The 71,171-nt window shown below is 45.7% G+C and overlaps 1 protein-coding gene and 1 long non-coding RNA gene across 5 annotated transcripts; one reads left to right on the top strand and one right to left on the bottom strand.

Moving 5' to 3' along the window:
* Window positions 1-211: 211 nt before the first annotated feature.
* On the bottom strand, window positions 212-19,261 carry LOC142839855 (uncharacterized). The gene is made up of 3 exons (XR_012908844.1): window positions 19,068-19,261; window positions 3,055-3,277; window positions 212-1,454 (listed from the first exon to the last, which is right to left on the bottom strand). It is a non-coding gene; the product is annotated as an uncharacterized LOC142839855 (long non-coding RNA).
* Window positions 19,262-40,295: 21,034 nt separating this feature from the next.
* LOC142839895 (SOSS complex subunit B2) lies at window positions 40,296-48,437 on the top strand. 4 transcript variants are annotated; one of them, XM_075956296.1, is made up of 7 exons: window positions 41,268-41,521; window positions 42,038-42,176; window positions 42,635-42,770; window positions 44,357-44,428; window positions 45,130-45,205; window positions 45,834-45,882; window positions 46,731-48,436. In XM_075956296.1, exons 4-7 carry the CDS (start codon window positions 44,367-44,369, stop codon window positions 46,898-46,900), a joined length of 357 nt encoding a protein of 118 aa, XP_075812411.1. In that variant the 5' UTR covers window positions 41,268-41,521; window positions 42,038-42,176; window positions 42,635-42,770; window positions 44,357-44,366; the 3' UTR covers window positions 46,901-48,436. The 4 variants fall into 4 exon arrangements, with proteins under 4 accessions (XP_075812410.1, XP_075812408.1, XP_075812411.1 ...); XM_075956295.1 differs by lacking the exons at window positions 41,268-41,521; window positions 42,635-42,770 and adding an exon at window positions 40,296-40,312 and having other exon boundaries at window positions 46,731-48,435; XM_075956293.1 differs by lacking the exon at window positions 42,635-42,770 and having other exon boundaries at window positions 41,261-41,800; window positions 46,731-48,437.
* The last annotated feature ends 22,734 nt before the right edge of the window (window positions 48,438-71,171 follow it).

The raw sequence follows: 71,171 nt of genomic DNA, 5'->3' as shown, positions 1-71,171 counted from the left end.
AGAAAAAAATAACAACATCTTGAATTTTGCAGGAAAATAGATGGAGCTAGAAAACATCATTTTGAGGGAGGTAACCAAGACACAGAAAGACAATTATCACATGTACTCACTCATAAAGTGGTTTTTAAACATAAAGCAAAGAAAACCAGCCTACAAATCACAATCACAGAGCACTTAGACAACAATGAGGACCCTAAGAGAGACTTACATAGATCTAATATACATGGGAAGTAGAAAAAGACTAGATCTCCTGAGTAAATTGGGAACATGGAGACCTTGGGGGAGGGTGGAAGGGGGAAGTGAAGAGACAGGGAAGGGAGCAGAGAAAAATGTAGAGCTCAATAAAAAACAATTAAAAACAATCTTGGCTTAAGTTTGAGGTCTGACCCTGCTAATCTCACCCCCAAATGGCTTCTGCAACAGATAACAAGCAAGCAATGGTATGTTGTCTGGGTTTCTGTGCGTGGTGAGTGTGTGTATCACAGAGGCTGTAGGTGAAATGGATCGCAAAGTTAAATCTTGAGCCCCAAGTTGGTTATTTTATTGTAGCACTTGTAGGTCCTTGAATCAGAAACAAAAAAATATTAGGAATCAAGACTGGACGTGAGTGGTCAACGCTGATGGAGGACACCCAGAACCCCCACCCTCCTGGACTGTTCAATAACACCCCCTTCCTGTGCTTAGCACAGGCAGGAGAGGGAAGGGTGTTGGCCCGAAGTACGCGCGTGCGTATGGTTCACTGGAGGGAAAGGGCATACCAGGGGCCAGGATTCCCGACCCACAAACAGCCAAGACGGAATCCCAAAGCCAATTATGGTCTGATTCATCTTTCTCAACCTGAAACAATGCAATAAAGAACTCGCAGGAGCCCTGTGAATGAGCCAACACTTCAGCATCACTGGCATGGTTATCTGGGCAAATTATAAAGCTCTCGGCCAGCTTTAATTAGAGCTCAGGGCAGGGGAGATATGTGGCTAAAGGCCTGGCTAGTCTGTTCACCGGCAGGGTAAAATCAGGTGAGATTAAGTGGTCAATTTATGGACACCTGGTCCTGCGCCACCGGGACTGCCTTTCCAGTCTGTCAGGTTTTCTGGAATTTGGTGAGCACCTTGGCCTGCCCAGCCTCCTCACAGGTTCTCGGATCTGGAGTTAGTGAGTCATGGCCCGAGGGCTTGACGGGGCTGTGTTTGGACTTGCTGGCCCATTTGGGATTCAGTCCACAAGGGATGTTTCTGGGCCCAGGGAGAAGGGTCCAGGAGCCAGGTGGGTCCTGTCTTAGCACACCTGCTGGGCATGGTGTTTTTCAAGCAGCAGACAATTCTGTTTGCAAAGGCCTCGGAGTGGGTCTAAGTGTTTTCTGTGTTAACACTGAGGAGCAGGTAAAGAAATGCTTTTACTATTGGTGTGTCTTTAGGAATTGCCAGCACTTCTGAGAAGGCAGGACAGACCTGGACCTAGGAAGGAAGTAAAGAACACAGTTTTTGTGAGGACATACAAAAACCTCAGAATTTCCCAGTCCTGCGTGTCTACTGCTCCACCCATATATCTGAAGTCTCCTGGCTTTGCATCTGTGAAGGAGTTCTATTCCAGGAGGGCTGGCCCCGGTGGGGAGGGACTCAGCTCTTTCTGGAATTAGCCCACGAATAGGAATTTCCTGCCAGCAACCATCTAACCAGCAATCTGCTGATACAATTGGGCTTCCTGTGTGTGTGTGTGTGTGTGTGTGTGTGTCTATCTGTCTGCATACAAGCATGCATAGATGTGTTAGCCTGATCAATATTTGGAAGGAAGGAGAATATGCTTCACTACAAAGATTCAGTGCGTTTTCTTTATCCTGAGTAAGGACTTCCTTAACATACCTTCTTCAGTACTTTAGTAACATATTCAGCTCAGAATCCCATGCACACACCTATCTACCGCTATCGTTTTCATCTGAAGGCACAGTAATGGCTTAAACTTTAAATGCTTTATAGTGACTTCTTTGTCTGTTGGTATAAAGGTCAGGAAACTACTTATGGGGGTTTGTTGTGTTGTGTCACCTGGCCAGCCCCTTACTTCACTTTTTTTTTTCTTTAACAGGATCTGTCTATTTAGTGCTGGCTGTCCAGGAACTTGCTGAGTGCTAAGCAGAGCAGGCTGCCCCCTAACTCATAGCCACTGGCCAGCTGAGGTTAGAGGTGTGCGCCACCATGGGTCTGCTGAGGTTAGAGGTGTGTGCCACCATGGGTCTGCTGAGGTTAGAGGTGTGTGCCACCATGCCTGGCTGCCTTACGATTTTAAGAAAATCATCATTTGAAAAACCATTAACAAGCCTAGTTTGTGTCTTTTCCTTTTCTCTCTCTCTTTCTTACTTTTTCCTTCCTTCATCCTTCTTTTCCTTTCTTTTTCTATACCTTCTTCTTCCTCCTTCCTCCACCTTCATCCCTCCTCCTCCTCTTTCTCCTCCTTCCTCCTAATGCTTCCTCTCTCCTCCTCTTCCTCACTCTTCCTCCTTCCTCCTCCTCTTTCTCCTTCTACCTAATGCTTCCTTCTCTTCCTCCTCTTCCTCACTCTTCCTTTCCCTCTTACTCCTCCTCCTCCTCCTCCTCCTCCATCTCTTCCTCCTCCTCCGTTTCTTCCTCCTCCTCCATCTCTTCCTCCTCCTCCTCCATCTCTTCCTCCTCTTCCTCCTCTTCCTTCTCTTCCTCCTGGTATCAACAGTTACCCCAAACACTTCAAAGTCCATTTTCTTTTGCACCACAATCAAGGACCTCTTCCTTTTCCTTCAGGGACTTGATATGCGGTGCCTGGAGACCTGTAATGTTAGCAATAATTCCCTTCAGGTGAAATAAAAACGTTAGCCTAAGAGGCAGCTCGGTGTGGGGAACCCATAGCATAGGACCGGCTGTCACATCTCTGTCAGGAGACAGTATCAAGACACTACTCTGTGAAGGAAGGCTGCCTGGATAGGGTTTTAGCCTGTCAGGGCCATAGAAGAAAATGATAGCGAGATATTTTCTCATGATTCTGGAGGCTGGAATCTCAAGATCAATGTGTCCCTTGGCTTGTACATACCTCTCTTCTTCCCATTTTCACGTGGTCTTCATTTTGTGCATGCCTGCATGTGCATCTCTGCTTATGACACTGGAGTCTACTCTTGTTTGCTTGGAGACCCGAATCCAAATACAGTTCTATCACGAGGGGAGGGAGAGACAAAATTCAGCTCCTGATGATGTTAGTACACCAGCTCCTCGTCGCTGTCAAATTTGAGCCACAGCAGACTGGATACCGCCAGAGCCTGAAATACAGATGTGGAGGTAGATTACAGAGCCTCTCCATGGCTGAGTGTTGCAACCCCCTCTCTTTGCAGGTTGTTCCTTACAACCCTTAAAACAAGCTGAGTGTGATGGGCAGACCATCCTGAACGGGTCTCATCTGGTCTAAACAATCTGCTGAGCCGATTACTGGGAGCTCCTACAGATCAGAAGAAAGCCACACTGCTGGGGACAAGGGACTTGAGCACCAGGGGCTGGTGGAAGGATCTTAAGAGCTCTGGACCATACTGCCCTGGGATGAGAGCACAGCACTCCTCAGTAGGTCTTTCTAGAAACCTGAGAGCAGAAGGCTATAGAGATTTTTGCCACTTAATACGTGGGTAAATTTGTCTTGGCATTTGAAGGAGAGACATCCTGAGTAATCTTTACCCAGCCAGAATTCCCCAGCTCTTCTGGATAAGCACTCACGGGTTCTCCCTGGAAATTAGGAGGACTTTCCTATGGTCCCGATCAGAGGGCTGGGGCTTTCCTGTCATGTTGCTTCTTGCATTGAGGTGTAGTTACCAGAGGAGGAACTACATCGAGCGCATAGACCCTGGAACTGTCTAGCCGTCCTCAGGTGTTCCTCAAGACATTTAATTTAAGTCATACCACCTGTCATAAGCGTGAGCTAATATTCCAGTTGCTTCTGTAATCTTTTATGGTAAGTGCAGTGGGGACCATTGTATGCTGTGTGCATATGGGCAAAAAGAGTGACAGAGTTAGCGGGAAGCTTTAAAACACACCACCATCTTCCTAACCCTGTTTGAGCGTTCCTTCCTGTTCAGGGATACTGAGAGCCTGAGACATGGTGTCAGCCTGGGTCTTTCCTGGCAGAGAGGCCTGGACCTGAGCAGACTGTGTGCGCAGTCCGCCTTCCTCTGAGCAGCCTCCTGGTTTGTGATTGGCCTCTGACCAACTCAGTCTCAAATTAATCGTCACGATTTGGGAAACTGTTTTATTTATCTTAAAGATTGTGAACGTAATTCCCCTTGGTTGCCTCCTCCCATAAATGTGAGCTGTGGTATCAAATCTGAGGGTACTCCATGACCATCATTTTCACAGAAAAGTCTAACTGTACCTGTACTTTTTTTTGACTTGTTAAACCATTTGAGGTTTTTTTTTAATGGTGTTTCTTTTATTCTTTTCCTTCCTTCCTTCCTTCCTTCCTTTCTTTTCCTTCCTTCCTTCCTCCCTCCCTCCCTTCCTTCCTTCCTTCCTTCCTTCCTTCCTTCCTTCCCTTCTTTTTGTTTGAGACAGGGTTTCTCTGTCTATATCAGGCTGCCCTCGAATTCACAGAGATCCTCCTGCCTCTGCCTCCCAAATGCTGGGATTAAAGGCGTGCGCCACCACCACCTGGCTTTTGTAGTGTTTCTTACAGCTGTCTTCCAAGGTAATTCTCAGAATATTCCAATGCTCAAAGAAAGAAAAAAAAAACAAGAATGCCTTGCTGCAGAACGTATGGCCCACGCTGGGCTGCGATGGTGCATGTTTCTGGGGCGCTGGTGAGAAGGACGGCCTGGTACCTCCTGTTTGCTGGTTATAGGCTACACGGACTTCCGAGATGGGCACTGATGACCATAGCTGCCTCCTGCTTCCTGAACACACTCAGAGGGCCCCTACACATCTCCAGTTCACTGCTCAGGGCCAGGGAGCATTCTGTGAGATAGGCGCATGACTTGGATGCTGTCTCCACCTGCTCAAGCCTATAGAATAGATCCACAAAAGCGTTCCTCTCTCCAGCTTGCCGCCTGCCGGCGCTTAACTGCATAAGATGTTGGCAGATCTGGAAATGACATCAAAGCCATGGGTAACGAGTCACAAAAGGATCTGTTTAGTTTCCTAAAGGGCCACAACGATGACAGCAGTTAGAAGTTTTGGCTGCCATAGAGGTCATAATTAGTAACCTCAATTTAATTTTTTCACGCATTTGCCAACTTCATTCACACACACACATACATACAAACAAACACAAACACACACGTCATTTGTGACTCAGTAATTTTCATCTATGAGGCAATAAAACCATTCCACCTCATTTTCCCCCCACCCCATTTCCCCCATCCAAAATTATATATTGAAGTCCTAACCCCAACACGCTCCTCCAAACACCGAAATGAACAGGTCTAACTGAGCATTTACATAAAGGCTGAGATTGTGTTTTATTCTCTCACGCAGTGTTTTTCATTGATAACAGAGAGTCAAAAACATTTGCCCTGCTAAATCTTGCTTCTGTAGCAGTGGAGAAATTCCCTTTTCCTCTACAGGTAGACATATTCACTGTTGCACAAGCAAGCCGAACTAATCCCCAGTTCAAATGAAGTAGACAGGAAGCAGTTTGCCTGCCATAGGGACAGGGATTGGATGATGGTGGCACCTGGCCTTGCTTTTCCTTGAGACAACAGCGAGCATCTTCTATACTACGACCATCTTCTTCCTGTGTCTCCTCCGAATGACGATGGCCTCCTAAGCCTTAACCAGTTACAAAGCAAATTGTGTGCATAGGAGCGTATGCTTATAGGAGTTGAAGCTTGGGGAAAACTTGAGTTTTGAAGCAAACGCCAAAGCTGGTGCTTTCCTAGAATCCCAGCATTCAGAAGCCAGAGGAAGGGGTCATGAGCTCCATCTCAGTCTAATATAAGTGGAAAATCCACCTCAAAACCAGCCAGTCAACCACTAACTAGCTAGCTACCTAATAACTGGCTTTTACTCACAATCCACCCCAAACCAAACCACTAAAAAGCCTATATTTAAAAAAAATATAGATGACAGCATTTGTTGGTGAAAAATGTAGAAACATCAGAAAATGCTGGTTAGGATGTAAAATGGTACATCTGTTTTGGAAACTACTTGGCAACTCCTTCAAGTTAAGCATAAATTTTACATATGACCTGGTGAATCTGCTCCTAGGTATCTACTCAAGTGTAATGATGACATATGTTACATAGGACCTGGTGAGTCTATTCCTAGATACCTACCCAAGTGTCATTATGTCATATGTTACATATGATCTAGTGCATCTACTCCTAGGTATCTACCCAAGTGTCATGACGACATAGGTTTCTAAAAACAAACATAAAGGCATAGCATAGAAGGTGCATTCATAATATCCCTTAAGGGTTAGTAATCCAATGTCAGTCAATCCGTGAATGAAAATAATGTGATTTAGTCCTACAACGAATACTCTACAGCATCCAAAAACAAAGAAGTACCACTGCATGTGACAATGTCAAAGAGCCTTGGTACCTTACGCTAACAAAAAAAAAAAGTAGACACCCGAGCTCTGCGCATTATATAACCCAATTTCTATGACATTTCCTGGAGAGACCAATCTAAACAAGACAGACAGCATAATAGTGACTGGGAGCTGGGGCAGGAATAGGGATTGAGTGTAAAAGGACCCAGGATTCTTTTGGGGGTGACAGAAGGCAAATTTTGGAGAACTATAAATCTCCCGGAAATCGCTAAACCAGATGTTTGAAATTGGCTATGCTAGTTACATCTTCACAAAGCCTTTTACAAAACAAAGTGAAAAACTGAACAGAGAAAGTTAGCTGCAGACCCTGGTTTACAAACCCCAAAGGGGCCACTTGTCCTGCGGTCACATCTTTCCCCCTAATTAGCCGACAAGGCAGTCGGCTAGCTATGCTGTTGGATGAGACAGTATTTAGGTTCAATAAATGCAAAGGCACACTGACAGGCCCCCTGAAGTTTTCTGGGAAAACCCTGGCGCATCCATTGAGCAGTGCCCTGTGGCCACCTTGTTCCCCTTGATGTAGCAACAGGGTCTTCAAGGGAATGGTGCATGCCTGGGAACTGTATTCCATTCAGATGGTCGGCCTATCTCAAGCTGAAGAGATGAAGACAATTGCTCCTTTATCATGGGGTGCATGCCTGGGAAGCCACCTCGCTTGAGTGGTACTTGCGTGTGCTAGACTGTAATCTCGACGGTGGCAATAAATGAGGATGCTGGCATAAGACCCATGGATTCTCTACCTCCTTCTCAGTGTGTTCCACATCATGATCCAGCAGTGACGGCTTGTAAGATTTCTGGTCTCCCTCCCCTGCAGCAGCATCCCAGTCACTCTCAAAGGGAGCAGGACTACGTTTTGGGGGAGCTGATTGAGGGCTGAGTCTCCATGCTGCAGGTAGAGGGGCAGGAGGGAGAGAGGCCTTCGCGTGGGCAGCAGCAGAGAATTGAGAACTGAGTGGAAGGAGAAATCTCGCATGTCTGCATCTTGAGGCAGAAGAAAGAAGATGAGCCGGGCGGTGGTGGCGTACGCCTTTAATCCCAGCACTCGGGAGGCAGAGACAGGTGGATTTCTGTGAGTTCGAGGCCAGCCTGGTGTACAAGAGCTAGTTCCAGGACAGGAACCAAAGCTACAGAGAAACCCTGTCTCGAAAAATCAAAAAATAAAAATAAGAAAGAGGATGAAGAGAGAGGGGTGGCCAAGCCAAGCCAGGGAACCCGTCCTCATCATGGCTTCGCTCCAACGTCTAGGTTTGTCACAGGAAAGGTGGATGTTTGTATGCTTATATCCCTTCCGTCTCTACTCTAGTAGAAGGGTTGGTTCTCTTTTAAAGTCTTCAGTGGAATGAGGTAGCTAAATGATTCAGGTGATGGATTTCTCATAGAAACCTCCTTCACACTAAAGAGGAAATAAAGACAGACAAGTGGGGTAAAAGACAGGAGGATACCGTGGGTCTCAAGTGGGAGTCGGACCCCTGAGGCTGCTCAGAGGCTCTTCAGAATAGAATTGAGCCGGGGAAAGGAGGACCAGGGGATCGTCTTTCTCCTTACAGGGAGCTCTGCTAAGTCTGTTTGAGTGACTTTTGGGTTCCTTCTTAGAGGGTTTACCTCTGTCCCTGAGTGCTTGAATCAGATAAAACTGAAGCTCCAGGCTGAGAGGCAGGGAGCTGTGGCCCCCTGGGGCGGAGTTTCTGCTCCCAGGGCGCCTCAGGCTGCTCTGGTTTCTTTAAACTTTCCCAAGCTTGAGTCCAGTTTTTTCAGCTTTGACTGACTGTGAACGGCTGGCCTATTGCTCCATCCTGTCCCTGTCATGAATATTTTTTTTCCAAAAAGCTTCCCTGACGTGGCAGATAAGTTAATATTTTCTACCTATTATTAGGCTTTTTATTTTAAAGAGAAAAATTGTCTAAAGCATATGCCTTATGTCTCAAATGGCTTAAGTGTGAAGGATTTCCTTTTCTTGGTTGTCCATCCAGGGCCCTGCATTCAGGATGCTTCTAAGGGACACTGTTTTGTTTGTAGCTAATAGCTTGTTGAGTCTGGCAAATGTTCCATCACCTTTACCCCAGTTTTGCTGACTGAGCCTCCGGGGTGCCCACGAATCAGCCGATGCTGTCCTGCTGACCTAAACCCGGGCTCTTGTTTCAACCTTTCATTTTGAGACAGAGTCTTACTAAGTTGAGCAGGCTGGTCTTGAATTTGCTCTTTAGTCTCGGCAGGCTTCTAAGCAGATATCCTCCTGCCTCAGCATTCCCCATTCCAGTGGTTAGAGGCCTGCATCAGCAAGTTCGACTGACACTCTGTCTGTCATGTTGAGAAAACATACAAAGAAGTTTCTCTGAGACTCAAGTTCAGGAAATCTTTTGCCTCTTCCTCTTAGTGAGTGCTTTCAGAATGCAAGCAGTGATGTTCTTGGAACAGTGTGTTTCTTCTTAACTTTGGGACAACCCAGTTGCCTTTAGACTCCTTGGGTATGGCTGCCATCTGAACTCTAGTTCTCATTTCTGCCCCGACTGCATCTCTCTTCAGGTGGTGGGGGAAGGAGGCAGGTGGGACAGTACTATGTATAGTAGTTTGACTCGTCCTAATTTGGGGAAAAGACTTCTTTCCAAACGAAATTTAAAAGAATATTTTAGGGTGTGTCTTGTGACTTTTTCCACTTTGAACTAACCTGAGACCCAAACCCAGATGTAACTGTAGAACAGAAACTGTTATTGAGCTCTACATTTTTCTCCGCTCCCCTCCCTGCCTCTCCCCTCCACTTAAACCCTCTCCCAAGGTCCCCATGCTCCCAATTTACTCAGGAGATCTTGTCCTTTTCTACTTCCCATGTATATTAGATCTATGTAAGTCTCTCTTAGGGTCCTCATTGTTGTCTAAGTTCTCTGCAATTGTGATTTGTAGGCTGGTTTTCTTTGCTGTATGTCTAAAAGCCACGTATGAGTGAGTACATGTGATAATTGTCTTTCTGGGTCTAGGTTACCTCCCTCAAAATGATGTTTTCTAGCTCCATTCATTTGCTTGCAAATTTCAAGCTGTCATTTTTTTCTGCTGTGTAGTACTCCATTGTGTTAATGTACCACATTTTCCTTATCCATTCTTCAGTCGAGGGGCATTTAGGTTGTTTCCAAGTTCTGGCTATGACAAACAATGCTGCTATGAACATAGTTGAACACATGTCCTTGTGGCATGACTGAGCCTCCTTTGTATATATACCCAAATGTGGTATTGCTGGGTCTTGAGGAAGGTTGTTTCCTAATTTTCTGAGAAATTGCCATACTGATTTCCAAAGGGGCTGTACCAGCTTGCGCTCCCACCAGCAATGCAGGAATATCCCCCTTTCCCCACATCCTCTCCAGCACAAGCTGTCTTCAGTTGAAACATCTTTTTAATGTGCTGTAAGAAGACTCCACCAGTGGAGGGGCCATTCACTTGACCCAATTGCCTGCAAGCGTTGGAAGGATTCCGGCTTAGCATAAAAATCCACAGCCATGATCACCACCGTATTTTGAAGATCTTCTAATGCTCTGTGCAGTTTGGTCTCTTGTCTAATTTGGATGCCACAAAAGTCACATAGGATCCACACCAAACTTTGTCCCCGGCTCCTTGTTCATGCCAACTAGAATGTCCTTGGTAGCCGATCGGTTTTGTCTCAAACAATCCTTGACATTTCTCTAAGGGATCTGCTCCAAATCTGAGCCGCTTGCAGAGACGGTTTCCAGCCCGGAACGCTATTTTTAGACGTCGATGGCAGAGCAGCCCATTCCCAGGAAGTGCTCTGGCTCACTTCGGTGCCTGTAGCGCCTCTTTTCCCAAGGGCGTTCCACTTCGGCCTGAGCTGGTCCCAGGAATTCTAGATCCTGAGCCAGAGGCCCCGGCAGCGAGTTTAAGAGAGGGCAACTGTGGTTCTTGAGGTGGGCAGCCAGCTGGGAAACAGTTGCTTTATCCCGAGAGAGGCACAGCAGTTGCTGCCATCCCTCCGTTGTTGGAAAGTCTGAGGTATCTTGGTGCGTCTCTGGCCACCAAGTCATATTGCCACCAGCTGGAGAATGAAGTCGACCATGGGGGAGAAATTAGAGCTGGGAGACAATAAATTCCTGTACTGAAGCTCTCATGAGTCGTCTGTAGCTAGCCGCACGCTGGCTAGTAGCAAGTCCGCCCTAAGTTTGTGATGTTCTCCTGTCAAGTGTTCCGCCAGTCACCAAGTTCTAGGAACAGGCGGGGCTAGCCCCCTCGTTCTAGGAAACACACTTAGGTGATTAGCAAATGAGACGGATTAGAAACCGCAAGTGAGGAGCAGAGAAAGGAACAGAAAGACAGAAAGCCAGAAACTGGAGCGCAAGGGGCAACGCTGGGGACAGCAGTCCTTCAGATCCGTAGCCCTTGTGGGTGGCAGCGCATAGTCCAAGGGCGCATGCGTGGTGAGAGCTGTCTGATTTAGAAGCGGGATGAGGTTGAATAACGTTTAATAGTATAGCTTCGTAAATAAGAAGGATGGACGATTAAGAGGATAGGCTTATCTGAAAAGACGCACAGAAAACAAACTTCCTTCCCAGAGACGTTGAGTGAACGCTGTGTATCTGTGCTGTATTAAAATGTAGCTTCACCCAGAGAAGAGAGACAGGTAACGGCTTGCTTGCTCCAGAAAGCAGCTCATTTCAGAGTCCCTATGATAAACCCCGACAAGAAGCAGATCTGGTAAATGAGGACATGGTTTCCTGTTTCTGCGGGGCCTCCTGCTTTGGTTCAGTGGCTTGGCGAGGCAAGGCACCCTAAGCTGCTTCCTCCAAAGCTGCCGGTAGGAAGAAAATAAGCCGGCTTGACGGAGTAGAAGGGAGTTGAGTGCTCCTAATTAAAATGTAAATACTTCCCAGAGCCAACAGCTTGTAGACAAAAAAAAAAAAAAAAAAAAAAAAAAGATTGGAAAGATGGCCCGCAGTAAAACCTCCACCAGGCAAAATAGATTCTAAGTCTGCATAAGACCTGAGCCAATCTGTTGATGTAATCAACTCCCTAGAAGTTACTCATACCAAGTCATCTGAAGCCACACACAGGAAAACAGGTGTTTGCTGTGGCTGCTGATTAACACGGAGAACTGTTTTTACCCCCAGATAAAGGGGGCCTAGGTGGCTCAAAATGCACGAAGGAGGTGTGTGGGGGGGACTTTCTGTAACGAGCTGGTCCCTCTGTGATCTCACGGGCCGCTCCCACCTACCAGGCTGGGCAGGCATCTCTGCTGGCTCTGCATTTCAGCTGCCTTGCCCAAGTCTTTTGGAGGTTCAAAGTCCTCTGTGCCCAACAGCGCGATAAAGTGCAACGAAAGATAAATGCTTAAGGTGACAACATTTCTCATTGCTAACCGTATGTGTTCGATCCACAGTAACATGGTATAATAACATGAGCACCGCAAGGGAAGCCCTTAGGCGGTGAAATCAGTTTTGCTAAGCCTGGAACTTTTAGATTAGCCATGTTCTGTGGCATTTTCTCCTTCATACTAGAGATTTGGTGTCTGCCCTGTGTCACTAGTAAAGACACTGCTGTCATCAGTTAGCATTTTGTTGGCGTTGTCCTACGCACTGTGATTTCGTTATTACACCGTGGATAAAATCATCATCATCATCGTCATCATCATCATCATCACTATTATTGCCTGGTTTGAGGGGTAGGATTTTGCTCTGTAGCCCTGGCTCTCAGTTTGTAGCTCAGATTGACCTGGATCAGATTGACCTTGAACTCGTGGCACCCTCTTGCCTCAGCTGGCCAAACTCTGAATTACAGGAGGCAGCCACTATCCCCAATGGTGAATACAGTTAGCAAGCCTGTTTTACAGACAGGGAACCTGAGGTTTCGAGGTAATATTTGCTTGGGGATGCAGCCTGAGGGAATCACATGGGTTACCAGTTCAACGCAGACTCATTCTCATTGATTTCCATGATGAAAGTGGTGATCGGTTCTGTGGTTTCTGACAACTGTCACCCTGAGGTCTTCTATGACTGTCCTCCTGTCCTTCAAGGGCCTTGAGACACAGCAGCATTCTGATATGTTGTTTTGAGGAAGAAGGTAAGGATCACTAAGAAAGATGGTGAGACGCTCATGATGGGTGTCAGTCTTGTCTGGATTAGAGGACAGACAGACACCCTGTAACAGAGGCTTGTTAGAGCACCCTTCTTCAGCCGTTAGTCCAGTGCCACGGTGCTTAGATACACAAGGTTCTACATCAACTTCCCTCGTTTCTTTGCTCATTCTCCTGATGCTTGGTTTATATTTTAGCTTGATAGAAACAACCAATCCAGACATTTTGGCAGCCTCCGGCCATTGACCACAGCTGTCCTGCTCAGTGACATTATGGCATCTGGATCAGATGACGTCTCCAGCCTGTTGTCCATGGTGGGGGTATCACCTCCTTGTTTTCATACGGACTTTCTGCATAAGCTCCAATTTCCCCGCTGGATTTCCCGGTTGGCTTCACAAGGCGTGGAATCTGCACTGCAGATGGTTTGACCTTCGTGACGTCCTAATGGGTCCTACCTGCATGACCTTCAGGAGGCCCAGGCGCCCACACTCACACTCAGGCTTCACGGATCTGTTTTCTACTATTGGAGACACCCCTGTGCAACATGTATGTTCATACACAATGCACATGTTATTATACGCAATTACATGCTTATGTTCTAGTAATCTATGATCGCTGTGGAAAATATCAAATAGCAAGAAATCTGTGAAAATTCACAGAAAAGTTTGACACCAGCTTAGTTTGACAGAAAAGTTTGACACCAGCTTAGTTTGTGTCTATCGTCAAGAACCTATCTGGCCAGGGCTGTGCTCTCAAAGAGTACTAATTCATTACAGACAGCTCCCAGTTTAGGTCACGTGTACACCATCTCCATCTGTGATGGTGGGAGAGCAGTATTCACTCAGCAGAAAGAAGGCTTTGAATTTTGATTATTTTCCTTCTTGAGACAAGGTCTCATGCACCCAAGATGGCCTCGAACTCACCTAGCCAATAGTGACCTTGAGCTTCTGAGCCTTCTGCCTCTGCCTCCTTAGTGCTGGGATTGCAGGCTTGTGCCACCAGCTTGATCTAAGTTGGGCTGGGTTTTGTATATGCTATGCCCGCCCTTTGACAATCAAGCGAAGCCCTCAGCTTTCAGATTTGAATTTTGAGCTCGGCGATCGGTTGGCCAATACTGTGTGTTGATGCTGAGCATGGGAGTTCCTGACTGACTGCTCACCGTCAGCCACGGAGCCGCAGAGGTTCGCAGTGGATTGGCTAAATTCGATGCCTTAATGTATTTGATTGACTTCTGTTTCAATTCACGACAAAATCACTGTGAGACAGCCCATCAGAAGTTGGGAAGCATCTGCTCTGTCTCGCATCTTTCAGCCACCCGCTGACTTCCCTTTTGAACCGACTGCATAGACATTATGGGTTGCGAGCATTTATTTTTATTTTGTGGTTTGTGGGTGGATTTTGTGCCCGGTTTGGTTCTGTGTGCCATTCATGGATTTCCCCTCGCCTGCTTTGGGTCTTCTGTTTCTATGAAAGAACTCAGAAAGATTCAAAAGCTATGTTTTAGCTACTTTATCTTCCCAGGCTTCTGATTTGAGCAACAAGTTAAAAGGTGATCCCAGAACAAGACAAACGTCATCTTTTAACTGGCCTGAGAAATACTATTGTCTTGAAGGCAATCACTGACAACCTTGGGTGTACCTTAGCCACACCCTGCTTCTGTAACCCAGCCTATTCCTGGGTCTCCATGGCCAAGAGCTTGTGAATTAATTGTCTTAGGCCTTGTGCTCCCGGGACGGTTGTAATGTGTAGTCAAGCTTGGTAATTGCTGACGTGAAGACGCAAACATTTGGTGAAGCCTTTCTACCGTCTGTCCGTTCTGCACACAGATATGGCCCCTCCCCCCATCGTTATTTTGCCGCGTAGCTCAGGTGAGACTGACTCACTCCTGGCAGCAGGGGTTGTCAAGGCATCGGAAACACAACAGATCAGGTGCTCCAGTTCTCCCTAAGGACAAAGACAGAGCCAGCTGAACCAGTGAAAAAAAGTCCCCATGAGATTTGGAAGAACTGTCATAAAAGAGACCGTTTTCCCCCACAACCTTCCAGAGCTTCATAAGTTTAGATCTCCCAGATGCGGTAAATCGATGTTAGAAAGAGATTTAGAGACGGGAACGTTGCTGAGAAATGGAAGTAGTAGAAGGTACCCTGCTGCCACTATTGCTGACTGGCTTTGTTAAAGCAGAGTTTTTCTGCCTAGCCCAGGCTGGCTTTGAACTCACGGCAGTTCCTTTGCTTCAGCTTCCCAAGGACTAGGCTTATAGGGAGGCATGAACCACCATAGCTAGCTTGGTGATGAACTTTTTTAGGAATTTAAAATCCAAAACTTCGTTTCATCTAACTACAGAGCAACTAAGAAGCTCACACTTTGGGGTTGCTTCTCAAAACAGGTCTCTACTTCTGGCTAGTGTATGCGGTTGACGGCCATCTCCTGGTACGGCTGGAATCTCTGAAGCGGGTGCTCAACAGCAGAGGACAAGGTAGGAGAGCCACCTGGAAGGTGGGCAGTGGGGACGCTGCCCTGGACAAGCTGAACGATGCCATATGCCAGTTACCTTCCCAGATGCCCTAGCGGAGTGGCTTCCTTCCAGCTGTGATTCATGGTTGGGTGAGCCGAGCTCTGAGCCCCCACTTACCCCGTCAGCAGCAGTAACAGCTACAGACCCGGGTTACGGCCCTTGTTCTGCAGGGAAAGGAATGGGACATGGACTCTGAGTGCTCTCTTCATGACCGTTCTCCACAGGAGAAGCCTGGACGTAACAGGCAATAATCGTTCTTCATCTGCCCTAGGACCAGAAGGGTTCCTAGAGTTCCCAGTGATGACCAAATACACTTTCTTTTTCTGTTATTGCTTATACTTTTGTTATTTATACCCTAAAATCTCGAGTAACACTTTTTTTTCTTGTGTTTAATCAAATTACTGTCAAGAAACATGTTGCTGAGTGAGTATTGGAAAGTACCTTTTATTTATTTTTTTTCCTGGCTGTTTAGATTTTGAGTGTGTATTAGATTTAGTATGCCGGATCCAGAGCTGACTGCTCTGGATCCGACTGCCTTCTGGGAGTCCTCCTACCATGGCCTTATCCACAGGGCTATTTCTGTCCCATCAGCCTTCCCTGTGATTCATTGACATTGATTCTCGTGTACACCGCCACTCCTTGGGGCTCCTCCACAGCCAACACCTTTGGCAAACAGCCCCTTGTTTGACCTTCCTTAGGCTGTCTTATTCTTAAACCTTGAATGCCACCTCCCTTCCCATTGTCCCAACTGGTCATTGTCCCAACTGGTAGCAGATTAATCATTGTTCCAGGGACATCTAGGGACATAGTAGATTCTTTTTTTATTATTTACTTTTTCCCTGCTCTTCTAAAGAACCTTTTTTTTTTTAAGATTTATTTATTTTGTATATAGTGTTCTGCATGCGTTTCTGCCTGCACAGCAGAAGAGGACACCAGATCTCATTATAGAAGGTTGTGAGCCGCCAGGTGGTTGCTGGGAATTGAACTCAGGACCCCTGGAAGAGCAGCCAGTGCTCTTAACCTCTGAGCCATCTCTCCAGCCCCAACCCTAATTTGTAGATTCTTACTGACAGTAAAATGTTCTCCGAAGGACCGAAATGCTCACTTTTAGTTATATCTACGGCAAGCAAGTCAAAACATTTCGACATACTGCTCGAGAGTTCCCACCCCTAAACGGGAGCAATATTTATCCACTGAAGAGAAATTAAATTCAAAACAAACATGAAGCTTCTTTCCCCTGATTCATTTGTCAAGTATAATAATAGAACGTGAACATCTAGAGGTGAAGAGATATTTGCTCACTGCAGAGTTCTTTAACCAGTGAGAAGATGTTAAAATTATCCCTTAGTCAATTTAAGCTACAGATAAGATTTCAAAGTAGCAAGAATGAAAAGTTTAAGAATAAAATTTGGGGACGGGTATAGCACGTGTTTTGGAAGTGTCTGACTTCTTTTCTATGCTTCATTCTCTGACAATGGTGAGAAATGCCAGCCTGTTTTTCCTCATTGTCAATCCCCTCATTCCAATCAGCAATAAAGCAGGGCAGGGTTACCTTGCTTCAAGCTGCTCTTTGTGGACCTGTTAATTGGTCCTGATGCAGTGGGTTTAGTTACACACTGTGAATGGGTTTATAGCTCTGGCTCCCTCCCCTAGGGACCACTGAGGAGCACCAAGGGAAAAAGATGCACCCATCGATGGTACCAAAGGGCATCAAATGTGTGTGGCTAACTTAAACTAAAAACGTGCTTGGCACAAAGGAGGAATTGTATAGCTAACTGAAAGCCTAGCGAAGATGAATGGATGTAATAAAGGCAGCAGGGCTGTATCCTTGAGGGAAGGCTCTTTGAGGCGCACCACCCTTGGCTGGGAGGCAGAGGCAGGGGGGAGCACAGTAGCCACCAGCGCATGGCTCTTGGCAGGACTCAGGGCTGGAAACTTACGAATTTCTCCGGGCTTTGGTTTCTGCGGCTATGAAACCGGGAGAGGGAAAACTCTACTCCAGAGGACTGTAGGGAGAGTTGAGGAAGTTACTGCAGGTGACATGTTTAGAAGGGTGTGGCCAATTTTAAGCCTTTGTTGTAGATTTTTTTCGTCATTTGCACTGTTTCTTATACAGGCCCCGTCATTATAATTGTGGGATCAGAGAGGATGGTGGCTTGCTTTGTGCCATGCTGTGCGTGACTCAATCCCTCCTAGGCTGATCTGTCTTTTGGTTCGTGTGTTTTGTCTATTCTGACTTGCAGAGGCATTCTGAGTTCATCTGAAGGAATAAATGGGAAAATTTTAAAAGGGGGACAGATAAAAGGGGAGATGGTCATACATGATTGTATAAACAACGCCAATGTTTCTGGGAACATGGAAGATAATTAGGGTGGTGGTGGTGTTCATTATTCTGATTGTGGGATTTATTGTGCTACTGGAATCCTAGTCAAAGTTATTAAAACTTTACCGTAAACCGGGCGGTGGTGGCGCACGCCTTTAATCCCAGCACTCGGGAGGCAGAGGCAGGAGGATCTTTGTGAGTTCGAGGCCAGCCTGGTCTACAAGAGCTAGTGCCAGGCACCAAAAATACTACAGAGAAACCCTGTCTCGAAAATCAAAAAAAAAAAAGAAAATTTACCTTAAAAAGGTGTAATTTATATGTAAAATTATACTACAATAAAACTTGAGGACAAAGGATAGCGGTAACTAAAAATGTAGATAACTAAGTAGGTATGTATATGAACAAAACAAAGAGCGTGTTTGCATTAGCAACAGTGGCAGCTGGGTAGCCATTTAACCTGGACCTCACAATTCCAGTCCTCAGCATACAGCCAGAAATGAGCATTTGTCCCTGGCAACAGCAGGTAAAGGGTATTCCTGTCTGCTTCGTTCATAATGACTTCAAATTACACAGAACCCCAGTTTCCGTTGACGATAGAATGGGTATACAAACCTTACAGTATTTAAACAATGAAAAAAAAACATACATGCGGAAGGCTGAGGCAGGAGCATTACTGTAAATTCTCAAAAAGGGAAAAGAAAAAAAGAGGAAGGAAGGGAGAGAAGGGAGGAAAGAAGGCAGAGGAAAAAAGTCCATGTAATGTAGAAGAGTGGAAATTTTTCCAGACATAATGCTTACTGAAGGACAGAGAACACAAAGGATACTTGTGCTTCTAAGGACCTAACAGGCTCAACTCGTCCACAGTGATGGAATCTTAGTTGCTAAGGAGTGGCTTCTGCTGACTGGGAGGAGCCATGGAGAGCCCTCAGGTGCTAGAAGTTTTTTAGATCTAGATCTGGGGGTTGATTGCATGGGTGTGTATATGTAGAATCTGTTGAGCTGTGTACTAAAAGTTGGCCTTTCCTGTACGTAGATTATACACTTAAAACAACAACAACAACAACAAACCCTAATCTGAATGAAAGATGAGGAAAGACGTGAGATCCCAAAAGAAGAATCGGCAGGCTTTACTTTCGTGAACACACAGACATTGAACAGACATTGAACAACCTCTGCAGCTGAGGGAGATGATATTTGCAGAAATGTGTCTAGATGAAGATTTGTGGCCAAATGATGCTCAGCTCAGTGATGTCCTTAAATCTAAAAGGATCCCGGGAGGGAATTGTGAAGGTGGTGAAGGAGAAGTCAAGGGCGCCTGTGTGGAAGCTTCCTTCTCCACTCAGTCCCAGCTCTGGACTGAGTTGTGTGCTGGTCCAGGACAGGGGTGCGGCGTGAGCTCCCCCACCCTCCTTAATCTCAACACCTGTGGCTCAGGGCTCTCCAGTGCCTGCAAGTGGCTCTCTTAACCAGAGGGCTGGCTGGTTAGATTGGCACTGATGTGCAAACACTGAGGGATAGGCACGTAGCAACAGGAAGCGGGGACCCAAGGAATCTAGTCAAAACCCTGGTAGTGTCTGGCAGGCTTGTTTGGCCAACCGGCATTCTTACGTTACCTTGAAAAGCCAGCACGGTCCCTTCTTGACTTGCGTATCTTCTTCTTCGTTGTATTTCGTCTTCACGACATCCTGTGGGACCGTAGGGTCAGCTATTCTCCAGCGAGGATACCCAAGCCAGAGAGTAGGCTCCCCTCTCACTCTGCAGATTTAGCAGCTTGCCCTGTTGTTGGCAGGAAGTTTTGTAAGCTGCTCTTCAGAATGCTTGCATGTGAGGACCAATCTGTGTTTTATAAAAAGCTCCAGCCTGTGTGGCCAGATTTAGAAACAGAGCGATTAAGTGACATTCCCAGGTCCAAGGGAAACATTTGTGGGCCATAGATGGACGTTTCCCTTCAACCATTTGGGAAGAGCTATAATAATTCCAATCTAACGTATTTCTTTCTATATACAGAAACACACTCACACACATGCGCACGCAGGTTTGCTCGGACAAACTTCCCGTTGCTGCCTCCTCCTAGGTGCTAGGATTACAGGTCTGTGTCATCAGGCTTAACCTGGATTCTTTTTGTTTTTAAACATACAATGCATTTTTTCAAAGTAGACAATGTATTTCAAGCAAGCTTCAAGAGAGCTATACAGAATAGAATTAGCCTTCCTAATCCTGTTCTTATGGCTCTTGCCTTCCTGATATGGAGTCACGGTTTGTTTTTTCATTTTTTTTTCTTTTCAAGCACCTTTTGTTTGTTTGGTTTTGGTTTTGTGAGGCAAGGCCTTACTCTGTAGCCCTGGCTGGCCCAGCGTTTGTTATGAGAAAACGGCTGGCTCAAATTTACCATGCTCCTTCTGTCTCAGACTGCTTTGGAGTTTATCAAATCCTCATGAAAATCACGCTAATTCCTGTCAACTCTTGCCTTGTGTTTTTCTCCTTACCATTATTTATAATTTTATGTATTTTGTGATGGTCACTAGCACTGTGGTTTGAATGTGTTACGAGGTCCATATGATAGGAATTTAGCCCTCAATATAACAGTAGAGGAGGCAGAGCCAAACAAGAAGTAAACAGGCCATGAAGGCTCAGCCCTTGGGGACATATTCTTGACATAATTGTTAGGCAAGTTTAACTTCAGCCATCTGTTCTGTGACTCTCTTTTCACCTTTGTACCCTGACACATAGTGAGAAAGCCTTCGTTAGATGCCAGCCCCCGAATTTTGGATTTGCTAAGGGAACCACGAACCAATCCACCTCGGCTCATTACAAATTACGCAGTCCGTTCTGTTACAGCAGCACAGAAGAACCACGGCATCAAGCTTTGGAGTTCCGCGTTTCCCTGAAGACGGCATAATGTCAACAAAGCGAGTAATTAAAGTGAGGAGGTGCTGACTGTGGGTGAAGGATATGCCAAGTTGTTCACACAGCAAGCCATTAAACAAAGTGACTCCCGAACTCAATAAAGCAAGATTCGCCCTGGTTAAGCAGCCCTGGGATAAGGCAGAGTTGATGACATCAATGCAAACTTTCAACCAGGGAAAAGCTTGGTGACAGAAGCTAGCTATAAACGACTTCTCAAACTTGGGGAGCTAGGCTTTACTTAACCGTGGGGCCAACTTTTGCTTTTAAAGATAACACACGGCTCTTTGGGGCTGGATACCCATCTGTCAGAGTAGCTTGTCTCAGTGCTGAACGATTTCAAAATTGTTCCTTGTGTTCAAATAAAAAGCCTCCCCAGTGTGAGGTCGCTTTCTCCAAAGAAAGGGATTGCTTGGTCCAGCGAGATGGTTCACAAGGTAGAGGCATTTACCAACAAGACCGATGGCTGCATTAGATGCTCAGATCCCACAGGTTAGGAGAAGAGAGCAGATTCTTGCAAGCCATCCCCTGACTTTCAAACACACACACACACACACACACACACACACACACACACACACACTTGACTTTTCTCATTGAAGTCAGATTTTTGGGTGTGACCCCCATGTCAACCATTGGCCACTTTCTTAGCCCTGCCTAGGTTTTGTCATTGCTAAACTGGAAACACCACCTATAGACCATCTTAGGACTGGGTACGAGGATGGCATGCACTAATGCATTTCAAGCCCTTGCTTATTGCCAGTGAGTGATAAATTCTCCATAATGATAACAACAACACCAAGGAAACATTGTCACAAAACACTGCCTGTGTTTGACATTGATCGTTAACCCAATCGCTTATAATATCTATGAAACATGGATAAAATTTAATTTGCCTTTTGAAAGCTTCAGACTGGTCTGATTCTCCACCACTCGATCAGCCTGCGATTGTTTACAACTGCGGTTGACAGCTGTCTACATTCAACACATCTAAGAAGTTAGCCGAGGTTTGCAGCACACAGCTGTAATTCCAGGGTGTGACTAAGGAAAGCAGACAGTAAGTTCTGGGTAAGCCTGGATGTACAGCAAGGTCCCGACTCAGCAAACAACTAAGCAACATGATCCTAAGAAATGTATTACAGCATTTAAAAAGTAACAAAGACCTCCATCCATTAAAAGATGTGGATAACACATGATGATGTCATGAATCTGAGGGATATTTTGGCTGAGATACTCTTTTTTGTTTCATTTTTGTTGGTTGATTTTGTTTTTGAGAACAGGTCTTAATGTGTGTCCCTGCCTGGCCTGGAACTCAACATATACACCAGTCTCACCTTACATTTTCAAAGATCTGCCTGTCGCTGACTCCCCCGTGCTGGGATCAAAGGTATGCATCACCATGCCTGGCACTATTGACTTACGGTTGGCTGGGGCAGACATATAATAATCAGATAGTCACTAAATTGGAGCTCATTAGTAAGCAAGAGAAATGCTTGTTCTTATACTAACAGATCCCTGACCTTGCTAGGATTCTCTGAGGAAATTATACTTGAGCCAAGACACAAGCCATAACCAAAACCAAGTGGAGGGCTCATCCGGACTGGGTGACGCAACTGTAGCCAGGGCACTTTCTGCCTTTGTGAGAACACCAGAAACCAAGGACAGAAAACAAGAGCTTGTGGGAGGGGAAGCAGCCTCCTAGGTGAGGCTGAGGAGGGGGTGGCCAATGCCTGCAGAGCCTTGCACAGACCCTTTCTCTTTTGATTGGGAAGCCCTGGAAAGATGGAAGCGGACGCATGAGTTCAGACGTGGCTGACGTTTTGCAAAGACGGTGGTTGCAGCAGTGTGTGTGGTGTGGACAGGTGAGAGGCTGAGAAAAAATGCAGCAGGGACAACAGCAGGTGACAACTGGGAAAGTATAGGGAGAGGTAGTGTGCACTGGGACTGGGACCTTCACAGAAGGCACGAAAGGAAGGACGGTCATGTCCTCAATGGTCATAGACAGGCATACTCAGGAGCGGGATTTGGTGAGATGAGGATGTGGGAGTAAAAGAGCTCCCCGGTTTCTGACATGAGTAACTGAGAATGTGAGGTGCCTTTATGAATACAGTGACCACTATCAAAAGGCATTGTAGCACTCAGAGTTTGGACTTGAGGTGACAGATATGCTGAATACACTTCACCTTATATAAAGGAACGGAAACACAAAAGGGACAAGAGGCCTGATGGGTATTTTGTCCAGAATATGGTCACGGCTGGTCCAGTTCTAGCTGTTGACTTTGGAGCTGGTTCCTCCATCTTCTTCGTTTACTTGACTCCCAGAGCATGGGTAGAGAGATAGGCAGGCTTTCATTTTCCCAGAAGAAACCTGGACTCATTCCCTGGGCAGTCTCCACTGGCCTATGAAGAAAGGCACCGACCTTGGTCCAGTATAGGGCTCTCTGCTACACCATCCTAAAGCAAACAAAAGAGAGCTTCTTTTTTGCACAGAGTACCAACTTTCAATTGCATTCTCAAAACAAAGCTAGGGACACACAAGGCCAGCGTGGGATGGCAAGAATCTGTAAAAAGCTTACTAATGAAAGATAGAGACTGAAACAAATAGAAGGCAGTAACCCAAAGGAAACAAATTCTGCCCACTGAAAACTTCAAACATAAACTCTCTTGTCTTTAGAGAGAAAGGGGAAGATAGGAAACAATAACGGGACTGTCTACAAAAGGAATATTTGGTGAACTCGGAAGAGGCTTGCCACTAATATATGACATTAGAAATGAGAAATTCAATATACAAGCTAAAAGATAAAGTTAGGAGAACCCCCCAAGGAAGTAAGCAAAAAGACTAATATCAGGATGATGTGGGGAAGAAGAGATATGAAAATCAGAGGACCTGTCGGGAGGCTCAACATCTAATAACAGGGTTATGAAGAGGAGAGAGAGTGCATGGGGGAAGAAGAAAACTAATGAAAGTGGGTTGTAGACTCTGTTTCCAGATGAACAGGCCCATCAGATGCTCCCAGAGCGTGAGTGATAGATGCCCTTGTAGGAATGTGATGATGAAACTTTTTTTTGACATTTTCCTAGGACCTTCAGCCATGGCTGACACATGGTAGATGGTCTATATTGTTTTCTTTATACTACTAGAGATTGAACCTAAGGCCTTATATAAGCTAGGCAAATACTAGACCATTGAATTACACCCCCGTCCCTGTATACTCTGTACACCTGTGTCAAAGAATAAACAAAGTTCTAAGTAATGGAAGTGCGAGATCCTAAGGGGGAAACCCTTCACATTTACCATCTGCAAAATCAAGCAACAGAAGGTCACATACCAAATGTGCAGCACAGAAACAATTGTAAAGTCCAACAGAGGGTGTTAAGGTTTAGATAAAAGGCTGTAGTTCCCCGAGGGACAGCAGTGGCCAATGAGGGGAAGCCAGGTCTCACTACCCAAGACCTCTGTGGGTCCCAGGTGGGTGGGAGGTGGCGGATGAGAGACCTCTGTGGGTAGGCTGGTTTCACAGAGTCTTAGCAGGTGAGAGACAGAGATGGATAGGCACAACATGCAGAGGAAGTGGGTATTTATTTAGTGGGTTATGGAGGGGAAAGGAAAAGGGGGGAAGAGCAGAGAGAAGCAGAAAGGGGGAGGGGGAGAGGAGAGGAGATAGAAAAGAAAGAGAGCACAGAGTAGAAGCAGAAGGAAGATCTGCTTGCCTCGGTGGAAGGGGGAGAGAGTGGGTGGGGCTTGTCTCTTAAAGGGACAGGACAGACCATTACAGAGGGGACTTCAAAATTCAAAGAAAAAAAACAGACTTAGAGTTTTCTACTGAAAAAGCACAACGTATAAATGAGCATGTTTTCAGATATATAAACTCTCTTGACATTTAGTTCCTCTCTACTATTTTGAAGGCAGTTCCTAAGTGGTGGGAAGTAAGGGAGAATGAAGGCTTGTGAACCAGAGAGAAGAAGACAGACGCCTTAGGACTTATTGTGTAGGAAGTTCTAAGTTTCCTATTAGGGTTAATGTTGACCAGCACTTCATCCAGATTCAGGTAAGCCAGGTTTTCACCAGAAGAGGAACTTACTAAGGTTCTCATTACAAGTCCATAAAATTAAAGGAGAGGATGAATAAGTATAAGAAAACCTAGGTAAACAACAATAACAACATCAAAACAAGAGACTAATTTGAAAAAAAATGAAGTACTGTGTAGGAAAAGAAACACAGTCCCTACGAGCTACGGAGACTAGCTGTGAGCAATATCTACCTCTTCCTTGTCATGCCTGTAGCAAAAATGTCCTCTCGATTTGGCCTGGCCAATCTTTGTCTTGAAGCCAAAGCAGCTGGGATCAGTCCCATGAGATCCTCACGAGCCTGGGCCTGGTACCATTCCCCCGTAGGAAGGATCAGCAGCCCCTCGTCTGAGATTCCAGACACTCCTGCTTGCCCCCTTATTGTGCACCATCCTGCCCTAGCTACATGCCATCCTGTGGGATGGTAGAGTGTACAGGTGGAAGATTTGAGTCAAGATAGGGAATCGAACCATGCAGCTGGTTTTTCGAGACAGGGTTTCTCTGTAGCTTTGGTGCCCGTCCCAGAACTAGCTCTTGTAGACCAGGCTGGCCTCGAACTCCCAGAGATCCGCCTGCCTCTGCCTCCTGAGTGCTGGGATTAAAGGCGTGTGCCACCACCGCCCGGCCATGCAGCTCTTGTCAGTCGTTCATTACCCAGGCTGGGGTGGGGCTTTTCAGTGAAGAAGAAGTCTGAGAGTCACCAGTGATCCTATATGTAAACCCGGTAAACTCACTGTTCACTAAGGTGGACTTGAATGGGATCATTTCTTTCACTTGGTGGGACTCTATTGGGTGAATAGACGTCTTCTCTGTCTGTCTACTCAAGAAGTCATATAACAAACTGGAGCAGAAACCTTCCAGAAGCAAAGATGAGTCTGGGTGGAGCGATCACATTGCCTTTACTGAATGAAAAGGGATGTACCGGGGCCAAGCCATTTATGAGGAGAATGTCTGTGGTGGCGGGCTGGGGGAATCCCCAAATAGCTGTTCCCGGCCATTTAGTAAGGGGTAATACGCCTTCTTGCTGTAGTGACAGTTGGGGGATCCCTGATTGAGAGAGTAAAACACACAGCTGAGGCTGAGCATCTGCGCGAAGAGGATGTGAGAGTGGGAGGTTTGGGGCAGGCTCCCAGTGGAGCCACCTCCCTCCCTGTGCTCTGGGGTAGCCTGCCTTCTTCTTGAATGGGGTCTGCTGCATGAATGCGGGCCACTCCCACATGGCTGCAAGACTGGAGCAGATGCTGTGCTCTCAGCAAACAGCAGACATGGAGCAGGATTACAAAGAAGCTGCAGCCGCGGTTGCATGAGCCCTGTCCAGGATAATGAGACGGTCAACATGGAGCAGAATTGCAAGGAAGCTGCAGCCGCGGTTGCATGACCCCTGCCCTGGATAATGAGATGATCAACATGCAGCAGGGTTGCAAGGAAGCTACAGCTGCGGTTGCATGACCCCTGCCCGGGATAATGAGACATAGAACTGGAGGCTGAGTCATGTGCCCAGAGGCAGTTTGCTCTCCTAAAGTAGGAATTCCAACAGGACACGTGAGAGGTAGTCACTCTGTTTGCCTGTGGTCTGCCGGGAATAATGGAGGACTGGGTGGGGTGGGGTGAAGGCCCTGCCTTGCCATTTCTTCGAGTTGGAGAGAAGAGGATCAGGCCAAGTGCCTGTCTAGGTCACCTGGGGAAAAATGTGGCAAGATTTCTATTGAGCCAGAGTTCCTCGGGGTAGGGGTGGGAAACTCACAGAAAGGCAGATGTTGCGATCTCTACCGGCTCCCACAACTGGGAAGGAAAGGGACCTGATGCATCCCAGCTGCTTTTCTAAAAAGGGAGCCATGGTTACTTGTAGGTGAGGAGCACGCAGGGCAACTAGGGACCCACTGTTGAACTGTAGATGAAGCTACTGTTAATATGCAAAATATTTTACTTTAGGTGGATTCAGGGGTTAGGTGTGCTTTCGTTCTGGTCTCTCACAGTGTATTATACATATTTTTTTTTTCTCTGTGGAGAATTATACTGGAAATGGATGCACCGCACGGATATGCCTTGAGTACTGCAACTGTTAGATTGTGTCCAGGATTGTGAAATGTGAAGCAAGTTTAACAGGGTTGGTCTGGAAAAGTAGAGATTATTCACCCAGGCCCAAACCCTTTCAATTTGACCTACGGGGACACTGATTGGCTGTTGGAGAATAACTGTAGATTATAGAGAACTAAATAGTGGCCAGGTGGTGGTGGCACACGCCTTTAATCCCAGCACTCAGGAGGCAGAGGCGTGCAGATCTCTGTGAGTTCAAGGCCAGCCTGGTCAGAGAAACCCTGTCTAGGAAAACCAAAACAACAACAACAAAAACCCCAAACCAACAACAAAACAGATAGCATGCTCCCATGTGTATGCATGCCAGGAGTTTTCCCGGAGCACATTCAAAAACACACTTGCCAAGAATCACAAGGAATCTTGCTCCTCGCTTGGTGCTTTCTCGTGTGCCTTGTGAGTGTCTGTGCGCATGCGTGCAGTGGACACTGGCGGACTCTGAACCCAAGCTACAGTTCTGTCATTCCGAGAGTGAAGTTGTTTGTACAGCCTGAGTAGACTGCCTTGAGGGACAATCTCTTGGGGCTCCAATAAGGAACCTTCAAGAAGAACAGGCAGCCTTTAAGTTCCTGTGAGCCTCACCTTCCTGTGCGGTTTTGAGGTATATTACGAGTTCTGCCGGTCGCCTTAGCAGGGCTCCGCCTTTCATATAGGGAACGGGATTCTGCGCAGTATCAAAGTGCACACGGTTCTGAAATGCTACTTTCTTGCAAGTTCCACTTTCGGTTTTACTCATAAAGAACCTGAGACAAAATGGCTTTTTATTTTCATTTTTCCAGTGACTTGGGAATCTTATCAAACAAGATACAGAAATTCACTCTACGTTTCCCAAGGAGCTGAGAGGTTTTGGAGCTCCCTGGGCTCGAAGCTCCGCGGGGAACAAGCTTTGCCCGGATATGGCTGCTCAATTCCAATAAGGCTCCTGTCACTGTCTGGAAACACATCAGCTGTGGCCACTTGTGTGTTTCTGCTTGCTGACTATATCCAGTGCTGTGGTGGGACACCGCGAGAGTCTCTTCTGGTTCAGCTCCAGATACTCCCCGCAGCGAACTGAACTCAGCTGGCTAAAGGAACTACAACAAATGAGCCCAGGCCAGTACCCCATGGAAGCTCAGATATTTGAAAACCAACACATTGCTCATGAGTTTCAAAGCTGGACACGGATTGGAGTTAGAGTGAGGATGCCTTTGGCTTACGTCTGGCTAAGTGTGTAATTGCCTGCCTGGGCTGTCTGTCCGTCCAGCTTGAGTGGAATGCCCTGCTTGCCAGCGTCACGGGGATTAGGTGGAGGTTTGCAGTCTGAGGGTCCAGGCTTGAGGAAGCACCACTGTGAAACATGACTTTTACCCAATAATTAAACCCCAACAAAGGATTTCAAAGATTTCTTTTGAAAGAAAATCTCTAGGAAACCAGTTGGTGTTAGTATTAAATATAATTTAATTATTAATTAAAAGGTGCAATCTGAAGCAACCCTCATAAGTACCCTTAATCAATGTCTGGAGACGGTTTCACGCATTGATTAGGCATTCCTGATCCTTAAGCATGCCGGTACCTAATGAACCATTAAGTAAAGTTAATTATTATTAATGATTGCCGACTTGAAAAATCCACCCTGGCCTTGATTTCCCCATACATTTATAAGGGATTATTAAAAGTTGGAAGAACGACACTTACTTATATATCCCCCAATACGACTAGGAATCCTCCAAACTCCCGCCAGGCCCCTTCCAACTTTGCGGTTGCGGAGCCCTCTCCGCCACACCATTCTGTCCCCACCCTCACGAAACAAACATTTTCTTCCCGGCCTCGTGAAAAGTTTATCCTGTGAAGAACGTAACAAAGTCAGCCCACCAGGTGTGTCAAGACGGGTCCAGTCTGCTGTGTTCTCTGTGGCAGGGTATTCTTATTTTAATAGTTCTCAGGACAAACGAGTGTCGCGAGAATTCATGCCGGTAGTCAGGGCGGGGCATAAAGGAAGGGACAGGACCCTTTATAGACCTGCAGAGAACTGATTTGTGTGTGTGCATGCGTGTGTGTGCCTGCATGCTTGCGTGCATGTGGTGTGTGTTCGTAGGAAACTCTTCATCGGAAAGCTCTGTGCAGCTCACCGAGTTCACTGGCTGATCGGCCATCTGTTTAGCCCAGCCCCTCACCCTTGAGGTCCTCTGTTCACGGATTAAATCACTCTTAGTCCTCGAGTTTCTCCAGCCAATATTTAATTGGTTCAGAGACAAGAAAGCACAAGGCAACCTAGAAAGCATAGTAGATAAAAACTTAAGTAAGCTGATGATGGTATGGACTGCCATTAGGAACTGGTTCATTAATTATAGCAAGTATTTCCCATTAATGTATAATACCAGCAATAGGGAAATTCCTTTGAGCGATATATAGGAACTTTGTATTACCTTTGTAGGTTTCTATAAATCCAAAATTGCCCTAAAGTAGAAGCGTATAAAAGTGGCTGAAATAAGGCACATTTATTATCGCCAGTTATTGTAAAGTTTCAAGGTAAGAAAAAAATTGTTCACTTTAAAAATTGCTTAAAATTCTTTAGTTTATACTTCATCTGTCTTGGCTCTATTTCATTTCCTGCTCCAGGCCCAGCATGGCGTCTTCTGCCTTGATTCAGAAGTGAAGTGACTTGGAGCAGTAAGGCCAAGATAATCGGCGTCAACTCTGCAGCTTCCCGTTCCGCCATTTCTAGTGAATCGTTGTTTAAATCATTCATAGGGCTAGCAAGACGGCCCACTGGGTGAAGCACGTGTTATACAAACCTGACAGCCTGTATCCCGTCCCTGGGGCCCGCGTGAAGGTGGAATGACAGACCCAACTCCTTCATGCTGTCTTCTGACTTCTACATACATGCTATGGTACACACATGCGCACACATCACACACACACATGCACATACACACACATGCACACACACACATCACACGCGTAAGCACCCAACATCACAAACACACATACATAGCACACACACATACACACATCACACATACATCACAATACATACATATCATACATGCACATATGCATAGACATCACACACACACAAATGTTTAGAAAGAAAACAAACTCGTTCTGCGTTTATGTTCTTTGGCTTCTTTTGCCCTCTTGGTGTAAGACCAAATAAAGAGTATACTTATTGAAAATAAATTGTTGAAGACTGCAAACCTCTTCCGTCAATTAAGCCTACTTATTATTTGAAGTTATTTGAAATGAAGGAGATTCTGATAGCATAATGTATCTTGAGAGGTTGATTATCTGTTTTCCCAACTAGAACATTTTTCAATAAACGGGTTTTTTTTTTTTAGGGCCAGTGACAATCCTACTGTAAAGTTATAAATCCTGTTTTATTAATCTCTCCATATAATCCCACTTGTATAGGACAATCCTACTAATTGCACGATGTGGTGATTTGACTCTGAAACACTGAACCACCTATAACTTGGCTACATTCGTGATAACTACACGTGTGTTTCCTTGTATGTGTTTTCGGTGGTCATCATCCTGGAATGACATACTGAAGGTGAGATTCCTCTGGAGATGAGAGAGCAAGCCAAGGGGAATTGACTGACTTTAGAACACCGGCTTTAGATTGACGCTGAGTCAGCGGGTTTCCCATGCACCCATAAAATACCCCTTTCCAGGGCGTGCTGGATTTTGAATTGCTTTTCTCACACTGGCACTGCCTCTTGATTGACAGGTTCTGTGCCGGGGCTCAGCACAGTCTCTCAGGACGGGATGGGTAATAAATATTTTGAACTCGGCAGACCACATGTTCAGCTCTGGCCCTGCATCTGGAATGCAGCCTTAGATAACAGACCAGGCAAGCAGCTTGGGCCGTGGTTTGCTGACTGTTGCCACCCGTTGGGGGTTATTACTGAGTGTGAGCTCCACCTGACTAGGGGGATTTGGGTCTTATGACATGGTCTCGCTGTCTCTCAGGCTGACTGGTAGAGGCACAGGCAATGAAATATGGCTGAAGTTTTACTTCTGTGGAATGTGGGTAATAAATCCTGCTTTAGAGAGAGGGCTGCGGGGATTCCAGGAGAGTGGATGCCAAGTGCCCGACACAAAGGAAATGTTTCAAGGAAACAGTGTTTTCTTCTCTGACCTTGCCACCTTGTCCTTTGTATGTACTATGAAGCCAGGCAACCGTAGCCCATGCTATCCACACACACACACACACACACACACACATACACACACACACACGCTTTCATTCTCTTGGAAAAGTTAATTCTAATGAACTTCAGATTCAGGCGATGCTATCTGGAGAAACGAATTCTGTCTCCAGTTTCTGGGAATTCATTTTGTATAATTCACGTGAATGTTCATCCATAAACCAGAGCTACTGATCAGAGTGTTCAACCAAAGGCTTTGTTCTCAAAACCTGGGCAAGTAAAAGGCACTTACAATGCACACCTACCAACGTTTAAAGAGCTAGACTCAAGAGACCCCCGTCCCCGAAAGACAGTCTGGTGATGCTGGTGCTATGGCCCTATCTCCCTCCGCCTTCAATTCTTTAGGGAACTCGTTGTAGTGCCGGAAGTGTCAGCTTAGGGAACTGATAGTTCTTGAAATCAGCCTCCTTGGGAAAGCCCACGTGCACAGGTGAAGCCCCGAGGTTGGAAGTGTTTTCGTCTAGAAAGGGCTGTGTGATACTGGGCTGCATTTGCCTTCTCACGTAAACACCCTTGGATACTCTTGAGCAGTGTGCAGTCGGCACTAGACTTGCATAGCTGGGGAAGAGCTAAGGCTTTCCACAATTCAAAAGAATTTGCTTCCTCTCTGGGGGATTTACTATAGTCAACGCCAGTGTATCCACTTTAACCTGTGGAAACTAATAATCTCATCCAAGAAGAAGCAGGGAGCCTGGCAGTACTGGCTCACACCTTTAATGCCAGCACTTGCGAGGCAGAGGCAGGGGGATCTCTGTGAGTTTGTGGCCAGCCTGGTCTACAAGAGCTAGTTCCAGGACAGGCTCCGAAGCCACAGAGAAACCCTGTCTTAAAAAAAAAAAAAAACAAAGAAAGACAGAAAGAAAGAAAGAAAGAAAGAAAGAAAGAAAGAAAGAAAGAAAGGAAGGAAGAAAAAAGGGGGAGCAATGTATTTTGGGAAATACCAGGCAACCTAATAGTTAAGAGCTATTGTTTCAAGCATGAGCCGTGAAAATTGAATGTTTTAATCAAGGATTTTTGATTTTGGTGTCAGAACTCCACTATGTAAAACATTATACTGTTTCTTGGTTTATGTGTGCCTCTGTTTATTCAGTGTACACATCTTTTAAAGCATTACCCTTCTGAAGCATTTTGCTATGTGTCAGGCACACAGTGTGCTTAAGATAAGCATATAAATATCCTAGTATAATATATTTAATAAATATTACATGAAACATATGGCAAGACCCGGAAGAGCCGTGCAGTGGACAGGGCTCACTCAAAGGGGACCCAGCCAGAGCATGGGAAGTGGTCAGAGGAGCTGCATAGAATATGCAAATGATACTCTTGCTGAGTACCGAGTCCTAGTGACGGAGGCAGGAGGACCAGAGACTGAAGACCAAGTGGACTATAGTAGCCAAGTTAAAATGAATAAAGATTTTTCATCGGAATAATTTGTGAGTAGCCTGATGGAGCCGAGGTATGGCTACGTAGCCGTCTTGGAGGAAAATCTCCTGCGGGTCACAATTCCTTTATCTAACTACTGGCCAATTGTCTCTTGACTACCAGCCCAGCTTTTCTCAGAAAAGTCTACCCCCGTCTTCCGTGAGTGGCACCCATGATATGAGACTGACGTGCTTTGGGTTTCAAGGGACACAGATGTATGTGCCTCTCTCTGATCCTGGGAAACTTGGATTTACTACAGTACTGCAGAACAAGGAGGAGGCAAGTGTGTGGGTATTTCAGTGGAACAACCAGGCCTCATGTAGAACTGGAACATGGGTCATTCACCTCCGGAATTAAGGAAGAACTCCAGTTCCTTAAAGGCACTGCTGAGGTTGTTATATGGACAGCCCCTCATTCTTCTGTGCAAGTTAAGACTTCTCTGTGGCCGGCTCTGGTGGCGCAGGCCGGTGAAGGAGGCAGAGGCAGGTGGATCTGGAGTTCGAGGCCAGCCTGGACTACACATTTAGAAAAAAAAAAAGACTTCTCTGTGCTCAGTTTAACTCCCTGGCTTCTGAATTCTGCTGTTAGTCTGGTCCTTACTCTCCGTCTTAGCTCCTCTGCCTCATGATTTACTTTTTTTTTTTTTTGGTTTTTCGAGACAGGGTTTCTCTGTGGTTTTGGAGCCTGTCCTGGAACTAGCTCTTGTGACCAGGCTGATCTCGAACTCACAGAGATCCGGTGCCTCTGCCTCCCGAGTGCTGGGATTAAAGACGTGCGCCACCACCGCCTGGCTTCATGATTTACTTTTTGCTGTACTAGCTATGGAGACTGTTTCCTGGCTGATTCTCCTGCCTCCTATTCCACTCTGGTTTGAGTCCCTGTCTGTGGACTTGTGTGCAAAGAGTAGTAAGAGTAGTTAATAGTAGGTACAAGATTGCTCTTTCTTCGCTGGGCAGTGGTGGTGCACACCTTTAATCCCAGCACTTGGGAGGCAGAGGCAGAGGCAAGCAGATCTCTGTGAGTTCGAGGCCAGCCTGGTGTACAAGAGCTACTTCCAGGACAGCCAGTGCTACACAGAGAAATCCTGCCTAAAAAACAAAACAAAACAAAACAAAATAAAAAATAAATAAATTAAAAAAATTTAAAAAAAGATTGCTATTTCTAAAAAGATCTGCGTCTGGCCACTTGACTGGCATCTGGAAGCTTAGGGTCCTGGAGAGTTCCCACCCATTCTCTGTGTTATGTGTGACTTCCTATGCTTAAACTGCTTAAACAACACAGTCCATATTCAATACCTTCCTTCTGTTACTCGGGAACTTGGGTCTGCACCCTAAGGAGAGTACTAGTTTGCCCAGCACTCAGTGAGAACTGGGCCACCAAGTCTGTAGCGCACTTCCCCGAGGGCAGCATTTTCTACCAGGTGTTATCACTTGTGACTCCCACAGGAGAGCTTCGAACAAAGCTTCCTCCAGACTTTGCCCTGTGTGTCTTTCCCATCGGAATCTGTCACTGTTAGAGCTATACATAAGACTGTCCTGCGAGTCCTTTAGCCAAGCACTGGGCTGGACTTGAGGAGCCCAGATGTGCCCTTGCTTCTGGTCTCTTCCTTCCCAGCACACCACCCGGTCTTTATCAGGCCCCATCTCTCCTCCCTTTCTTCATCCTTATCTAGTGCCCATCCCCCACTCTAGCTTTGTTGGATTCTTCACTTCATCAGACATTCCCCAAATGCCCTGCTCTGCAATCTCTGGCTTTTGTTCTTACATTTTTTTCCCCTGTCCGTGTCTTTTATCTCTAATCTCTGCCTCATTTTTTTTTTCCCTTCCCTAGCTGATGTTTTTAAATCTGCATCTGCTCTTCTGTAGCGAATGACCCGGTTTGCCAACTTCTGGCTTGGCTCATGCTTCTTCTCCAGACCCCTCCCCTTGCTGACAAATGAGGCTTGGGGCCTAAGTCCAAACCCACACAGTATGAGAGGGATAGGTGTGCTTGTTTTTAGAAATTATCCCCTGACTGGAATGAATTCCACTCTTCTCTCCCTCTGTTCCGGTCAAGGGAAGTAAACTGTAGCATTTGAAGTCCTGTCAGGTGACTCGGATAGAGCTGGGGACAAAACGAAAAAGACACAAAAAGACATGGATGTTATCTCATTCCCTTAGAACTAGATTGGACAGTCAACAAAACGGAACAAATGTAAATGCTGCTATTTCCAGAGTCTATGCCTTTAGAATGGAAGCGTCTACCTCCCTCCCAAAACCCTGACGTCATCTTGCTGTGAAACCTGGTATCACTTTCCAGAGGACAGAAGACACTGTGGGGAGGAACAGGTGTCCCAGTGCAGAGCCACCAGCTGCCGGATGTGTGAATGCGGTCTGGTCTCCCGAGGCCCTGATGGCTCAGATGAGCCATCAAGATGACTTGAGCCTATGAATGCTTACAGGCAAGGCCACCGGAAGTCACTCCTAGATGACATCATGAAAGTATACAGATGTTGTTTTGAAGCCACTAGGTTTTGATGAGCACTTTTATGCAACTAATTCATACCCAAAGTTAATCCTCGTGACTGTTTCTTCCTATAGAAAGAGGCTGAAAGGTTGAACTGTGTTAGCAAAGAAGCAGCTGAATGGTTCAGGTTCACCTGCTCAGAGAGATGCCACTGTCTTCAGCTTACACCCTTCCGGGTTAAATGAAGAACACAGCCAGTGTGGTGGCTTAGCATTATAACCCCAGCACTTAGGAGACTGAGGCAGGAGGACTGCTCTGAGTTCCAGGCCAGTGCAGGCTGTCCAGTGAGCTCCAAGCTAGCCTTTGGACAATGTGATAATCTTGTCTAAAAACAAAACAAAACAAGAACGTAGTGTTCAGCAAATGATAAAGGACGTCGGGAAGAAGGGTCAGTAACAATAGATAAGAAATGGAAGATTTGGGTCCTGGTTCTCCTTTCATTACAACATTTTCTGACCTTAAAACACGTCCTGGCCTCTTGGTGCTTCGCTGATTTTGTTTGCTTGTTTGTTTGTTTGTTTGCTTTAGAGATAACACGAGGGCCAATCCACTTCTAACTCATCTTTCCTGAAGCTTTGACCACTTTTTACAGCTGCCCAGCATTGTTGTAGGGGAGGGGATACGGATTTTAGCCTCTTCCACTTACTCATTCATTAGAATTGAGTTGTAAAAGACGTAGATGGTTTTCATAATCTATGACGACACTTTGGAGGCTGAAATGTGCCCCCTTTGGAGAAGTTCTCATCTTCTGTGCCTTAAAGAGACGTCATTTGCCTTGAAGTCGCTCTCTCCCTTTCTGTGGGTGTGAGTGCGAAACCCGATCACAGCCCAGCTTTGGGGTCCTGAGGTGATGGTGACTTTGAAACGGAAGGAACCTGGGTCATTGAGTGACAGGAGTAGGAGCCCCTTGAAGTCCTGTGCTGCTCACACTGGGAAAGAAACGAGCAAGCGTCTGTCTATTGATCCCACCCCTGCCGTGTGTGTGTGTGTGTGTGTGTGTGTGTGTGTGTGTGTGTGTGTGTGTGTGTGTGCGTGCGTGCGTGCGCTTGTGCGTGTGTGCATCTTTTGGTTTTTTTTTTTAGGCTCTAAAAAAGCAAGCTCTTGACTTGTCTTACACTCACAAGGACGCCTGCACGGTTTCCCTTTTAAAGGTCCCTGCCTCTTCTGTTCGTCCCACCCACACAGGACAGCTGAGCTAATAAGTCATGAGAAAGTGACAAAGGGACCTTACTGTGGTGCTTCCCTACCTAGAAGTGATCTCCCCTAAAAGGAATCAGTGAGCTCGCTGTTCTTGTTTTTCCCCTAAGCCTTTATCTAGTTCCTTTTGCCCTAGTTAGATGGTGGTACAGGAACCCCGCCCTGGGGGTTTGGTTCATCAACCAGTGGCTTCAGTTTCCATCAGGATCTAGCTCACTTCTCCTTTCTGCTTTACATACTCGGCCCTTTGCTTTCCAGACAGCTAGACAACACATAATCCCCCAGAGCACACAAAGACTTTCAGTACCTGGAAGAAATAGGAAATCAGACATATGGACATTCCTGTAACTTGAAAAAGAACACTGTAGGGGAGACGCACTGACGAGAGGCACGTGACCTGAAGTTTGGTCAAATGGAGGAAGTGTGGGCAACAGTGCCAAATAAAATAAAAGTATAAAAAGAGGAAAATAAAAGTGTATACTGACAGCAAAAATCTATATGCCTATCGGTTAGTAATCAGAAAATTCAAAAATTCAAATCAGATAAAGCGGATAAATGGAAAATTAAAACTCTTCTCCTACATCTTCATCTCAAGCCCCAAGTACCCTGCATGATAGATATCCATCCAGATGGGTAGTTTGAGAACAGACATGTGGGCTTTCATTATATAAAAACCTGACCACAGTACACATATTTATTATCTGGTCCAGGGTTTCGAACCCAGGGCTTTCTGCATGGTAGGCAAAGCCCTTCCTCATTTCCCCACATCCCGGCCTCATTTCCATATCAGGACAGATGTACTTTTATAATCTAAAAATAATAATATAAAGAGTTGGTGAGATGGCTCAGCTGGTAAAATGGTGGCCACGTCAACCTGAGGACCTGAGCTCATTCATGTCTGGGACTCACATAAATGTGGAAGGAAAGAACCAATGCAGTACGCGTGCCTGTACACAGCAGAAACTGCTGTGCAGACGGGCTGGGAATACAGTCCAGCGGTGGGTGGCTCTTTGTCCAGCCTACAGTAAAAACAAACGCGTACACAGACTTCCCCACTGAAGAAACGGATTTAGTAAAATGAACGTCTTTCTGTCTTTACTCGGATGTTATCTTCAGCAGCCTGACACTCACCCAGAGCCTCAGGCTTCCTTGCAGAACCCCTGAGCCCTCTGAGGGTCTACTGACAGAATCAGGTCTAACCTTTGCTTTACTTTCTTACCCTATTGTTCGCGGCTCACTAGTTACAATATAATTCCACCATTTTTTTTTCTGTCTACCCCTTTAGAATGTAAGTTCCAGAAAGCCATGGATATTTCTTTTTTGCACTTCTTTTAAAATTCTGGCGCAGCCTCACTCCTAGCAAAGATAAGTTTAGTATCAATAGGTTAATTATGTTTAATGCCTATACAAAGTACACAAGGAAATATGTTTTCAAAATTCCCCCAATAGAATTTGATGATATCAAGTCGTACTCACTACTAATGCCACTCCCAAATGTTCACCAGTATAACTAACCAGTACAAGGAAACCCTGGTCCAGGTAACTAATAGGTAAATGGAAATTACTTTGTTCTAAAACCTCTCTTAACCTCCCATGCTTCTTAGGTTTGGTTGTGCATTGATCATTACCTGGGGAGGCTTTGTAAACATGGGGAAGGTTTGATGTCAGTCCCGCTGAGAGAGTCCAGTTATGTCCTTCCCATAATCTTATCAACTATTAGCGATTATGACTGGAACGTAGGAATTCATTAGGAACTATATATAGGTGGTATTCCTATTAACATCTCCAGGCTTGTATTTTTTTTTCATCCACAAAATCAAAGGTTTTATGTTGTAATCCCTACTTCCTTGCGACTGAAGGCCACCTGAAGGTATATAATCTCATGGACCAACAGCTCCTGGATACTTGGTCTTTCTGTCAGGAGGCAGTTATTGTTGAACTAGCTGGACCACACCCTATCAGCCACTCTAATGAATTTCCCTTTGATATATCAGTTCTGTTCCTCTAGAGAACCTTAATACAGAGCACCAACTCTCTCTCTCGTGTCTCTCTCTCTTTGAGGCAGGGTTTCGCTGTAGTTTTAGAGCCTGTCCTGGAATTAGCTCTTGTAGACCAGGTTGGCCTCGAACTCACAGAGATCCGCCCGCCTCTGCCTTCCAAGTGCTGGGATTAAAGGCGTGTGCCACCCCTGCACTGCAAGCACCAACTCTTTCTTCACAGTGAGATGAAGGGGTCTGTGTGCATGTATGAGCTTGACAATGCTCCAAAGTAAGAGACGGGTATCCATTTTGATTGTAGAGACATCACCATAGTAAATCAGAAATCTGTGGCCTTGATATATAGCTCAGATCAGCTTCCCAAGTGCTGGAGATTGCAGGCCTTTGCCAGCAAACCAGCTAGTAAATGGGAATTCTAAATAGTCATAAGACCCACATGTGTCTGGAGTGAGCATAGGGAATCTGATACTTTCTGTAAGGCTTGTTAGGGGCTCTGGGACCAGCCATCCTGAGTTTATACATTAAGTATTTGTTCATACGTTCTTTCAAGTTTACATAGGACATAGGAAACAAGTGGACAGTAGCAACTCTTTGCTCTGCATCCAGATTAAGCCTTCTTGGGAGGCAGAGGCAGGCGGAGCTCTGTGAGTTCAAGGCCAGCCTACTCTACTGGGTGAGTTCAAGGCCAGTCTAGTCTCCAGGGAAAGTTCAAGGCCAGTTAGCACTGTCTCTCTCTCTCTCTCTCTCTCTCTCTCTCTCTCTCTCTCTCTCTCTCTCTCTCTCTCTCTCTCTCACACACACACACACACACACACACAGAAATCCTACCTCAAAAAACCTAAACCAACCAAACAAATAACAACAACAACAAACACTGACCCCATGAAAGGTTCCTCCCCACCCCCGGGGTTTTTCTCCTTGGGAGCCTTTTCTATGAAAATCAAGATATATACCTCAACCAATAAACATGTTATCTCCAGTTAGTTCTGTTGAACGTAGTGATTTTGCTTTTTTATAAATAGTAAGTCTAGGAAGCTACTGAGAGGTTCCCTATACTGGAAACAAGGTTTTTGGAACAGAGAAGCCAAAGCCGCCCATCCCATCACTGAATGACAATATAAATGATTGGGTTAATCTACTTAAAGCTGTGCTTCTTCCAAAGATAAACTGAAAATGTGTTATCATCCACTACAGAGTTCACTGCCTCACCACCCCGATCAAGCACTGGGGATTATTCTGAGTTACAAAGCCTTACAAAAAGTCAATTATGGCTGGGCGATGGTGGCGCACGCCTTTAATCCCAGCACTCGGGAGGCAGAGGCACGCGGATCTCTGTGAGTTCAAGACCAGCCTGGTCTACAAGAGTTAGTTCCAGGACAGGCTCCAAAGCCACAGAGAAACCCTGTCTTGAAAAACCAAATAAAAAAAAAAGTCAATTATCCATTTAGATAAAGAAATACACATTTTAGAGTTTCGTTTTATAAGAGAATTTTTATAATCGTAAGGTTTTAAATCCCAGCTCTTTAATTGGGGTGTATGAGATGTAGATCATTGAACAACTGAATACAAAGTGCTTTAAGTGTACAGTTCCAGATACAGATGTTTAATGTATGTTACATTACTTCAGCTAATGGCTAGGCAGCGAGGACAGCAAAGCATGTTTAAAAATTGATTTTTATGCGTACCGGTGTTTTGAAAGCATGCATGTTCTCTCTCCCTTTTTCTTTCCTGTCAATCATTATCTTTGGGGACTGACTTAGGAGTAGCCGAAACCCACTGCCCTCCACTGAACTGTGTTTTCCTTGCTGCAGTTTCTCAGTGCTGCCTTTGGATTAGAGAGAAAGCGGCTGCCATGTTGGGGGGAGGGACCTCCGTGCGGGGGAGGAAGTGAGAGAGAATCAGCTGAGTGGGTCCCGGGAGGTAGGGCAGGGAAGGGCAGGGCCAGCCTCCACAGTAGCTTCTGCTTCTTACAGGGCTTTCTTTTCTTTTCTCTTTTTTTGGGTGTGTGTGTGTTCTTTTATTGAATATAGCTTTTTTTTTCCCCCACACAGTATATTCTGATTATGGTTTTCCTTCCCCAACTCCTCCTAGGTCCTCCCAACCTCCCCTCCCATCCAAATCCACTCTCTTTCTTTCTCTAGTTAGAAAACAAACGGGCATCTGGAAAGTAGTAATAAAATAAATCAAATAGAAGAAAAACAAACAAATAGGAAAAAAAAGAGCCAAAGAAAAAGCACAAGAAACACCTACGGCCACAGAGACACACATTCACACACAGGAATCCCACAAAACCACAGAACTAGAAACCATAAAATATATGAAAATGACCTTTACGGTTAAAATAAGAAAAGCCCTGACAATGAACATCCCAAAATGTCACGGAGCTGGTTTTTTGTTGGTCACCTACTGCTGGACATAGGGCCTGGCCTCAAGAGTGGTTTGTATCACCAGAGAGACTCTGTTGGAGAGAACTTTTTATTTGTGAGTAGTTATGGGTCGGAGGTAGGTTCTGGGTTTGGGATGGGGGCATGTGTCCACTTCCCCTTTGGGCGATGGGACCCCATCTTGTCCAGACCCGTGCTGGGCCTGGTTCAAGTATTCAGGTCCTCTTTATAAAATGTGTATATAATTCTAAGCAGTCTCCCTTAATTAATTTGGTTTTCTAAGACAGGGTTTCCCTGTGTAGCTTTGAAGCCTGTCCTGGCACTGCCTCTGTAAAATGTGCCCATCTCTGCCTCCCAAGTGCTGGGATTAAAGACATGAGCCACCGTGGTTCAGCCCAATTCTTTCTAAGGGCAGATGGTTGAGAATTCCGGAAATGGTTAGCCACCTCTCCAAACTTCTGGCCACACCTTGCTCTATTATTATTATAATAATTATATTATTATTATTTTTAGCATGCAAAGAGGCTTACAAGTTACTGTAAGAGACAACCTCGTTTTACTGGATCCCAATTTTAAACAAGCCTAAAGGAGGGAAGTTGGTGGGCGAGCTCCCTTCGGGTGGGAAGCTCGGGCCTGGCTCCTCGATCCCGCTCGCCCACTCTCCCGAGCCCTGTTTCCTTCTCAACCGCACACTTGCTCTACCCACGGGGTCCGAGACGGCAGCGTTCAGTGGGATCGCGGTGCGAAAGGGCCAGGCCGGAGGACTGAATTCCCCCGAGGGCAGGGACAAGAAGCCCAAGCTCTGTGCGAGTGGCCAAACCCCCGGCTCGATCGAAACCCGGAAGACCTTTGCAAGCCGGCCGGGAAGGGGAGGGTGTGGCCGAGCGCCGGTCGCCGCGCCGGGGGCGTGGCTTGCGTGGCCGGGGCGGGGCTTAGAGCGGCCGCGCTGGGCCTGGGCGCTCCGAGCTTCCCCGATAGGCGGGCTGGTGGGCGTGGCGACGTCGCGTGACGCCATAAAGTGGGCGGAGCGAAGGTGTAATAAAGCCGGCCGGAGGGCGCGCTCGGCAGTCGCTGGCTGCGCGTTTGGTCGGCTGCTTTGCCGTTTTGCTGTCTCGGTCTCTTCCCGGAGCCTGAGTCCGAAGGGGCACGCGCGTGCGTGCGTGTATTGTGCGAGGGACAGCGAGACTCGGGCCGGGCGGTCCCCGGCTGCCTCTTTCCCTTAGCCCAGGCGGCGGCAGTCCGCACCCTTGTTTGCTCGCCGCCCACTCGGTGTGCGGAGTGCGCCGTCTTTTTGATTTTGGAACTTGTGAGCTTTTTTTTTTCTTTTTCCTTCCTTTTGGCTTGGTGCCTCCAGGGCTGGTCTCCCGGGCCCTTGCCTAACCGCTTCTGACCCCGGTTACCAGCCCCGTCCCAGGTTGCTCCCCCTCCCCCGGCTCTGCCCCTTGGCCCCGGAGGGTGGGAAGCTTTGCCCAGCGTAGCCGCACCTGCCTCAGTATGCTTGGGGTCAACGACCCTCCGCTTTTTATAAAAGACATTAAGGCCGGACTGAAAAACTTAAATGTCGTCTTTATTGTCCTGGAGATAGGTAAGTGGGGTCCGCAGCCCGCCCCACGCCCTCGAGCGCTCGGACTTCTCCCCTCCCCAACCCCCTCCCGCACCCCCACGTGCTCCCAGCCGCCCTAGGCCGGACTCGGCTCCTACCCCGGGACAGAAGCCAGTCCTGTACCGTGTCCTAAGAGGGTGAGGCAGCTGCCCTGAACGGCCTCGTTATCTAACACATCTCTCCCCCCCCTCACCTTTGGATTTTTATAAATCTTCACAGGACGCGTGACCAAAACCAAAGACGGCCATGAAGTGAGATCCTGCAAAGTAGCTGATAGAACGGGCAGTATCACTATTTCTGTGTGGGATGAAATCGGAGGGCTCATACAGACCGGGGATATTATTCGGTTGACCAGAGGGTAGGTGTGCATAAATTGGGGTTAGGTGTGGGGTTGGCCGGGTTATGGGGTCCGTCCAGCCAAGTTCTCAAAGTTCTTAAGTTGCCTGGCTCTTCCATGGGCTACTTCAAGAAGCCGTGAACTGTTTTTGGTGGGCAGAATTGGCCTCAGCTCACCTTTTGCGGCTAAGCGTATTTCAGGTACAGAACTAACTCCTCACCTCCAATTGGAAAGGTTCGTTGTATTTTTTAGAAATACCGTATGTGAGTTCCTGAGCCTTTTTAGCAGGCGATTAAGACTGCACTGCCTTTATAATCGGTCCATACATTTGATACAGTGTCTTCCAAATCCTTCCCTTTTTAGTGCCTTGAAGTCCCATCAACAGTTTTTGTTTAGGTGGTGTGGGCATAAACTCAGTAGCTGGGAATTTTGCTCTTTTATCTTCCTTTTTTGGAAACAGTGTCTCCTGTATATTCCAGGTTGTTTTTGAACTTTAAGATGTCCAGGAGAAAGAGCTTGAACCTCTGACCTACCTGCCTCCACTGCCCAGGTGGTGGGATTACAGGCATGTACCCAAATGTCCTGGGGATGAGCCAGAGGCCTCCTGCATGCCAGGCAAGCATTCTGCCATCTGAGTCCTAGCTTGAACTCAACATTTTCTGTGGTCATATTTGTACTCAGGAAAGGTGAAGACCGTGTCTCAAATGACTGTGGAAATGATTTCTTCAGTGAGATCAGTGTTCTTACCCCCTCCCCCAAGCCCCCAAATACACAGCAAGTGGCAGAGGGTGTCTGATACCTTCAGACCGTTTAGTTGGCAACAGAGGTGGAGCACTGTTTTTCATCAACTTTTACTCTTTTCCCCAAATGTTAGTCTTAAGAAAAGGCCAGGAAAGAATCTTAGAACTCTGAAAGCCTACGTGATGAGAATTGTACTGATTTTATTGGTCACTACCAGGAAGATAGTTGGCAGTTGATGTTGGCTCAGAGAAGCCTTAAGTTCCCCGGGCAGGAGCTCTTTGACACTGTGGTGCAGGCCTTGCAGCATTTTCAGGAAGTGAGGTAGAGTGTCATCAAAGCAGGAAGTGAGAGTCAGGACTCAGACATCTTATTCTCAAACACTGAGTCATTGTGACACGACATTACATCTTTGTCACTTCAGCCAAGAAGAATTCCTTCTTTGGAGGCTATGGTGAAGACCATAACAACCACAACAGTAATGATAGCAGTAAATATCTATTATAGGCCATATTTAAGCCATGAGGTAACCTTGGTGGTTGAACAAAGAAACATTGAAAACCCAGACTTTGGTCTGATTCTGGAGGCGAGAGACATGGTGTTCTGGGGAAGCACACACTGCTGCGCCTAAATTATCAGTAGTTGGCACAGGGGAGCTGCTTTGCTGTCAGTGAGGACTTGCTCTCATTGGTCAAGTTCTCCACATTATCTTTTAGAAGAAAATGTTACACTTTCTCGAACTGTTGGACTGCAGTTAAAATTATTTTAAAACACAGGCACCTCATCTCAGCAGAAGGGACGCTTGTAAGATCCTCTGCATTGCACGTTTAGAGGCAAACACGCATTTTCTACGCTCTGTAGACTTCGCCATGTGGAGCTCAGTTAAGGGGAAGAGGAAGTGGGAGGAAAGCCAGGCAACAGAGGAGTTAAAGTGGGTTCTGATGAGGAGCTTCTGGCAGCGGAAATTGAGTGTCTGTGTTGAGTTCTTCCTGATTCAGCCTTCCCGGTCAGGTCAGCTCACCTTCCTTTAGCTAGCCCCATGCCTGGCTTTCCAGTTCCTCCCGAGGCTGCGACAGGAAGTGGCTAGGGTTACTGGGTGATGCAAGGTCAAGCCCAGCCTGCACAGCGTAGGGAGCTGTCTGAATATAAGGCTTTTATTAAAAACAGGATCTGGGAGCCTCGCTTAGTGGCTGAGTGCTTTCTGAGTGTATGAAGGAAGGCCTGGGTTCAGTCTGTAGCAGTGCCCAACATTTTCTCCTAGGGTTAGAGTTGAGATGATTGCATCATAATGTGGCAGTAGAATTTTCTTTGTATCATTTCTCAGAAGAGTTACACGGGCTATATTTGACTTGACATGGTGGGTAGAAAGGTTGATTTGCACTTGTATCTAACACAGAAACACACTGGAAATGAAATAAAGCTCTACGTTCTTCTGAAAACCCCATCTGTTCCCCCCGCCCCAGGTATGCATCAATGTGGAAAGGATGCCTGACTCTTTATACTGGAAGGGGCGGTGAACTTCAGAAGATTGGAGAGTGAGTATTGGGATGCATCTCGTGTGACTAAGTTTCCAATAATGTCAGCAGAGTAATTGGTGCAAACTCTAAACTGCCTCCTTAGCCTTGCACACTTGATTCCTGCTGTAGGGAGGTCACTGGATTAAACCGGTCAGTACTCAGGTGTGTTGAGAGCAGCCCCCGTGGGGCCGGCCCTTCCTTTAGTGTCCTGTGTTAGGGATTACAGGATCTGGCTAGATGTCATGCATAGGGAGATGAGCTCAGGGAAGAACCACAGGAAGTCACCCACTCACTGGTGGCTCGTCTTTGTCGGGGCCCATTTAAGACGGTTCCAGACTGGGTCTAGTTTCTTTTTAGAGTTGAAGAGCTAAGGAAGCCCTGTGTCAACAGGGTGCCAAGTTGTGTTGTCAGTTACAGAAGCCCTGGGCTGACGTGTGGCTTGATAGCCAATTACCTGTCTCAGCCATGTAGAAGTTATTCTTTGCCTTTGATTCTCTTTGCAGATTCATGGTGAACAAGAGGGATTGTGAGAGAATCAAATAATTGGGTGTTAATTCGGGATATAGTTATTTATAGGATTTTTTTTATCACAAATTAATTGGATTAGCTTGCTAATGTTAAGGTAATTCTTTGACACCGAAGGTTTTCATTCTTGTAAGTTAAGAGGTTATACAAAAAACGTTTGGGAATCATTCTACTTGGCCTTTGCTTTGTTGCAGATTTTGTATGGTGTATTCAGAAGTGCCGAATTTCAGTGAGCCAAACCCAGATTACAGAGGGCAGCAGAACAAAACGGTAATTAATCCAAGTACATGGTATATTGTTATGATTGAGTTAATTCTGTCGGTAGGCTAAACCTCTGATGTCCAAACTGTGATGAAAGGAATTGTGAAACAATCTTGAGAGGATTTGGCTCAACAGATAGACTTCTTGCCAAGCATGCAGGACGGCCTGGGCTCCGCCCCCCTGGGCTCCGCTCCCCAGTTCTTTACCAGACTGGCATGGTGGTACAGGCCTGAAGTCCTGTTTCTCAGGAGGTTGGAGATAGGAGGAAAGGTCAAAGTCATCCTTAGCTACATGGCGAGTTTGACGAGTTGGGGACTGAGACCCTGGCTCGACAGAAGACATCTCTAAAGTAGCTTTTATTCCAATGATTCTGTGAGTCCGTATGCTTTGTAACAATAGATAGAGGTGCTGTTTAGTATTTTTCAGAGTAAAGGTAATAATCAGGAAATACTGGGTGTAATAAAAGCTATTAAGAAGCTTGGGTAAGATTTCTGAATGCCTTAACATTGCATGGACTTAGAGAAATCATTAAATATCGTGGAAAACCACTTTTGAAGCCTTAAAGTAAAATATATATATATATATTTCTACGTGTGTTACTTGTGTCTTCATTTGCCGAACTTGAAACTTGTTTCAGGTGCAGAATGAGAAGGATAAAGGGAGCGTCAGTGCGTTTGGACCACTGGGTAAGACTTTGTCCATGTTTGTGACGACGTGCAAGCATTCCGTACAGGGGAAATTCTAATTTTGTGTTAGATGGGAACGCTAGTGTAAGCAAGAACACTCAGATAAGTGATTCTGCAGAAGTTAGAGAGGGTGCTTGTCCAGGCCAAGTGTTGAGCACCCTCTGTATTTAAACCCTGCTCTCTTGATTAGTAGGAAGACTATTTTTGGTAACCCTCAGACAGATCTTTTATTTTTCTGTGTTTACAAATGCATATGATGTCGTGGCTGTTTATAATCTGTGCAGAATTGCTAGGTCTTCTGGCGCACTGGGACCTGTCCAGGAAAACGGTGCTGTAGAGTAGCAGCTGGTGAGACAGAGAGAGCGGCCTTTCTCCCGCAGACCTCACCGGTGATTGCCGGAGCCTGTGTCTTTTGAGAAGCATCCTTCTGTGAATGGAGTTCATTAGGGCAGCTGAAGGCTTTTGTAACCAGCTCACCTTGTGGAAAATCTGTCTGCCAATAGTTTGATCACATTGGAACACTGTGTTTGAGTCAAGCCCTAGTTCTCAAACAGTTCTCTGCCTCTCCTCTGATTTACGTACAGGCAGTTAATGATTTTTTTTATACTCTGTTCCTAATTTTATTGCTCATTAGGTTTTCTTCCTTCTGTTCATTCAGTACCGAGGTCATATATTTGGTAAAACAGAGGCCCAGAGCCCACTCTTTTCCTTATAGAATAAAAGTGTTTGTTTCCTGTGATATTTATAAGCTTTCACTGTGTGTAAGACCTTAAATGATTTTGTTTCTGTAGCACAATATGTAGACCACTTCTGAAAATGATGCTAATTTTTTTGAATTCTTATCGCAGGAAATGGTATCCAGACTGGCCCTGAATCAAGAGGATATCATCTTCCATATACTGGTAGAAGCAATGGCCGTGACCCCATCAATCCCCAGCTACCAGGAGCTCGTGGTAGTCAGACAGTCATGACCACAATCAGTAATGCCAGGGATCCAAGGAGAGCCTTTAAAAGATGACCTGAACCAAAGAGACACATGTAGTTGCTAAACTACCTGCCCTACTTGAACACTTAGTGCACTTTTTCATTGCTAACTGTGAAAAGTTTGTCTCTTTACGGGTTTCCTTGTATATTTTTGGTTTGTTAAGAATGGTTGGTTTTTACTGCAAGCGTTAAGCTGCTCGGTTACATCCTTCCTATTGAAGAATAGGAACTCTGAAAGCAGGAACATTTATTTTTAGAGCCAGAACTTTACTGGGTATCACTTGAAAACCTGTCCCTGTTTCAAGGGTGAGTTACTTAAGACACCAGCCTTATATAGCCGTGGTGAGTCTTCTGCCATAGCATTTCATGGAAAATGTTCTTTTGTCTTAAACTGGGCTATGTCCAGCTGAAGTGATCTCCACCCCAGCCAGAAGCCTGACCAGTGCTGGGAGCAGTTTGAGTGCTTGTGACCCAGCCGTGACTGACCGCCTGGAGTGACTGGCCTGCGGTTAACATTTGTCCAAGGACGGAATCATCCTACATTCTTGGTTAATTACCAGAGACCCAGATTCTTTATCGGAATTATGGAATAAAACGTGTAATATATAACAAGTTATCTTTAGAGGAAATCTGTTGAAGATAATGTTCTTACCATTTGTTACAACCATTGAAGAAAAGTTTACAGCGGAGTCCTTGAATGTTTTCTTTTTGAAACGACCATGTGGAGTATCGGTGGAACTGGAGGGAGTTAGCATACTGCAGTAGCGGTAGTCCTTCGGAGATAGGGTCTCCTGTAGCCTTGGCTGGGTGGGAACTCATAGACCAGGTGGGTCTCTGAACTCCAGAGCTTCCTGTCTCCCTTGCCCAGGTGCTGTGGTGAAGTTGTGCACCAGCACCCCTGGCTGGTCTGACTAAAAACAAAACACTTGTAGATAAATGACAGCCACGTGACGACCTATTACAGGTCATCAGGTAGAAGGAAAAACACCGGGATGGGCACGGCCTCTCCTAGAGGAGTGTGCATGCGCTTTAGTTTCCAAACCCAAATCACAGCCTCATAAGCGAGGATAAATGGCTTAAGAAGTATGGACCTCGATTGCAGATGGTAGGGTGGGGGCTGTGTGTCCTGATGTCTTGTTCTGTGAGGACACAGTCCGGTTCCCCGAAGCTGCATTAGCTTTGGTCTGGCTGCTCCCCAGCTCTCCCCTCACCTCACACACGGTCCAATAACTAAGTTTCTATTCAGGTTCTGTAGCATTTCAGTACAGTCTGTGCCGGGTTTTCTCATTCGTTTAACAGATTTTCAGTTTGCAATGTATTAGGCTCCTCGTGGAGGAACTGCAGGGAATTCACCTATGGTTTATAGGTGCAGGGCCTTGATGTTATAGATAGTTGGTCATTTGTTCATACGTTAATAATTATAGCTAATTTTATTTTGTGACTTTTTTTATGGTTTTTGTCTACAGTGCTGAGTGCTTCAAAAAAAAGTTACCTAAGAGTAAAAGTAAGCTTGTGTTTTGTAATGAGATGTTTTAAATAAAAATTATTTACAAGTTAATGTTGACACTTTAAGAGGTAGGAGCAGCAGTTCCTTTATGTGTGGGAAGATGTGTTGAAGGTAATTCTAAAGAAGGATTCGAACCTTGACAGATTGAAGTATGGTAAGGTGTGGCTTGTAGGACCCTCCATTCTAACTGCATTCATTTTCTTCCAACCTGTGGTACCCAGGCAAGTCGTGATTAGGAAAAACAGTGGTCCCCTGAGGAGTTAGGACTTGGATGTAGGGAATGACAGTGACTTCCGGTAAATGATCAGTCGGATCTCGTATGGTCAGAATGTTAATAGAGGGAATACCAGGCTCCATGCGGAAGTGTCTGTGTGCTCTGCAATACTGAGATTAAGTAGAACATGGCCTAAGATTTTACTTATGAATGACGCCTCTCTCAGTAATTTGATATGTTCATGGTTTGATGTATTAACAAGTTTCTTTTTTCTTAAGGAACACTTCCAAAGCAAAGTGACATCCAAACAGTAGTGACTAATTGCCTTCCCAGTCTGCTTGGCTACCACTCGTCAGGAAGTGATGGAAGAAAGCGTCTGCCTTCCTCCTCTGACGCCGTCCGCCAGCTACCAGCGTTAATACACCTCTCAGCAAGACCCAGTGGAACAAAAACCATTAGTGTAGAAACGTATTTCTAGGGTTGGGTCCCCATTGTTTCCAGGAGCAACAATGTATGATCAGGCCAGCTTGTCCCTTTTGTCTGGCCATGTGCTCAGAGTTGCCACAAAGTGGTCCAAAACACTAAAAAGGTCCAAAGATGTCCAGATAGCCAAACACTCCTGTTTGCCTTCACAGAAGCCCTTAACCAGCCCAGCTTTCCTATACCGTACCCACTCCCTGTTGGCCTCTTTCTCCAGTCTTAGTAGCGTGGTGTTAAAACTTGAAGAGTGATTGCTTTTAGAGTGTGGTTTGAAGGTTAGCTCGCCATCTAGATATTTTAAGCTGTGCAGTCCAGTAGTACAAACGAGCACCACAGTTTCCATTTACAGAGGCTCTGACGCGTGGTGCCGAAATGCTTTCCTTCTTGGGTGTCATTAGCATGCTGGCTGCTGGCGTGAAGCCAAGCTGTGTGTGTGACTCTTGAGGTTCCAGCGATGACTGGGAAGCCCCGGAAGCAACACTTTTCCCAAACAAGCGTATGCCAAGCGCTAAGCTCACTGAGGCCCTCACCTGTGACTGCTGGGAGGCTGATTCTTGTTAATAGATGAGGATCGGATGGTAGCAGTCATTTTCTGTTACAGGGATGGCAGGAGGGGGTTGAGGGCAGAGAGAACTGGCTAGTGAGGTCCTCACACGCCAAGGCCCTAGATGGGGGTTGTACTGGGAGCGGTTAAACAGTTCACAAAGCAGCTCTAATGATTAACACTTGAGGCATGCTTCTGCTGACGCCATATTGTGACCTTTGAAAACAGCCCATCACCCAAGGAAGAAGCTAGAAAATGGTTTTCTAGGCATATTTCTCTAGATGCCTTGAAGTTTGGTTTATTGAGAATATGCTAGAATTTGGATTCAAAGGCTATAGTCAGGTTTCTGAATGAACAAAGACCTGATAATTCTGAAGCCACAGAACACAGACTCAAAATCAATTCCATTAAGTTACTAACAAGCATTTGCGCACGATAACAGACCTGAAGAATTTTTTTTCTTAACCTTTATGAGGTGTTCAGTGTAATAACATTTAACATTTCAGCCAATAGGTGTTGAAGTCCTTTGAAAAGTCAAAATACACAACCCAAAACGTTAGGGTGTGCCCTGAGCATTGAAGGCGAGCTGACAGTTCTCTGTTGACATGTAGTATCTTAGATTCCACAGACGTATTAACACACATCGAGGGGCTATTGGCATGCTTAAAAAAAACCCGTGCCTACCATTTCCAGATAAAGATAAAGGTCATTGGTATTTAAAATTCATTCCCATCTGGATTCAAGATAGGCTAGCTTTCTTGTTCACAGACTGACTATGGAGTAACCTTGAATACATGTCAGGTAAAGCTCAGATAACATACATGGAGCTTCTCAGCGCTATGAACTGCCCTCTGACCTGGAAGGAAGTTTGGGTCGGGAAGACCCTGCATCAAACACTTGGACATCTTTCTCTCCTGTCCTTGCCCATCTCCCTTTCACAGTGACAGCGTGACTTTAGGATTGTTTTCTCATTTCCGTCTGTGTAAATCTAGAATCTAGAAATTGTATTGAACAGGGAAAGATGTCTTTAGAAGGATCTTTCTCTAAAGCACAGACTGATGACGGCCTGAAACAAGCATTTCTGAATAGAGATCATTAGGCCCTCTACATAGGAATGCTGGAAATTGTAAATTCGGTTCAAACAGAATCCCTCAAATTACACCAAAGCTGAGCTCAGGTCTTCCTGAGAGGAGTTTTTACTGTGGCTCAGGCTGGCCTAGAGCTGCCCAACTTAAGAATAGATTTCTTTGGAGGAGTAGCATGGGCTCACTGACCTGTATCTAGTTAAAACTGACTTTTCCTCCCTGAAAAGGAGGTTGAAACTTAAAGCACATTTTTTTTTTAAAGCTTTGCTCAGGAAGTGAATGTGGCATCTCAAACTCCTGTCACTCAACTCAATGTGAGAAAATGAGTATAAAAACAGGCTCGGAGGCATTGACGTTACTGGGGATGCGGAGGACACACCATCTTCACCTTCGGGTCTCGGTCCCATCTTTTTATTATTTTTTTATTTTATTTTTTATTTTTTTTATTTTTAGAAGGCCAGAAGAGGTCGCCAGACCTCTTTACAGATGGTTGTGAGCCACCATGTGGTTGCCGGGAATTGAACTCAGGACCTTTGGAAGAGCAGGCAATGCTCTTAACCACTGAGCCATCTCTCCAGCCCCTCGGTCCCATCTTAAGCACAATTCCCACCCGAGTTTGAGATATTTAGCCCTAAGACCAAGAATTCTGACCAGTTGGGCTACTTGAACAAAAACTGTCTGCGCTAGAGCCATCTACTGGAGTTACTGAGTAGTATCCGTGAACAAATCTGGCTTAGCTAAGGTGAGAAGAGGGTCCACTATTCCATAGGTTAACAAATTTTATCTGCTTTATTCAGGAAATACATGACATTAAGAGGTGATCATAGTAAATAGGTAATAGAAAATTCCCTTTAAGCGGATCAAATATTGAACTGCCTCAGAGATACAGACAAAAGCAAGATGGCTCACGCCTTTAATCCCAGCACTCGGGAGGCAGAGGCAGGCGGATCTCTGTAAGTTCGAGACCAGCCTGGTCTACAAGAGCTAGTTCCAGGACAGGCTCCAAAGCTACAGAGAAACCCTGTTTGAAAAACAAAACAAAAGCAAGACTGCCAAGACTGTTTCTCAAATTGTGTTTTACCTAATGTTTAGCTATGCATCCATCCTATGTGTGACCGGTGCCCACGGAGGATAGAAGGGCACCAGATACCCTGAACTGCAGTTGGACATGGTTGTTGGCTGCCATTTGGGTGCTGAGAACTGGACCCAGGTTTGCTGCAAGAGCAGCAAGTGCTCTTAGCCACCGAGTCCTCTCTCCAGCCTTTACTGGCAAGTCCTAGGATTAGTGAAAACCGTCACTAAAGATGCCTTTTGTTGAGAAGGAAGTAGAGCCTGAAGTTGCTCCTAGGAGCTAATCTATTACTCAGTGGTGTTTTATGACAAATGGCTGTTTCATGCCGTTGTATGAGCTTTGCATGTCAGAATGTAACGTGAAAGCATGGTTTTGAGCGGAAGAGCTCTTGATTTGAGTCTTCCGTTTGCTATTTACCAAAGCCATGACACGAACCTAGCTTAGGACAGTGGGGCAGTCAAGCCCTCTGAGGAATCCGAGCCAATTTGTACAAAGCATCTCTATATCCAAGACTCAACAAACACAAAGGCCCTTATGGCTATAGGAAGTAAGACAAATGTTATCATTCCTCCATGCCATTTGGAAAGAATTCAGACAATATCCAACTGAATATTCAGAGATTTCCGTGAATTTAAAAAAAAGTTTTTTTGGGGGGGTGGGACGTATGCAGCCCAGACTGGCATTGAACTCTTGATCTTCCTTCCCCCTTCTATGGCATGAATGACCGTGCGCAGCTCCAGGGAATAAGTTTTAAGTTTGTGCACCTTTCCCTGGTATAGAAAAGCACTTACATCACTGATCCACTGCGACAAGACATAGGGTTGGACTTTCATTACAAAGATCTGACCAACTGGTCCAATGGACCAGGCTTCATTCTCCTTTGCCCAAGAGGGTCCCGGACCTGCTTAGGAATGTGAAGTAGAAGAAGAACAGGACCAGGTCAGTGGCTTGGGACAAGCAGCAGGCACAGTAGGAAGTGTTCCCACTTACATGACACTACTGCTGTGCACTTGCACATAGAGCAATTTATGACAAAATATAGAATACGTTTCTCATCATTTTATTTATTATTTATTTTTTTGTTTTTTGTTTTTGCGAGACAGGGTTTCTCCGTAGCTTTTGGTTCCTGTCCTGGAACTGGCTCTTGTAGACCAGGCTGGCCTCGAACTCACAGAGATCCACCTGCCTCTGCCTCCCAAGTGCTGGGATTAAAGGTGTGCACCACCATCGCTCGGCCTCATCAATTTATAAGATGCTGAATTTTACAGACACCTGTTCTCACTACCTGCCTTTTGTCTCAGCATCTCACCTTCTGTGTTTCACAGTCAATCCATCTGAATCCGTTTCGGACAGTATTATTTTTCTTGATATTCCAACATGGCTATTCATTGGAATTTTCAAGTTTTACTGTAAAATTTATATACAATGAAATGTACCTATTTTAGGTGATCTTCATGGCTTTTTTAAAAAAAGTGCCTTACACTTAAAAAAACCCTCTAGAAATTCTCTGTTATGCTTCTCAACACCTATAAAACCAATGTTCCCTACTAGCCATCCATCAATGTTAAAAAATTTTTTTCAGTTTAAAGGGATTTATAGTTTTAGATTCCTACCTAGAGGCCCAAGCCCTCGGGGCAGACAGTGCTGAGCTGGAGAGGGAAGCTAGAGGACCTGCTTAGTAGTGGCAGAGGGACGGGGAAGGGCACACCACTCTGACCGCTGGAGGTCTCAGCTAGGACCCTGTGGTAGGACAGGGCACCAAGTCTGGGATGGAAAGTTGAGAGCAGAGCATTGCCTAGAAACTTCAGAGTTTTCAGTACAGGTCCTCGGCTCGATTCCCAGACTGTGTGTGTGTGTGTGTGTGTGTGTGTGTGTGTGTGTGTATGGCGTCCCTAACAAACACCCTGTGCTGTTCTGTGTTTTCATAGCATTCGCTGATAGGCTGTATTCAGTTGGCATACCTAGAATACCCACATTGCTTACTTAGCAAAGTTTACCCCTCTGTGTGTGTTTGCTCACAGCACTGAGCAGCTTCACAGCCGGTAGAATTGTTTCTGCATTAATCACATTCCATTAGCAAGTGTTCTTATCACTTGGGGATTAAGGATTCTTCCCTGTAATAGACTAATTTATTGAGCATGACGATATGCCAAGTTCTACGCTGGCTGGCAAATTCCCTACATTTCGGTACTTTATAAAATGACCCCGTGACGGAGATGGTATCTTCATTAGAAAGATAGAGTATATTTGCCCGAGATCATACGCGGAGGAAATGACAAAACCCCCCACACAAATCCCTGTAATTTAACTGCTGAGTGATATTGATGCATTGAGGCTCCTGCTGGCGCACTGGGTAGGGCTCTGGCAGAGACAGGATTGTGGTTAGTTACTAAATTCTCTAGGCTGAGGGGCAGATGGAGGAGAGAAGCACAGACTTCAGCATTTCACCCAGGATTAGTATGTTAACTGAGCACAGACCTAATTAATCCGGTCTACAGTCAAGTGTCACAGTACGCCAGCAAGGGAAATGTGGACTTTAAGCATTAGTATAGTGCCATTGCCATGAACCCTTATACACATTTTAAAATTTGGGCCGTGGTGGCGCACGCCTTTAATCCCAGCACTCGGGAGGTACAGGCAGGTGGATCTCTGTGAGTTCGAGGCCAGCCTGGTCTACAAGAGCTAGTTCCAGGACAGGAACCAAAAGCTACAGAGAAACCCTGTCTCGAATATCCAAAAATGAAAATAAAAAATAAAGTCTTGGCCGGGTGGTGGCGGCGCACACCTTTAATTCCAGCATTCGGGAGGCAGAGGCAGGCGAATCTCTGGGAGTACGAGGCCAGCCTGGTCTACAAGAGCTAGTTCCAGGACAGGCACCAAAGCTACAGAGAAACCCTGTCTCGAAAAACAAAACAAAACAAAAAAAGTCTTACATTCCCCCAGTGCTTGAGAATAGAGGAGAAAATGGCTCCAGATATATAAACATTAAAGGAAAGACTGATAAATTTTGACTGCATTTATAGAATACAATTAAAACCAAATGATAAACCAGGAAGCATGTTTTATTCATATGAAAAAAAAATGTTCTTCACATATAGAAAGTTACAGAAGCAGACAAACAGGAGCCTTTCCAGTCCTGCTTAAAAGTATAAGTTTCTGTCTTAGGGTTCCTGTTGCTGTGGAGAGACACCATGACCACCCCGACTCTTAGGAAGGAAACCATTTGATTGGGGCTGGCTAACAGTTCAGAGGTTCAGTCCATTATCACAGTTGGAAGCATGGCAGCGTGGTGCTGGAGAGGTAGCTGAGCGTTCTCCCTTTGGATCTGCAGGAGTAAAAGTGACCTTGGCCAGGCTTGAGTGTCTAGGTCCTCAAAGCCCACCCCCTCGTGGCACACCTCCAATAAGAACCTCTGGGCCTCTGGGGGCCGTTTTTATTCAAACCACCATAGTTCCCAACTTCGTTCACACGAGAATTGTTTTAAAATAACGCTGAAGTACTCTTCATATTAGATAGGAAAAGCTATGGACATTTGACGGCATGCTTTCTTGGTGACTGAAGAAGCAAGCTCTTTTATTCATAATTTACTCTTGAATTTGCCCTATGTCACTGTGCTGTGGCCGGGCATGGCTCTCTGTAGCGCATAGCTACCAATAGCTTCCAATAGCTGATAGCTGACCTCCCTCTTGACATGTCTTCATCTTCTGTACTGGCCTCTGCTTCAGGAGATGATCAAAGTGATGATCAGTGCCCACCAAAGACTAACCAGTACTTGTACACGGTACTTGCTTCACATTCTTGGAGTCCCGAGGTTTCAAACATGGACAAGTACTAGGTTTGCCAGGGATAAGAAGCCATTTGAGGAACTTCCGGGACAGCCTGCCACCTAGCAGACATAGTGAATCTGTAGTTTATCTGGCTCCAGCTGAGGTGCCAGCCTCCTGGCATCCCGTGATGCGAAGAACAGGACAGGCTGATCCAGCAGAACAGCTGATCTGGAGAATCCTAAGTGCACACCAGCGTCTGTGCCTTTTTGAAGTGGTGTGCTATCCGTGGCCAAAGCTAGCAGAAAATAAGACATGCTCCCCTGTATTAGCTTAATATTGCTCATGCTGTTTGTAATTCTATACTTAATATCTGTTTTTATTGTATATAGTTTTGTATTGGGTTTGGATGGCTCTTGTTTAGACAAAAGGGGGGAAAGCCTTGTTAGCCAATAATCTTTAAGAGGTGGGTCTTAGTTAAGGCATGGCTTTGCTGGGACCCAGGTACAAAGGTGTGCATCTCTGTGTGCACACATTCTACTCCCCCCCCCACATTACTGTGCTTGGAGTTCTCGTTTCCTGTTTTGTGAGTTTTTCTCCTTATAATAAATAAAATATAATTGTTTTATCCTTAGCTAGCCTGGTTATTTTCTGCAGGACTTTTCTCTGTAGTATGCTGGACTGCTCTCTACAAAGCTTTGGAGCAGAGACTATGCCAAGGTTTTGTCGCCATACATCCTAAAATGAAGACAAGAAAGTAGCTATAGAACCCTAGCAAAGGTAAAATGAATGAAGCCAGCTATATTAGCCCCTTAAAAATAGACATCATTTCAAGTGTTATAAAAATAAGTATTTGTCTGTGCATTCTTAGTGGGGACGCCTCAAGGTAAAACTAAAGAAGCAACATTCATATTGGTAATAGGACTCAGAAGCTATTATAGGTATTTCTGGTAAGGTAAAATACAGTTTTTGTTAATATCAGCAATCACAAAAAAAATCCTGTCCAAAAAAGATGCTAAGTAGTCTATAAGTTGTAATCAGCTAGACAATTTTCTTGGGAAGTAGCATTATGAAATACTGAGGGCTTTTCTTTGAAATAGACCATTTTCTAGTCCTTGTGTGTGAAGGGTGGTAAGAAGGAGTCTCCAGAACCAGGGCTGTAGCTTCTAAACACTGTTTCCTATTAAGGAGTAAGGACTCCTTGGAGACTTGCAAGAAATGGAGTGAGTAGCTGGAAACATCTCATTGGACCTGAAAGAAAGGAATCTTTTAAAGAATCGTGGCTCATTTCAAAAAGACCAGAGTGCCGATTCAGAGGGCTGCTTTCTTACAAAAGATGGAAAATGTGCATCAAGATAATGGCAATGAACTGAAAATAATGTTAAAAATCTATGAATTTTAAAAATCGCCTTTGTATTTTGTAGGGTGCGAAGGCGCTAATTGTTCTGAGAAGAGCCAAAGGGTGTTTCTTTTTTTAAAAAAAATATTTATTTATTATGTATACAGTATTCTATCTGTGTGTATGCCTGCAGACCAGAAGAGGGCACCAGACCTCATTACAGATGGTTGTAAGCCACCATGTGGTTGCTGGGAATTGAACTCAGGACCTTTGGAAGAGCAGGCAATGCTCTTAACCACTGAGCCATCTCTCCAGCCCCCCCAAAGGGTGTTTCTATGCCCCCTGTGAGCACATTGCTGGAGAGAAACAACAGATCCAGAAGGTTTCTTCTTTACCAGGAACTCCATCCAGCAAGGACCAAGAATATCAAAACTTCTCTAGTTTGTGATCTCTAATGAACTAATAATCTAAGAAATGATCACTGGTGTCTTCGAAAGTCCCTTTAGAAGAGCTGATGAGGACCTTCCTAAGTGGACCAAATGGCCGTTCAGCACACAGTATGGCTGGCCTTCCGTAGGTACAGCTTTCCTGTCTGGTGTTTGCCACAGTGAATCCAACCAACTGTGGATATATAGTTTTGTATTGGGTTTGGATTGCTCTTGTTTAGTCAAAAAGGGGAGATGATGGGGGAAAGCCTCGTGTGCCAACTTTTTTCTTGCTATTATTCCCTCGACACTGGAGTCTAATAACTCTTTACATGGGGCGGAGAAGTGAAGGAGTTGCCGATGCATCCTGACAGCGCCCACAAACTGAGTAAGTAGAGTAAGAGTAATTCTTCCTAGGACAGAGGGAGCAGTGAGGTTGGAGGGAATGGCCGGGTCCCTGAAGTCGGAGTGGGCGGCAAATAACAGAAAACCATCCAGGAGTGGAAACCCAGGAACAGAGAACTCCAGGGGACCTGGGGGAAACTGCTCAGTAACGGGTGGAAAGATGGAGGTTGAGACTTAAAAAAATCTCAGATCAAAAACAAGGGAAGCCCAAACAATAACAATGGCAGTGACCCAGGCCTTTCCTTTCTGAGTCTCTTCTTCAGGGCATTCCGGATATGCTGTGCTTTTAATATATATATATATATATTATGTGTACAATATTATGCCTGTATGTATGCTTGCAGGCCAGAAGAGAGTACCAGACCTCATTACAGATGGTTGTGAGCCACCATGTGGTTGCTGGGAATTGAACTCAAGACCTTTGGTAGAGCAGGCAATGCTCTTAACCTGTGAGCCATCTCTCTAGCCCCAGACCCATAATTTAAAACAACCATGATAAATCGACTAAGGACCCGAGTGAGAGAACTTGGCACCCTACAAGGCTATGGACATGTAAGAGGAGAAACAAGTACGTTTTAAAAGTCAGAAATAAAAGGCACGAATGAGCCAGCCTCTTTTATTAATTCTTTGAGAATTTCTCGCAATGTGTTTTGATCGTGTATACCCCCACCCCTTGAATAGGTTTAGTAGGCATTGCTGAGGAGAGGGTCAGTCAGTGCCTGAGGACATCTCAGTAGAAACATCAAGAACTGAAAAGCTTACGGTGAAAGGTGGGGAGGACAAAACACCCCAGTAGCGGACTCAGAAATCCATTCAAGGAGTGTAACTACACACGGTTGTAACGTAAAAGGAAGAGGGAAGGAGCAGAAGGGTCCAGGATGCTTTGGCGTTGGAGCTGGTTGAAGCATATATTTCAAACTCCGCAGCAGCCCTCGGGGTGGGCATGGGGGCTCCTGCGATTCTCTGATGTGCTAAGAAAGTTGAGAAAGTAGGAAATTCCTCGGTCCTCCCGTCTGTACTAGGGTGCTAGCCTGTACTCATGGGGACCGCAGTGTTTGGAGATGGAGAGGTTCAAAATCAAGCTTTCCTAGTTAGCATCGGGACATTAGTGAACAATGGGCAAACAGAGACTAGCAGAATGGGGGTGCAAGGGACGGGGATTCTCTAAGACGGAAGTAAAAGAGCTGAGGAAGGAGCTAGTCCAGGAAGGCCCCCTCTCTCTTAAGAATCCCTCTCTCAGCCGGGCGGTGGTGGCGCACGCCTTTAATCCCAGCACTCGGGAGGCAGAGGCAGGCGGATCTCTGTGAGTTCGAGGCCAGCCTGGTCTACAAGAGCTAGTGCCAGGACAGGAACCAAAAGCTACGGAGAAACCCTGTCTCGAAAAATAAATAAATAAATAAATAAATAAATAAATAAATAAATAAATAAATAAATAAAAAGAATCCCTCTCTCTTTTCATGCTTTAATTAAAAAAAATTTTTTTTAAATGCCATGTGTCAGACCCCTGGAGCTGGAATCACAATTTTGAGGGGTCAGATGTGGGTGCTGGGAACAGAGTTTGTGTCCTCTGGAAGAGCACCAAGTATCCCTAGCCTCTGAGCCATCTCCCCCATCCAGAGGAGCTCTTTCTGGGCCCTGGGGCTGAGTCCAGGGCGTGTGTCTTGTGGTCTATTCATTGACAGAGAAGTTCATTCAGGTGGCGCAGGTTGGGGGACGCAACAAGTGGGCGCTGGCAGGCTAGAAGACACCAACTGGGTATGTGGAAGACACACCGGGAAGCTGACTGAGCTAGACTTGAGGCGATTCCCCTCTGGAGTGCCAAGGACACTCCCCGCGAGGTGAGCATTCCCTAGTGTCTCCTGAGCTGAAGCGCGGTCCACCCTTAGCCGCCCAGCACTAGCGTCCTTCCTGCCAAGACAGTCTCTCTGCTGCCCTCCACTGGTGAAGCTTTATATTAATATCTAACCATCTAGGACCGCTTAGAATGTCCTAGGAACCAGGGGTCAACCTCAGGTAGCAAGGATCTCCTGCTGGGAAGGTGGGGTTAGCACTCTGCCTAATTGTGGGACAGGAAGAGATACCTTTCTTGGAAAAGCCTCTGCTGACTTCAGGAGGCCACGCGAGCTTGATTCTTACATTGAGGGAGACCGACGACATAGTAGCCTCTAAGTACTAAGTGTTTGTAGTTACCTTCTCAATGAGTTTATGCCTTGTTGAAGGAGTCACTGTTCCCAGGCGAGGAGCTCAGGCACCAGGAGGCACTGATAACCAACCCGTTACACCGGAATGACTTCCACCTGAGCCACCTCCCTTAGCCTCGGCTCCTGCTGTATTTCTAGACTGGCCTGGGCATCTGGGCATTGCCACTGAGATGTCCATTGCTGGCCCTGTGCTGGCAGCAGGGCCATTGCTGAGTTGGAGGAGGAGGCAGTTATTGGGGATCGGGGCCATCCATGCAGAGGTGAACCCGGGACCTCCGAATTACAGCGTGCTCCCAGAACTTGGGTGGGAAAAATGCTTCGGAAGGACCCGGCATGCCCACGTCAGCCCTCCCATCCAGGATATAGTACCTTTTGAGGTTCCCCACGCCCAGAGCTCCAAATAGTTGCCTTCCACACAGCGTGTGATTAAACAACTTTATTTTTTCTTAAAAAGAAAAAAATGTATTTTCAATGTATGAATGCATTGCGCCCCAAAACTCAAATGTGGTTTCTTCGTGGGCGACTTAAGCTTGTGCGCTGAGCCTTGCATTTCTTACCTCCCCTTTGGTGTTTTCTTTATAGACTGCAGGGTTTTAGGAATGCAAGTGATATTTTTAAATAAGAAAATACATCGAGAGAGTCCCCAACCCATTTCGAGAGCAGTTTGGGAAGAAAATTAGTTTTCTGTTTGTTTTATGTGATTTCCACACAAACCTCCTGAAGCAAAATCAATATGCAATAAAAACCCTGGTGTTGGAGCGGTGGCTCTCAGCTCCTCACTGCGAGCGTGTCCTGGCCAGCCTGCCTTTCCAGGGTGCTTAGCCTCTTTGGTGTCCAGGTTCTCTCTGTCCTGCTGTCTCGCTTCCAGTCTAGATCTACTTTGCTTTCCACACTTCCTTTTTATCTGCTTGCAGCTGAAATTTTGCAAAGGTATTTGTGCCTGCATATGCGTGCATGCGCGCGCGCGCACACACACATGCACGCACACACACCCACACACTTTTCAGAAAGGAAGGATAGAGTCAATTCACAGGAAGGATTGACTGTGTTGGCTGATCGTGGATGAGTAAACATTTCTCTTAAAAAAATATCCATTGTTTGCTTCTAATCTCCAGGCCCTTATTTAGAGGTTGGGGCCAAGAACTAATCTCAACTTCATACAAGACCAACCTGACTCCCTGGGTTGCTTAGAGGGTGGCTCCCTCAGCCCAAGGGACCTAGGCTCCCCTCTAAGGTGCCTACCTACTGTGGGACCATTGCTGGTTGTTGATTGGCTGACAGCTGTGTCTGATTTCTTTTCTTCTCTCTTCCACAACCATGCTCACAGGCTTGCTTCATGCTTGCAGGAATTAATAAAGGAAAAGACAAACAGAGTACCAAAATTCTAATTAACTGTGATATGGATTTGTGTGTAAAGTTGGACGAGTCACTGGTTTTTAATAAATGGGAGCGGAAATCTTAAAGATTAATGTAATAGCTGAGAACACAGGAGCCAGAACTTTGATGCTTGCTTAATTCTTTCTCCCAACCCATGCCATTTGGAGGGAGAAAAAAATTATCAAAGACCGTTATGAAGCGCGGAAGGAAGAGGGATTATGTAAATTAAGGTGCGCGTTTCTAATCATTACCCCTGTGCAAATGGGCCGCTCCCCCAGCTTCTCAGTGTTTTAGGGCTGTGTTTGCTGAGGATTCGTACCTGAAGGTAATCAAGAGTGGGGACATGGGGGGAAAGGGCAAGCTCAGGAACTAATTGAGCTTTCTAGGTACAAGAGGTTAGAGAAAGGAAAAGGGACAGCGGCGGGAGGGAGGGGGCGCTAGGAAAATCTGAGACCTAGAAAGGGCTTGACCTTATTTGCGATTACCTCCATCCGGCAAACACAGGGAGAAGTGGATTGACATACCCGTTTGGAGTATCCTCTTTGGCTCATTTCAGGCCTTGTGTGGGAAGGCCTAGTCCATGGGCAACGTTTCTAACGCCCGTTTCTTGTGCTTCCCTCTTTTCCCACTTTTATCTGGAGCCAGCAGCTGCCCGGTGCTAAGTGCATCGACTGAAGGGCTCCAGCTCTCTTGGCCCAGGTTAGCAAGTCTCCCGTCTAATGGAGTGATAACCATCACAGAGGTTAAGCGATTTAGCCTAGAGCTCCCGTCAGCCTGACCTTAGACAGCTAACACATATAAAGCTTCATTTTGAGAGGTTGTAAAGATTAAATATTCAGTTTTTCCTGAATGATGAACTGACATCCTGATAGATTTGAAGCAGTGTACACACAGCCTTCCTGTGTTTGATTAACCTTGACCGTGCAAGACTTTGTCGCGGGAAGCCGCTTTTGCATAAACTGACGACTTCACAGCTTTTCAAAGAAGCCATTAATCTTTCATCATTTTCTAAACTAGGAAGTTAGCATGTGTATTTACCGCAGATGAAGAGACATATGCAGGTTGACATAATTTATTGATACTTTCTTTCATACTTGAGTCCGGTGCACAAATACTCTTTTTTTTTTGGTTTTTGGTTTTTCGAGACAGGGTTTCTCTGTGGCTTTGGAGCCTGTCCTGGAACTAGCTCTGTAGACCAGGCTGGTCTCGAACTCACAGAGATCTGCCTGCCTCTGCCTCCCAAGTGCTGGGATTAAAGGCGTGCGCCACCACTGCCCGGCCACAAATACTCTTAAGTAGGATCCCAGACTGTCTGTCTTTTCTCATCTGTAGGAGTTTCTCCTAGACAGAATCCAGGAGAATATAGTGTCGTGGAAGCATCAGAGAGAGACAAGAGATGTCACCTAACAGTCACTCTGGAGGCTGAGCTCTGTCTTGTATTAGCTGCGCGTGCAACCTTATAAAATTATATGTCAGTCTAAGCACGCCGTCTTTTGATTTCCTCCCCTCTTCTTTTTTTAAAATATTCATTTTATTTATTATGTATACAATATTCTTTCTACGTGTATGCCTTCAGACCAGAAGAGGGCACCAGACCTCATTACAGATGGTTGTGAGCCACCATGTGGTTGCTGGGATTTGAACTCAGGACCTTTAGGAAGAGCAGGCAATGCTCTTAACTGCTGAGCCATCTCTCCAGCTCCCCTCTTCCTTTTTTTAAGAGATAGAATCTCACTGCTCCTCCTCCCACTTTTTCGAGAGATGGTAGCCCAAGCTGTTCTAATGCTGCCGTCTCCTTTCGTCTCAGAGAACTGTAGTTCCAAGCATGAGCCATTACCTCTGGCTTTCCAATCTCATTTCCTTGATCCCAGCAACGGAGACAGGACCGATTACATCCTAGGTTTATTCCGTGCTAAATAAAGTTTGGCAAATTTCTTAGGCCAGAAAATAAACATTTAATAATACAACTTACTATGGGTCATAGAAAAGGGATTTCTTTTATTCAATATTTTAGTGTGTGTATACTAAAATATTGATACATATTGCATCTGGAAGTAAGAATAGAAAGTCGAGGGACTAGTTAATCTGCATGCTCCAGGGGGGATTGCTAGGCACACCCAGTGCCTTTGTTTCTGGCCTGCTGCGATGAAACACCTGGCCAAAGCCATTTAAGGGAGGAGGGTTTGTTCCAGTGCAGGGTTCAGGGCACAGTCTGCCATGGTGGGAAAGTGAAACAGAAAGAACTAGAAGCTTCTCAGTTTTAGTAGGTCCCATTTATTCAATGTTGCCCTTAATGCCTGTGCTTCTGGGGTTATACCTAAGAAGCGATCACCTGTGCCCATCTGTTGTAGGGTATTTCCCACTTTCTCTTCTATCAGGTTCAGTGTTTTCGGGCTGATAATGAGGTCTTTAATCCATTTGGACTTGAGTTTTGTGCACGGTGATAGATATGGGTCTATTTTCATTCTTCTACAGGTTGACATCCAGTTGTGCCAGCACCATTTGTTGAAGATGCTTTCTTTCTTCCATTGTATACTTTTAGCTCCTTTATCGAAAATGAGGTGTTCATAGGTTTGTGGGGTAAAATCCGGGTCTTCTATACGATTCCATTGGTCGACTTCTCTGTTTTTATGCCAGTACCACCCTGTTTTCATTACTGTAGCTCTGTAATAGAGTTTGAAGTCAGGGATGGTAATGCCTCCAGAAGATCCTTTATTGTATAGGATTGTTTTGGCTATCCTGGGTTTTTTGTTTTTCCATATAAAGTTGATTGTTGTCCTCTCCAGATCTGTAAAGAATTTTGATGGGATCTTGATGGGGATTGCATTGAATCTATAAATTGCCTTAGGTAGAATTGCCATTTTTACTATGTTGATCCTCCCAATCCAAGAGCAAGGGATGTCCATCCATTTTTTGGTATCTTCATCAATTTCTTTCTTCAATGCCTTAAAGTTCTTGTCAAATAGATCTTTCACTTCCTTGGTTAGGTTTACCCCAAGATATTTTATGCTGTTTGTGGCTATCATGAATGGAGAAGCTTCTCTGATTTCCCTCTCTGCTTCCATATCCTTTGTGTATAAGAGGGCGACTGATTTTTTGGAGTTGATCTTGTATCCTGCCACATTACTAAAGCTTCTGTAAAGCAAAGGACACTGTCACTAAGACACAAAGGGAACCTACTGACTGGGAGAAGATCTTCACCAACCCCGCAACAGACAAAGGTCTGATCTCCAAAATATATAGAGAACTCAAGAAACTAGACTTTAAAATGCTAATTAACCCAATTAAAAAATGGGGCACTGAACTGAACAGAGAATTCTCAACAGAAGAACTTCAAATGGCCAAAAGATACTTAAGGTCGTGCTCAATTTCCTTAGCAATCAGGGAAATGCAAATCAAAACAACTTTGAGATACCATCTTACACCTGTCAGAATGGCTAAAGTCAAAAACAACAAGGACAGCCTTTGCTGGAGAGGCTGTGGAGGAAGGGGTACCCTCATCCATTGCTGGTGGGAATGCAATCTTGTGCAACCACTGTGGAAGTCAGTGTTTCGGTTTCTCAGGAAATTCGGGATCAACCTACCCCTGGACCCAGCAATACCACTCTTGGGAATTTACCCAAGAGATGCTCTATCATATGACAAAAGCATTTGTTCAACTATGTTCGTAGCAGTATTATTTGTAATAGCCAGAACCTGGAAACAACCTAGATGCCCTTCAATGGAAGAATGGATGAAGAAAGTATGGAATATATACACACTAGAGTACTACGCTGCGGTAAAAAACAATGACTTCTCGAATTTTGCATGCAAATGGATGGAAATAGAAAACACTATCCTGAGTGAGGTATCCCAGACCCAAAAAGAAGAACATGGGATGTACTCACTCATAATTGGTTTCTAGCCATGTAGTAATAAGGAGCGGCAGGGCTGGGTCCCCAAAACCCCAGCCGCCTGGCTCGGCTCGGCTAGCTTATGCCCCGAAATAATTACACAGACACTGTATTCTTTTAAACACTGCTTGACCCATCTCTATCTAGCCTCTTCTAGGCTAACTCTCGCACCTGGACTAGCCCATTTCTTATCATCTGTGTAGCACCGGTCTTACCGGGAAGATTCTAGCCTAAGTCCATCTTGGGTCGGAGCTTCAGAGCTTCATCGCGTGTGTCTGCCCAGGAGCCGGGAGCACGGCGGATGTCTGCTCCCGAGAAGAGCGCTGTGGAGTCTGAGCTCACTTCCTCTTCCTCCCAGCGTTCTGTTCTGTCTACTCCTCCCACCTATCTTCTAACCAATGAGATGGGCCAAGGCAGTTCCTTTATTGCTTAGCCAATGAAATCAACAGATTGACATATGACACTCCCCCATCATAGCCATAAATAGGGGTCACAGAATCTACAATTGGCGAACCTAAAGAAGCTAAGTAAGAAGGTGAACACAAGGAAAAACATATCGTTATCCTCTTGGATAAGGGAAGTAGACAAAATTGCCGGGGAGAAAAGTGGGATCTTGGGGGTGGGGTGGGAAGGGGGTAAGGGGAGATGGGGAGAGAAGAGGTAGAAGGGAAGGAGGGGGGACTTGGGGAAATAGGAGGATCGGGATAAAGGAAGGGTGGATAGGGGAGCACAGAACCACAATCCTTAGTTAAGGGACCCACTTTAGGGTGGGCAGGAGAATTGACCCTAGAGGGGCCCCCAGGAGCCCAAGCTGAGGTCCCCAGTTAGTTCCTTGGGCAGCTGAGGATAGGGAACCTGAAATGACCCCATCCTAGCGCAATACTGACGAATATCTTGCATATCATCTTAGAACTTTCATCTGGCGAGGGATGGAGATAGAGGCAGAGACCCACACTGGAGCACTGGACTGAGCTCCCAAGGTCCCAATGAGGAGCAGAAGGAGGGAGAACATGAGCAAAGAAGTCGGGACCACGAGGGGTGCACCCACCCACTGAGACAGTGGAGCTGATCTACTGGGAGCTCACCAAGGCCAGCTGGACTGTTACCAAAAAAAGCATGGGATAAAACTGAACTCTCTGATCATGACGAACAATGAGGGCTGATGAGACGCCAAGGACAATGGCACGCAGTTTTGATCCTACGCAATCTGCTGGCTTGGTGGGAGCCTAGCCAGTCTGGATGTTCACCTTCCTAGATATGGACGGAGGGGGGAGGACCTAGGACTTACCACAGGGCAGGGAACCCTGACTGCTCTTTGGACTGGAGAGGGAGGGGGAGAGGAGTGGGGGGAAGGGGAGAGGGGTGGGAGGAGGGGGAGAAGAGTGGGAGGAGAGGGAGAAGAGTGGGAGGAGGGGGAGGGAAAGGGGAGGCTGGGAGGAGGTGGAAATTTGTTTTTTTTTTCTTTATTCTTCTTTTATCAATAAAAAAAGAAAATTCACTGAAAAAAAAAAAAGAACTAGAATCAGTCATTCCGATTGAATCCACAATTTAGAAGCAGGACGATAGATGTTTGCATGCTGCTTACTCCCCTTTACCATCTAAATGGTTCAAGATCCTGGCCAAGGAATGGCATCATTCACAGAAGGCAGCTCTTACCACCTAAATGTAATACGATACTCTTCCACAGGTATGCCGAGAGGCCTGTCTCTAGATAATTCTAGATTCTGTCAAGTTGACAATTAACACCAACCAACCAGCCATTTGTGATGTCTATTCTTTTTTGGGGAGGGGCTGTTTCAAGACAGGGTTTCTCTGTAGCTTTGGAGCCTGTTCTGGAACTAGTTCTTGCAGACTAGGCTGGCCTTGAACTCACAGAGATCCTCCTGCCTCTGCCTCCCGGGCGCTGGGATTAAAGGCATGTGCCACCACCACCCAGCTTGTGATGTCTGTTCTTGATTGTCAACTTGTATATCTGTCATTTGCTAAAATCCACAAATGGAGGGGCACACCGATGAGGGATTTTTGCTTAATTTGAAGTGGGAAGGTACACTTTTTTTAAATTTATTTATTTTTTTGGTTTTTCGAGACAGGGTTTCTCTGTGGCTTTGGAGCCTTTCCTGGAAGTAGCTCTTGTAGACCAGGCTGGCCTCACACTCACAGAGATCCACCTGCCTCTGCCTCCCGAGTGCTGGGATTAAAGGCATGCGCCACCACCACACGGCGGAAGGGCCACTTCTAATACAATCTCTGAGCTAGGAAGACACACCTTTAATCTGGATCCCTGAGGTGGAAAACATCTTTGGAGGGAGGAAGATCCACCTCTTGTCTGGGCCACATCTTCTGCTGGAGTCTACAGAAGGACATGGAAGGAGGAAGCTTTTACTCTTTGCCTGCCTGTTCTCACTTTGCTAGCAATTTCTTTTTTCTTTCTTCTTTCTTTCTTTCTTTCTTTCTTTCTTTCTTTCTTTCTTTCTTTCTTTCTTTCTAAGATTTATTTATCATGTATATGGTTTTCTGTCTGCATGTGTGCTTGCAGGCCGGAAGAGGGCACCAGATCTCATTGCAGATGGTCGTGAGCCACCTTGTGGTTGGTGAGACTTGAACTCAGGACCTCTGGAAGACCAGGCAGTGCTATTAACCTCTGAGCCATCTCTCCAGCGCCCCCCCCCCCCTTTGCTAGCAATTTCTTCACTGGCAGTAGAGCTTACTTCTTCCGGATTCTGGCATATATCGAAGACCAAGTGAGATATCCTGCATTATGGACCAAGCAACTACTGGATTCTTAGACCTTCTGTTAATAGGCAGTAGTTGGTGGATTAGCTGGACCACCGCCTGTTAGTCATTTTAATAAATCTCATCTCTCATATATATGAGAGAGAAAAGAGAGAGGGAGGGAAGGAGGGAGGGAGAGATTCAGAGATTCATTCTATAGGCTCCCCGTTCTGTTGCTCTAGGGAACTCTGATTCATACGCCATCATACCCTGGAATTCAAGAAGCTGATTCTTAGTACTTTTGTGTCTTCTGCTGGCTCATCTTGCATTTTCTATGGCTAACCATCTTTTTTCCTCGTGAGTTTGCTTCAAAACGGAGAAGGAATGTATAAGCTGGGACTGGGTAATCAAATATCATAGGCACGCATCATATATAATGACTTGCTATGTAACTTAATGCTATAGTAGTAAGAAGTGGGGCTTTAGGAGGCGCCTGGGACATGAAAGCTCTACCCTCAGAGCGGACATCAGTGGTCCAAGGAACCTTTCCTTTGCTGCTTTTGCCCTGCAAAGCTGTAGCAAGCTTCAGCAGATTACTAACCCTACCGGCCCGTCTCTCCAGACTCCAGAGCGGGGAGAAACAAATTCCCTCAATTTACAAATCAGCCTGAGAATGTTGGTACTGTAGCAGTAACAGGTGAAGTCAGTAGGAAAAGCCTCCCTGGCAGCGCTTACTGAAACCCACGGAAGGAGAAGAGGACGGAGGGAGAGAGCCGAGAAAGCTAGGTGCCGGGCTTGGGAGTGCACACTTGTAATCTCAGCACATGGAAGGCTGAGGCAGAAGGTTTACAAATTAAAATAAAAAGGCATTTTGTTGTGGGACATTTGACCTCACTACGATACCTAGGGACTCTTAATAAGGTTAACCTTAAATCAGGAGATGGAGTCAGCGGCCAGGTGACCAGAATGAGCCTTAGAGATCTTGGAGGACCAGACCAAGGATAGAGAGGTGCAGGGAGGGGCTTTGAAAGATTCTCGGTCCTTTTTGATCTGGGAAGTGTGAACCGAGAGGGCTAGTTGATCACTCCTCTACTACTTTCTTGATGAATAAGTTTTTTTATCCTAATATCTTACTCCCGAGTTTTTATTAGTAATAAAACAATTTAGATAAATACATCAGTATATGTTTTATTTTATGTGTATGAGTGTTTTGCTTGCGTGTATGTATGTTCAGTATGTTTGTGTCTGGTGCCTATGGAGCCTGCAAGAGCACATTGGATCTCCTAGAACTTGAGTTGCAGATGGTTGTGAGCCATCATGTGGGTATTTAGAATTGAATTTGGATCTTCTGCAAGAGCAGCAAGTACCCTTAACCACCGAGCCATCTTTCTGGAAATTTAGGGCTGCCTGGGCATACATTATTTCAAGGCGAGAATGTGCTATATAGAGATGGTGTCTCCAACTGAAACCCAACCACACCAAAGTAAACTAACCCAGCTGGAGTCCTGACTTCTCTCTGTGTCTGAGTTAGTAATTGTGTTGTCTGTTTAGGCTGTTTGCATTCATGTCTCTGTTTACAGATGCTTTCCCGTGGTCTGACGGAGACAACAATAGACTGTTAGCACATCAGGGATCCAAAGCACGGGACACCAGCCGGGCCTCCGCTAGAGTCACAGGCAGAGGGTGTAGCCTGCCAAGTGGAGGCTGCGCAGTAAGGGTGTGCGTTGGCAGCAGTCAGCATGACCGAGAGACTGACAGCGCAGAGTCCTGAAGGAGCCACAAGAGGGACAGGGAGAGAGACATGAAATTGATGTGTCACTGTGCATAGGGACAGAGTGGCCATGAAAAGCTGGTAACCTATGCCATCATATGAAACAGAGACAAGATGAGGTTGGGAATTGGTGGCAAGTGGTGACATGGGGGAGGGGGGATGGGAACAGAAGGCAACAGTAAGGGGCACAGGATATTAAAAGATTTGTGACAAACATTCAATAAGTGTGTTCCTGAGACAGTAGCTCAGCAAAATAGGGAACTACAATGTTACATACAGAATGTGTTCTTGTTTGTTCTGTTTTCTTCTGCTTCTATTTGCTCTGTAGAAGAGATAATAATAATAATAATATCCCACACATATTGTACAGAACTTGTGCAGCACATGTGAGATTCTGGGGTCAGTCCCTTGTCACACACACACACACACACACACACACACACACACACCACATTTCTGGGGATTCCAAGTGTTTTCTGTCTTTATTACAAATGATTGGTTGACATCGGACACAGGTCTGATCTCCAAAATATACAAAAAATTCAAGAAACTGGTCATCAAAAGAACAAACAATTCAGTAAAAAGTGGGATACAGACCTAAACAAATAACTCTCAACAGACTAATCTAAAATGGCTGAAAGAGGGGGCTGGAGAGATGGCTCAGTGGTTAAGAGCATTGCCTGCTCTTCCAAAGGTCCTGAGTTCAATTCCCAGCAACCACATGGTGGCTCACAACCATCTGTAATGAGGTCTGGTGCCCTCTTCTGGCCTGCAGGCATACACACAGACAGAATATTGTATACATAATAAATAAATAAACATTTAAAAAAATAAAATGGCTGAAAGACACTTAAGGAAATGCTCAACATCCTTAGTCATCAGAGAAATGCAAATCAAAACAACTCTGAGATTCCATCTTACACCTGTCAGAATGGCCAAGATCAAAAACACTGATGACAACTTATGCTGGAGAGGAAGTGGGGGAAAGGGAACGCTTCTGCGTTGCTGGTGGGAGTGCAAGCTAGTACAGTCCCTTTGGATGTCAGTGTGGTGATTTCTCAGAAAACTAGGAAACAACTCGAGACCCAGCAATACCACTTTTGGGTACATACCCCAAAGATGCTCAATCATACCACAAGGACATGTGCTCAACTATGTTCATAGCAGTATTGTTTGTCACAGCCAGAACCTGGAAACAACCTAGATGCCCTTTGAAGAATGGATAAGGAAAATGTGGTACATTTACATAACGGAGTACTACACAGCAGAAAAAATATTGGCATCTTGAAATTTTCAGACATCTAGAAAACATCATATTGAGTGAGGTAACCCAGACCCAGAAAGACAAATATCATATGTACTCACTCATTAGTGGCTTTCAGACAGGAAGCAAAGAAAAACCAGCCTACAATTCACAACCCCAGAGAACCTACGAACTCTTTTCCTCTTCTGGAAGACATGTGATACTGAGGAAGGCACAGGATAAGGCAGAGACATCAGTGGCGGAGAAAGGACT

This window comes from Microtus pennsylvanicus, chromosome 22 (genome assembly GCF_037038515.1).
Source record: "Microtus pennsylvanicus isolate mMicPen1 chromosome 22, mMicPen1.hap1, whole genome shotgun sequence".
Taxonomy (NCBI): domain Eukaryota; kingdom Metazoa; phylum Chordata; class Mammalia; order Rodentia; family Cricetidae; genus Microtus; species Microtus pennsylvanicus.
The sequence above is the reverse complement of the archived record's forward strand: the minus strand, read 5'-3'. Positions and strand labels throughout refer to the sequence as shown.

Excerpts from the sequence above, each read along its gene's own strand:
- LOC142839895 (XM_075956293.1), top strand. The coding sequence starts at position 41,710 with ATGCTTGGGGTCAACGACCCTCCGCTTTTTATAAAAGACATTAAGGCC. Across the intron at positions 45,206-45,833 it reads GAGGGCAGCAGAACAAAACG|GTGCAGAATGAGAAGGATAA; the intron begins GTAATTAATCCA and ends AACTTGTTTCAG. Across the intron at positions 45,883-46,730 it reads CAGTGCGTTTGGACCACTGG|GAAATGGTATCCAGACTGGC; the intron begins GTAAGACTTTGT and ends TTCTTATCGCAG.